The sequence below is a fragment of the Lichenostomus cassidix genome, chromosome 3 (genome assembly GCF_008360975.1).
Source record: "Lichenostomus cassidix isolate B80296 chromosome 3, HeHo_3.0, whole genome shotgun sequence".
In the NCBI taxonomy this organism is placed as follows: Eukaryota; Metazoa; Chordata; class Aves; order Passeriformes; family Meliphagidae; genus Lichenostomus; species Lichenostomus cassidix.
Window position 1 is genome coordinate 23,934,447 of NC_139483.1, and position 60,948 is coordinate 23,995,394.

Consider the following 60,948-nt stretch of genomic DNA (forward strand, 5'->3'; position numbering starts at 1 on the left):
TTTGAATCGTAGTTTTAGGCTGCTTGTTTGTTTCAGTTTTCAAAGTCACAGTGTGTTTCTCAAGTCAGGGATCAAGTGGTGGTGATCTGATGGTGGTGTGGTTTTGGTCATGCTTCACTGGGAGGACAGCTCTGAGCCTGGCCTAACTCATGTGTTCTTGTCCCTGTGTTCAGCTGGACAGGACAAAGGGTGTCCAGGACGAACTGTTCCAGGCTTGGAGGACCTGTTGATGCAAGCAGGCTGGCAGGACAGCCTTCACCAGCCTTTTCTATTTCAGCAGATATGGCAGGGCTGTGACTCAAAGGCCCCGTACGGCGGATTGCGCTCACTCCCATTTGGCAGGGACTGACACGGGAGGCGGATCATGCAGACATCACCGCTGAGCTCAAATGTCATGTGGTGCTGGCTGCTCCCTGAGGAATAGGAAAATGACCACAATGACAATATCACTGTCCTGTCCAGGTGAGGAGGGAGTGGTCTCTGTGTTTACGTTGTGTCAGGTCGTAGCTGCGCGGACCTGTATGTTCCTCGTTTGAACTGTCTTGCAGAGAAAGTCAACAAATTATCTGAACCCTGGCCAGGCTTCAGAAGTTTGGTTCAGAAAGAGCAGTCACTGATTCAAAGTTTATAAAAGCTGTCCAGATTTTCTGAGACTGTAAAACTGGGCTGGAGCAGCTTTTTTCCTGCAGCTTTCAGCACTTCTGTTTCCCATCCTAGCTGGACAGTGGAATTGAAAAAATACTTCTTCAGAAATTCCGAGAGCTTAAGAACATTTGGTCCCAGTCTGGTTCTAAAAATGTGTAAGGATCTGGAAAGCTGTCTGGTGGGGTAATATCTAACCTACCTAGTCAGTCCCTTTGTGCCTGCAGCTCCCTTTGCACTGAGCGGTGTTTTTGTAGCTGGAGTTTGGTGCAGCACTCAGCATGCTCCCTAACAAACTAACTTGTCATCTTTTCCTAGCTGCTTACAGGTTCTTATGGATATTAAAGCATATTCTGTTTAATCTTTGATAGCAAGCCGTGTGCTCTGGTGAAGAAAGAGCCCAGTGGTTTGACAGCTGCAATATTGCAATGTCAACAGGCAGTTTTACATTTCAGAATAGCAGAAAATGTGCTCCTAATGCTTTGGGGTTTCAGACACAAAAAGGCTCTTTATAATATCACATTGGCCAAGGCATGACCTAGTCAAGTCATGGGAAGAAAATTAATTTCAGGTCCTGCTGTTAACTCTTTTATGCAACTTTGGAATTAAGATATCCATCCTTTTTCCTCTTGCTTCGAAAATGCTTGGGTTTTTTACCAGAGTGTAGTTACAAAAGTTCTGGACCACTGCAATGAGTAGATTAGTCACCAACATGTTTCAAGTGTGCCAGCAATGACCACTGAAGGGGCAGCAGCCTAAACCCTAGTGCTGCAGCTGGAAGAGAATTTATCAGGTTTGAAAATGTTTTTTCCATTTGGTCAGGATAAACAAATGCATCTTAAGCTATTTTTACCTAAACCTGTGTCCTTTTTGTTTTTATTTCACTGGGAAAGCTAGACTTTTCTTGCAGTCCTGGGGAGTGAGGATTAGTATTCATATGCTACTATTTTCTTTGTCTGTAAAAGAGAACTAGCTCACATATCCTTGTAAGAAATTTCAGCCATGCAGAGATATCAGACTTTTTCAGAGGCCCCCAAAAAACACTGACTCGAGTTCAGCCCTTCAAACTTAGAAACAACTGAATTGCAGAGGTATTCGCAGTAAGAGCAGGGAAAGAATTGTTGAGCCAGTTACAAAGAGAGGAGAATTTTTAACACTCAGTTTGGATCTGTGCTCAGATATTAATCCATTCAGAAGATTTGGGATCTGAGACTCTGGTTTGAGTTCACACATGTCACAGTGCATAGTAAGAAACTTCCGACAACCACTCTCATGCTTTCAGTGAGGAACTGACCCTGTGTGGGGCTCCCTGGGTGCTCCTGCAGGAACAGGCTGCAGATATGTGTAGCTTCAGCTCCTCCACAGACACCATGTTGTATTTTCTCTATGAAGGAGTTCTGAGAGATATTTATTCTTACCAAGGTAGAAATCTTCCTGTATTTTCCCAAGGGACCGAGTGCTGCCTAAATATTACAGACATTGGAAAAATGTCTTTGAACCTTATCTGAGACTTTGAACCACTTGGCACCTTCCTTTTCATCCCAGGAAGAATTTTCTTAAGTTTTCTTAACTGTATTTTGAGTCCAAGATAGTCCGGTTTATACCACTGTAATTGTGCCTCTATAGAGTCTACCTTTATCCATTTTTAAATAAGTACCATGGTACCACACAAGAAGCCCCAACAAATTCATATTTGTGTAGTACTCAGAACTCTTTAAGCTGAAGGGAGTGTACAAATGCAGTGTTCATATAATTGGTTGCATTTCCTTGGGAAAGACAAAAAGTCAGTGTTGGTAAAACTGTGAATTGCAATTGCTGCTTACTCACAACAAAAAACAAGCTGTTGCCTTAGCAGAGATTTATTTTCTGGAGTAAAACTAGATTAACATTCTGTTAAATAAATATGATACTTCAAGATTTATTTTGTATTAATAGAGAAGTCTTTAAAATAATAACTAGTTAATAAAAATAATGTACAATTTTGCATCCTCATCACAGGATACTTTTGGTAATGTTATTTAGACTCTGAAAGTAGGAAACATTGGAATTTATACTGTGTTTGGACTTCAGTTGGCCTTTATAGAGATTAATATGATCCTTGGTGGATATAATTTTGCCTCTCTCACTTTTATTCTGTTCTACATTTTACTCCAGTTTCAAGCTTCTCATGCTTGGTTAAAAAAAGTGCAATGGTGAGGCTGTGAGATTCACCAAGACTTCCCACTAAACATATTATGCATGTGCACTACATAAGAAAGTCCACATTAAAAGAACATTATTAAGATTTTTGAGGCAAGTAATTACGAAAGTGGCATTTCAGACGTCATGCAGTCAGTTCAGCTCACACTGATCAAAATTTGCATTTTGATAATTTGTTTTTAAGTCACAAGTCCCTTGCGTTTTTTATCACCCAAGATATGTCTGTTCTTCAGATGCACTGGAGCTGTGAAGTCAGGCAGGCCTGGTGCCTTTGGATGTGGATTCAAATCTGTGTCATTATTTCATTCAGTGAGGCAGAGGACTACTGGAAGAAAAAAGGATAATCTTTGTCCATCTCTTCCAGAATTCCTGAGAGGTGACACTAAGCAAGGCACTAAAATCAGTCCTTATAAAAGCTGACTATGTTTTGGTTTTTTATGGTTTTTGTGGTGCAGAAGGCAGTAGGACCTGTACTGTGGGCAAGCAAGTACTGTGAAAACTTAATTCCCAGGGGTCACAACTTAAAAAAAAAATTGCTACCATTATTTCAGCTGCAAAATGGAAACTATACTGTGAAGATAATTAATACATATGAAGCAATAAGATACTACTGTATAGAATATGACATGAAAAACTTGAGGTAATTAACAGAGCTATCTTGAGAACAGCTTTTCAATAAAGTGAAGGATATAAAGGCTGTGATTACACACTGAAAAATAACTCAAAACAGACAACTGAGCACTGTAGCTTTGTGAACACTTTTCATTTCATCTCAATTCACAAAATGAGACAAAGATGCACTCAAAAAAACCCCAAAAACAACAAAACAAAACCCAAACCTGACTGTGTAATCATTGTGTTATATATTCGCAGGGAGACCAAAGTAAGGTCAGGTATATTGTAATTTCTGACTTTCTGAGTGTTTGACTTGGCAACTTCAGCTCTTTATGAGTCACATATGTACTGGGAGAAAAGTGCTATAAATTCGTGGTCAGGTCTTTTTTATATATTATTCTTACTTCTCAATGTCATGAAATAACTTAGTGCAGCTCAGTTTCACCTACCCTTTGAAAGAAATGCAGTATTTTAGATGTGGTTTTGTACTTAGTGAAGAATGTAAATTTGACATAGGAGAGCACTAGTTCTTTTCAGGGAAAGTTTGCTGCTAGCAGCTTTCAGAAATAACTGGATTTTCTTGTGAGAAACTGAGTAAAAATGAGATACATTTGTAAATACCTCTGACCTTCCATGAAGATACCAGCACTATTTCTTTAATTTTTAAAATAATCTTAGCCAGCCAATCACAAATAGGAGGAGGAAGAAAACAAGGAAAAAGGTTCCCTCAGTGACAAGGTGGGCAAAAAAACAGACCACCTCCATGGGAAATGCTGTTTTCCTCATACCAGCAATGTTTCTTGCTCTGTGTTAAAAGATAAGGTTTCTTTCTTCATTCTTGGTCATTGTCATAGGCTGCTGTCAAGGGAGCAAGAAGGAGAAAATAAGGCAAATTTACAAAAAGGAGACCTTTTAAGAGGAAGGGGATAACAGCTTTTAACAACTTTAACAGAGCACACAGCAGAACACACACGTGTCCCCATGCACTGATTGTCCTGAAACAGCCAGGCACAGCCCTGCTTGCAGACCCTCTAGCCAGAGCTTGGTTCCCCTCAGAAAGCATAGAGGTCTTCAAATTGCCACTCAGTTATCCAAATAACCTGCTTTTCCTCATAAGCCAAGAGCATGTTCTTTTCGACAGGATCTTATGCTGAGTTGCAAAGCAAAGCAGTATGTGCTGAGAATGTTCTTACAGAAGTATTTAGGCTCTACTCAAAATGCTGACTGTGCAGGGACTCTGCATTTTTATTATCACCTTGCATTTTTTTTTCCCTTAGGAAGCTATTTCCACACAAAAATAAATAGGCAGGATCAGGCAGCCCTACAGCCTACAGCACAGATGTGCACTTCTCACACTTTTGGTGAGAAGTGGTGGCACCAAGCAGTTGCCTTTGCATGGTTTTCTCAGACCAAGGGGAGGTGTAATGCTTTTTCAAATATTCTGCACACTAGATGGGCAGGGAGCTTCCAGGTTTCCAAAAGGAAAGTCAAAACTCAAAAGCTGTCAGCCTTGTTTACTTGAGGCCAAAAACTGGAGATGCCAGAGTCTGGGAGAAGGACAGGGTGAGAGAGACTAGAAAGTAATTTTTCAATATTCTCCAATGGACATTTGACAAATTTTGTTGATTTTCTATGACTTCTCCTCTTCCTTTTCTTCATATTTTAGCACCCTAGTTTGGGAATGAAGAATAATAGAACTAGAGTGTCTTCCACTGCTTTGAGGAAGACAGGATTTATCAGAAAGCTGGAGAAAGATATTTCTCTGTCCAGAGGTTTTATCTCTGTCTGAATATACTGTTGTGCAAGCAAAACAATTAATATTATAGTGTTGTATTAGGAGTAACAGTAGGAAATTCTTCTGCATTGGTTAATTAACTTTAGCTTTAAAATATCAATTCAGACTCTGAAGAAATGCTCCTCTGTTGTGATTTTAGGATGACACAGTTTCTTTTAAGAGAGTGGAAGTAAGGAGGAGTAATATTCATTTCATTCACTCTTCTCTGTGTTTGGTAAATAGAAGAAATGAGGTGGCAGAGGTGCAGGGTTGGTGGCCTTGTTGAGCTCTCTGGTTGAGAGGGTTCTGTAGAGGTTGTTTGACTGTTCAAAGTAAGAAAATGTCAAAGTTCATTGGAGCCAAATTCTTCTCTACTGGAAAGCTAAATCAAGAATAAAAATAAAAAGTGTTCATGGTCAGCATAAGCTTGATCCAGTAAGAAACTAAGTCTCATAGATAACAGATGCCAATGTCTGTGTGAGAAGTCAAAATATCGTACAAGACTGGATTATATTTGACAACAGGCTGATGGTGGTGACAGCGAGCAGGTAAATGTTTCCAAGTCTTTGTGCTTATTTGCTGTGATTTCATCACCCTGGTAACACTCAGGCTGTGTTCTGTGCAGCCATTGGTATTCCATGCTCCATCCCTTCACCAGCTCTGTTTCCTCATGCTAGCTGCTTTGGGTACCAGGTTTATTTTTGGTGGCAGTTTAAGCTGATGAAGCATATAACCTTGGATCAACACAGTGTTTCAGGTTCCTTTCTCAGTATTGCCTGTTTTTCTTGCCTAGGAAAGCCTGAGGTAAACACTGCACATCCTAGCAGTGAAATACAGCACAGATTGCCTCCTCAACAACTCACACAGTGTGTTTTGTTATAGAAAAAATAAATACATTGGGCAGACAAGAAAATTGCTTGCAGCAATGAGTGGGAGTTCACAAACTAGCCAGAGAGCTTTGATTCCTGTGTCCTCTAGTTGCACTAAATACCAGAAGATAATATCACAGCATAGCATGAGTGAAAACACTGAAGGCTACCCATTTGTTTGTTTATAACTGTTTTGTTTAAATTAATTGATACACATGTTCTGCTTTGGGTGCTTATAGATTTACATAAATATGGTTTTTCCCAGGTAGGTAGGTTTGGTGGTTTTTTGGGGTTTTTTTGTTTGGTTGGTTGGGTTGTTTGTTTGTTTGTTTTGTTTTGTTTTATGGGGTTTTTTTAAATTATTATTATTTTTTGGTTTTTTGAGCCACAAATTATAACGTTTATCATGCTGATGAAGCAATGGTTGGGGGACAAATATGACATTAAAAATAGACTTGGATTTCCCAATCATCTGAAATGCTGGCATGCAAACCCATGCAGCAATGTTGATTTGTGGGTAGCTAATGTTCTTGGCCATTGTTTTCCTACTGTGTGATGCTGTGAGGTTATTTCTAGGCAAAATGAAATATACAGTTATACATAGAGAATTGTATAGTAGAAAATGTTCTTGGCATGCAGACACTACTCAGAATGAGTACATAACGTGCGCTTGAATGGACTGTTTTTTGTTTGTTTTTCCATTGGCAAATCAAGAAATAAGGTACAATCCATTTCAAACCTAATTTTTCCTTTTTTTTTTGGTTGGGTTTTTTGTTGTTGTTTTTGGGGGTTTTGGGCTTTGGTTTTTTGTTAATATTAAGATACATAGTCTTATTTCCTTTACACTCAATTCCAAGATTCTGGACCAAAAATTTACTTTAGTGATATTTCCATCGTTTCACTCACCTTACTTATCCACTTTTCAATCCAGTTCAAAAATCTTAAGAGATCCAGATACTTCAGAAAACAAGAGATCTATTTCCTTATTGAGTGCTGAGTTCAGCTTTTGATCCTGATGTAAACATAGAGCTGAAATCAGCAGGGGACAGAGGCCAGCAGAAAGCTGTGCACCAACACTGTTTTGCAATATTTGTGTGGGGGTAGCTCAGGTTTGCAGTACCTGGAGATGAGACTGCGTGGGCAGAGTAGAGAGCATAAGCTGGGGTTAGACTTGGGTTAGACTCAACCAAGATCAGTCTCAATCAGCCTGAGGGCTGGGTTCGAGGCTAATAGAAACAGGAGGTTTCCTTTTATTTCATTGGCCTTTAGACCAGCCTGAGATTATCCATCTCTCCCTCATTTGCTCAGCAGGGACAGAGGCTGTGGATGCTGTGCTAACGCATGAACTGAAGCTGCTCAGTCAGAAGAGCTATAACTTAACTCCCAGGTTGTTTTTCCTCAGGCAATCAGATTATTTGTTCTTGTAGAGGGTGACACCAATTTCATTCACAGCAAATAAAAGAAAACTGAAGCATTCCTGGTACAACAAAACCTAATTTGCAGGCTTTATTTAAACATTCTGGAGGTACAGAGAAATTGTGGCACAGTGTCCAGTACTGTGAGATCATTTCCCATTGTTCTAGGAATATATTCTCTTATTATTCTGCCTTGAAATGGAACCACTGGGAAATGGAAACAAGCAGGATATGGCCTATGATTTCTAGGTACAAAATACTTACTTCTTGGAAGAGCTGAATAGTTTTCTTTATTAGAAAAACCCAGAACAGTTGCAGAATTCAAGTGACAAGCAATTTACATATTTAACACCATATATTTTCTTCACTTTCTATCCTTATATACATAACAAAATGAATAGCCTCTTTTTCTTAGATCTAGATGATTTTTTAAAAACTCAATTTGTGTTACTGCCTTCCCATCAGACACTGTGTCTTTAGTACATATGGGGACAGAGACAGCCTAGGGTCAGAATGCTATCTTTTGGATTCATGCCCTAGACTGGAAAAAACTGGTTAATGAGTTGCAGAAAACAGATTGACACAATGCTCTTTTGACACAACAGAGATGTCTGTCTGTGTTGCTCAGGCTGTAAAATGTTCCTCGAAACAGCAGTTAGGAAAAACAGTGAAGAAGGGGATTGAAAGAAAAGAAGCAGGAAGCTGAACAAGTTCAGCAACCCTGAGTGGACACCTAAAGAAGAAAAGTCACTGCATTCATATGTATTCTTTCTACAAAGCAAGATGTGGAAAATCATCAGTTTTCTAACCAGACTGTGCTAGCAATTTTGTAATTCCAGGGTTCTTTTCCTCCTCTTTCCCATCCATCCCCAACAGTGCTTCAAAATTAGCTGTAATTTTCATGGTTCAGTTATTAGGGTATGAAATGCATAAGGCTTGGCAGCTAGCAACAATGAACCCTAAAATTAAGCATTTAGTACTGAAATGTCTCTATTACCCTGAATAAATATGCCTATATTTTTGTTGGATGAGTTCAAGAGCTAAACAGGCTGGGAAAACCTGGAGTCAACTAAAACTAACTAAGTGAGGGGAACAGAAAGCAATTATTTGCCTCAAGTGGTGGCTGGGGAGTGGGGAGAGCAATAAGGGGGAAACCAAGCAAGACACTTGAGAGATAATAGAGTAATAGATGTGGGATACAGAGTTAATATCAGAGGATTAAGGGACAGAACTGCTTATTTACTCTCTCTTTATATTCTCTGTTCCTTGCCTTTCTGCTGCATTCATATTTTATTGACATGCTTCACTTTTCCTTTTTTTCACTTTTTTCCCTTGTTCTTTTTGTTCGTCTTTTTCCCCTTTTTTATCTTTCCTCACCAATGATATTTGACCCACTGTAAGCATTCTATTTGTGTACATATTACGGCAGCCCTTAGACCCAGACGAAACTTAAATATTTCTCTATACGTTACAGCAGAGGACTTTGACTTGTGCTGAAGGCCACAGCTGTTCAGTGAAGTACTTTTAAATTTCAGGTGTGGTGCTTAGGTCCCACACGGAGTACTATGGTATTTACTGGCATACAAGAATGTAAATAAGAGGTTTGTTAATATAGGTGGAGTAGTGAGTGGCTGCCTACAAAAATGTCTCCAGCAGCCTCATTCTGGAAACACCATTGTGCTGAGCACTGGGCTGGTGGTTCTGTCTCTGTTATTGTGGTGTTCTGGTGAAGAACAGTTGTATGAGATAATGTCATATGCAAGACATGCAGTAATTTGTAATTCTGTTTGCCACAAAAATTGTTTCCTAGTCTTTTTCTATTTTAAACTTGTGCTCCCCTTAGTGAGAAATTCAGCTTCCCTCCAGTGTGCTATTCCAGCTTGACAAGAACTTCCTTTCAGCCAAAGTTTGTTCTTCACCTGGTATCACTTTAATTCTTTCTTTCATCTTTTTCAGGGGCTAACCTGAAATAGAAAGAACTCATGCTCTGTACCTGCTTTTTGTTTTCCCATACTCATTACCTCTGATTTCACTGTATTCCCTTGTTCTGGCTATGGAGTGTTGTTCTACACTAGTGCATTAATTACTCTTAATTTCCCATGTCTTCTGCATCACCAGCTCATAGAATGTACTGGGGCTGTATCCTTTGCTGGTATACTTCATTTGCCACAATATGAGGCAGGGCTCTGTCACCTTCCCTTCTACATAAGCAAAAAGGCTGAATCCTGCTGTATGAATAAATTTGGTTGCACAGAGACAACAACAGAAAAATTCCCATAGCCTATTTAGAAATGACCCACCAAAGCTGGTGGAAAATGAGGAGCATTGTACAAGAAATGTTAAAATGAGCATCTTACGAGAGTAAATGGGTAAGTCTGGTTGCAGAGATGCCAGAATGAGTAGACAGCTGGAGAAGGGTGACGAAAATGACAGCTGGATTAGCAGGTCATTGGGTTCCTATCACACATGTGTGTAGCTTTTCAAGTCACCCAGACTGGGAGACAAAGTAGAGTGAGTAAATCCTGATGACTCACAGAGGTGGAATGGGATGGAGAAATTAATCACTGTCATCCCCTCAAGCATGCAGAAAGGCACATCTAAAACCAGCACCAGGCTGCCAGCTGAGGAAGGAGAGGAGACACAAGGAGCAGTTGATAGCTGACAGGTCCTCTGTGTGTCACTGCAGAGAAGCCAGGACAGGAGAGCAGGATATGAGGATGTGGATGGGTGCATGTGCACTGGGCAAACCAATCATGCCCAACAAGCCTCAGCACTCTCGAGTGGGGTGGGAGTATGAGTGTGTCTGAATTAAAATTCCCTGCTGCTACAAGTTTTTTTTGTGATTTGCTATATTACTGCTCCAGCAGCTCAAGGTTATTTTCTGCAAGTGGGGCAACTCTGCTGTCTTAGGGATGGCAGGGAGCTGAGTTGACAGGCCCAGAGGTGGGAGCATGAAAAAGGGCAGCAAGAGCAGATAGTCCTCTGGTACACACACAGGGCACAGACAGTGTGAGTCTCCACATCATAGACATGGGGTCTGAAAATGATATTTGTTGGACCACCAGCTTCACCTTTTATAGAGAAACTGCAGTCTGGACCTTAGCTATGATATCCGAAACTCTGATGTTACCCACTCTGCACTTTCCTACTCCTAGAAGGAGTAGAAAAATGCTCCCTCAATGAATACTACCCACTCCAGATAGAGCATACTGCCACACTTTTGTCATTTTCTGGATAAAGCAGAAAGGACAGACTACTATCCTGCAGTAGAGGGAAAAGCATGCCTCTCACTGACAGATGTGCCTAATGCTGGAACACAAAGTACTTGGCACAAAATTGGAAATGCATGAAAACGTGACTATTGCATTACCCATATTCATTTGAGATATTATCCATATAATCTCCTCTTCTTAAGCGTCAGATTCCAGCTGATTAGCCATGTTTTCTAGCTAGACAAAATATTTGGTGATTGTCTACATGATTTAGAAGCAGATTGCTTCTAAAACATACTCCTGAGAGGACCTGGTAAACTACAGATCCTGGTTTTCAGATTCTTGACACCAAGGTATCAAGGCTGCTTCTTTCCTACAGGATTTAGAGGTCAAAGATAGATTAGACTTGTGCTTCCAAAAGTGTCAGCATAATGAGCAAGGAACCTTTAACAGCACCACAGTGTCTAATAGTCAGCTCGTAAAAACCAGTGAGCTGTTCAATTTTAAGTCAGAGATGTAGGGAATTGTTTATCTTCTGCTCTGAAACGAGAGACTGGAGTCCCCTTTTGAGCCAGATGCTCTGACATGGGAAGATAGGCAATTTAGCTGGAGCTGCAGTTCTGAAGTGGAATATTAATTTAGCTGTAGGTGGTTTGTGGGAATATTTGTATTTCATGTCCTAGACCACTGAAATCCTAAATTGCAATTTTTTTCTTGAAGAGTGTGTGTCATTGACATTTCACAAGTCTGTAAACTTACACTAAACGGGTCTCTTACAAAATGCCTGTTAAAAATTAACTCACTTTTATAGCACCTTTAGAGGTTAGTTAAAATCCCATTAAGAGACATTAGAGTGAGACAAAAATGTCACAATATGTCCAAGGTCACTAAATGGTTAGAACAGAAGGGTTAGTAACGACAGGGAACGAGATGGTCTGGTTGTCTTATGTATTCATCTCAGGCTTCCTTTTCTGCCACTGTCCCATAGCAATTGTATGTGAGTTCAAACCTGCAAACACTTTTGCCTAATTAGCAGCCTCTCCATCAATGGTCTCATTCAGCTGTCTCAATTAACATTGGTTTTTACCAGGTCCCTTTCCCATTTGGAATCAATAGAATATTTATGTAAGTGAGAGCTGGTGATGGGGGACTAGCAGGACTTGTGTGGCCTGAGCAGGGCTCATGTGCCTCTGTAATAGAATTTTCTTAAGCATTTTCTTCTCAGACAGGTCTTCTCTTTTCTTTTAGGCTGGTTGTCTCAGCTAATAATTCTGCTCCATTTAAAGTTAATGCCAAATTAGTGCTATTTTATAGGGTGTTTGCTTTGTAAATGGAGAGCTGGTAAATCAATGTGCTAATTTCTGTTGTCACCGCAGTGTTTAATTTTGTTTTTGTCAGATGATTATCTGTTATGTACACAACAGTGTAGTTTCATACTTGTCATTTGTCTCTCTCAGTTACAAGACCCTTGTTGCACTCCTTCTCAAACCTTCTTCCACAGAGCTCTGACTGCAACATGCCTACAATTATTGTTTTAGAAGCCTAAAAGATATGAAGTTGCAAAAGGGGAAGTACATTTTAAATATAACTGTGCTTTAAGTATGTTTACTGAGTCATTGTTTCGGTTTTACACAGTACATATTTCTGGCTTGTGTAAAATGCACTACGAACCAAATTTAAAAACCATCTGCACCTCCTGTTTCCGTCTAAAACATTATTTATGTTTTTGGCTTTGTATCCTGAGCTAAATACAGAATGTGTAAAGACTGTTAATTAACCTATTGAGACATGAGTTTCCCATCAGTGTGTGGAACAGGAACATGTTTTTAATTAGGTAGTAAAACTCCCAGGATTTATACTCGGTCAAAATTTGCTCCATAATGAAACTAGAGGGAGTACATGTTAAATTAATTAAGAGGGAAGAAAAAAAACAAGACTCTGTGTTTAAGTAAAGCTAGATTTGTGTCACACTCCCACCAAAGCTAGGAAACACATATTTACATTGATCCAAGATATTTTATTGAATATGATCATGATTAGATATAATTTTTCTTACCTAAAGGGGCAGCCTGTTAGTATTTATGTTTTCTCTTTTCTGTAGCATTTTTTGGTAAGATCTGTTCATGCCTAGGGAATTCCCATCATGCTCAGTACTCTCCCATTATGGTGCATGTGGTAGTCAATTAAGGGAGTTCTGTGTACAGTTGAGCTTAGCTCAAGTCCAGAAAAATATTTGAGCATGCAACTAATATTAAACCTGTGAAGTCAATGTCATCAGCTGCATAACTGAAGTTAGCCACACAGTTATATACATCAGTGACTGAAGAAACACTCTGGTTGTTTAATGATAAAGTGGGGCAATGCCTGTGTGATGTGCCATAACCCAAAACCATCTGAACACTTTGTGGGGAGGTAATCTTACCTGTAGTATTATTTCAATCCTAACTTGGACTTTACAGAGAGATTTTAATATTGATACGTGCAGTAAAACATGCATGAATAAAATGTACAGGGCTTGTGGTCTTATACTGCTGTATTTGCTACTCAGACATTTCATTTTTAAATCACAAAATTCCAGAAATCCCTATTTCAAATAAAGGTCTAAGAGTCTGAAAAATATGTTTTAAATAAAAGCTTATTTAAGTTACACAAGCATGAGAGAGGGAAAGCAGCTAAGACTGGAAAGCCTGTTTGTTTTCCTTTGTGCATGTTTAACTTAAAATTAAATACAATATGTGGATCTTTTTTCTCCTTTTTCCTTTAAAGGGATTTGACAAAACTCTTCATGCTCCTATATAATGTCTTAAAGTGCCAGGTTTCAAGCTAAGTGAAATTTTGTGGACATGTGATAAAACAATAGAAATAGTAGCTCAAGGTAATTGTCTCCAGACTAGCTGAAAAGAGGTTCAGCTGTGTCACTATTGGTCCAGAGAAGCTCCATGGGCTTTCTGTTTGGTACAGTGCCACGGGTGATTTTCACACTTCCCCGAAGAAAACCTCCTCCCCCCTTCCCATATCCTCTGTAATGATCCTCAACAGAAGCAGTGCCTGGTCCTGCTGTCTTCACAGGACAACAGAGACACTGCTTAGAGAAGTTTTGCAGTCCTTACCATGTAAAAATTAAAAGAAAAATACATGAAATTCACTGAAATGGCTTGACCATTATCTTGTTCCTAGCGCTGCTATTTGCACCTATGCTACCTGGGTATAAATTGATGATGTTCATACATTTGTTTAATCTTTTATTTCATCCAAGAACCCCCAAGTTCAAAAGCAATGGCTAACCAGGCTCCTAGGGTAGGCCAGGAATATCTCTGGAGGATTGCTGCCCCATGAGATTTAAGGTACTGTTTCAGATGCACTTATTTAAATGGGGATGAGGTAGCACAGCTTTCAAAGGTGGCACCTTGTCTTCTGCCACAAGGTTTGCAGCAGAGCCACACAAACAGCCACTCTGACACCAAGGTCACAGTGGTGGGATTAACGATCTGGGGACAGAGAAAACTGTGGTGACTGCTGGCTGAACAGCTGCTGTAAACTAACTGTAGGTGGAACACCAGCTTTAGAGGGTAAAATTGCCATACCACTGGTGCAACACAGACATGCAACTGGGACAAATTAAAATCTTAAACAAATCACAATTTAGACCTTGTGCAGTAAACACATTTTTATGCCTTCATATGAAAAAGCCTCTATTGCTTATATTTTATATTAGATACGATCCCCACATGTTTGATAGCAAAAGTGTTTGTGTACATGTTCAGTTCATTGCCACTCGAGACCCTCAGATGCCCCAGTCTGTTGTTTTTCTGTGCATCACCTGAGACATTCAAATGCACAGAAATGGCAATGCCCTCTAGCACTGAAAGACAGCACTGGGGTTGTGAATAAATAAGCAAGGTGGAAAACAGGTTGGAAATTGGGAGAATGCCTGTTTTATATCAAGATGATTGCCTGTTGTGATAGCTCCATCAATCTTCCACTGTACTTCCACTGTGCTCTGATGAGACTAGATCTGGTGATTCACTGTTGTTGCCACTCTTTGGCCACTCTTTGGCCTGATATTCAGTCTTGGTCCCCTTAGCTTCAGCTGGTATTTCCCTGATGCTCTGATGAACTAAATCAGTTTGTTAACACAGAAGAATGGGATTTGGTGGGGGTGGGTATTTTTTTGCTGGTGGTTTTTGTTTTGTTTGGTTGGGTTTTTTCTTGGTTTGTGTTCTGTTAATTTAATGTCTTGAGTCCTTTATCACAGTACTCAATGAATATACAGTCATTAGGGCCCCTCAGTGATGTGCTAACAGAAGTAAAAATTTTAATAGGTCTTAATATACCTTTAAATCAGTATTTCTAGATGGTTCATACTTCAACATCTTCTGTGTTTCAGATATTTCAATGCTGGGTTTAAATATCAAAACTTATAGTTAATGTGATCCTTTAGGAGGAACCCATGACTTTTAGTCCTGCATTAATTAAGCCTTTGAAACACCTGAGTTGCCTCCTCCTCTTTCTATGTCTTTTACCTTGCATAGTCATTTACACTTGCTCAAAGTGGGGAAAAAATACTACCTTATCAACTGGTAGCAGTTTGCAAATGTGTAAATGACTATTCAATCTGCAGAGCAGGTGAAAATCAGGCTTCTTAATGTGGTTGATAGGGGAGAAGTCATTATGGTTTTTAGAGGATGTCCTGCAGGCTGTTGTGCCTTCAAGTGGTTCTTCTCTTGCTCATGTTACAAGGAAGGCAGCAGTGATGATGAAGTTAATGGAGAAAATGATGAGGAGGTAAGATGTATCATACTATAGGCTTGTATGATGGTTTGTGTATAGTTAAAATAGCCAGGAATTGCTGTAAAATCTACAGTACAGTGAGAGGGATCAGCATCCTTCATGTTCCTATCTACATGTCACCCTGTTTTATTAATTAAAAGTCTAAAGCGGTATTACGGGAAAAGGAGCACAGTACAACTATATGCTAAAATATTGATTGTTTTCCCATCCCTTTGTTACCTCTGGTACTGCAAAACTGGAGGTGCCTGCACAATTCAGATCTCACCATTTGTGACTTTTAGATCCTAGCAGCGAATTTTAGAGCATAAGTGGACTACAGTGATATACTGCTGTGTTTGGTTTGGATCTGTGGGAAATGTAGTGTCCCAACTTAACCTGCTGCTACTCCTTACCAAATTACCTATGTTTCACATTTCATGTCTACTATGTTCACAGACCTTTACTACTAATGAAAACTGTTTCTTGGTATCAGCTATTTTATTCTTTCAATTTGAGAGGATCAAAATATTCTATTATAACTCAAATGTTATTTGTGAAAATACAAGGATAAAGTAATTCTATACTCTGTCACAGTAAAAAATTATCTACAGAAGTTAGGTCAAAAAATCATGTTTGCAAGTGTTGTCTTTGAATGTTGTTGATTAATCAGAAGTTCTGTAGCTTAGTAGAGAACACACATCTTGCATAGCTGGGACTTGAGAGGCTGGTTAAATGCAGGATCATTTTCTCAGAAATTCAGTGAAATCCCTGTCTTTGTAGGCTGGATTATTAAAACTTCACTGGTACTTCCTGGTCTGATATAACTCTTTAGCCAGCTCTGCTTTGACTGAGGGCTTGAAGCAGTTGAACAGAAACCTATCCCAGTCTCAGCTGGTTTTGTGTTTCTGTGTTTTCTGAGAAGTGCTCTACATCTGCAGGCTGTGTTTTTCAGTCACAGGCTAATTTTTTGGCTCAGAGGAGCAGAGTTTATAAGCTTTGATACTCAGGCAGTGATGATTTTTCAATGACAGGTTGAATGATTTCAGCAGGTGACAGCATGTTGACATTTCTGTGCTGCATGGAGCTGGTATATTTTGGAGGCCAAAAACTGAATGCAATGAACACAGAGAGCTGTATGCAATTCTGAAGTTAGACTCTCTCATTCATGTGAGTGGTCACTTCCCCAGCCCACTGAATTCTGTGAAAAACATCATCCCACATGTTCCTCCCACTGCTTGCTAGGACCATATTCATCTGCAGGAGAGATTTTCTAGCTCTGAAAATTCCTTATCCCAAAGCATTTTGTGAAAGGTATATGATATATAATACTTCACTAACTCCATGAAACTTCCACCAGATATATTTGCAAAATACTTATTGTGGAAGAATGGCTGATAATGTTGTATTTCTCATAGCATCCGAATTAGTAGAGTGTTTGAAACATGATTTGCAAAGTAAATGAATTATTATAAAGGCAATATAATTCACTGCTGTTTTCATGTGGTTTATTTCTGTGTCTATACAGCAACAAAAAGATAACTCCAAAATAGTTCACTCCTCATGTGAAATTAGAATTACAGTGCAGTGCTCACAGGCTTTGGAGCTACTTGATGTACAGAGGTGTCTAAGAAACAAGTGTGGGCTACGTTTCCTATAGATCTCCAAGATAAACTATGTGTCATGTCCATGCAGTTATTCCAGTGGTGCATGGAAAGTCTGCACCAGGAGACTCAACAGATCCTGCACATAGCCACATAGCCTTGAGCACTCTTTTGCAGCTGCCCTATACTGTTTTAATTGTTAGCATGTTTCCTGGTGTGATTTTGAGCTGTGCCAACTGGCAGTCTCCTAGGAAGTCCTTGGGCAATCTCCAAGGAGCAGCAAAGGTTGGGGCAACACCCCCCAGCCAGTGAGGCACGGCACACATTTCCAGCAGGGAAGGTTTAGCTACATGGAAAGTGAGCTGTGTCCTGCCACTTGTTCCTCGTGCCTTTGGGGCTCTTGAGGCTCCTTGAGTAGAAGAGACAAAAAGCTGTGGATTTTGCGCTGTAAAATCACTGCACTTGAAGCTGGACAGTTTTCAAGCATAACCTTCCCTCTCAGTTTCCCTCGTCTCCTTTGGGGCAAGCTCTGTACCAGGGATATCTGCCAGCACAGCTCTGTCAGTCTGCATACACATAGCGGGATCCTGGTCAGCACAGCAGTCCCAGCTGAACTGTCCCACAGAGACACAGCTGTCCTGTCAAATTGTTCTTTAATGCTCTAGCTGGTTTAGTTTTATCAAACCCTTGAACACCTTTGTGAGCTGTGCCCTTCCTGTGTTTGACAATGCCGTGCTCCTGCGCTGACAGAGCGCTGCAGCTTGGGATGCAGCCTTAGACAGGGCATGATCCAAAGATTGAAGAGATAAAACTGCCCTGCAAGGTAATTTGCAGGTGAGCTCTGTTACCCCCCACCTGCCCCTGGCAGATTCTACAAGCAAGCATTCATTACCCCTGCAAGCTCTGGCAGAGGTTTTTGCATGCTTCTTTCTTTCATACAAGCAGAAGCATGTTGTATATTGACTCAGTTGCTGGAGTAAAACTGTTTCAACTTTTTTCCAATCCAAATGTGTAAACATTACTAACTGAAAATATAGTTTTTAGTCTAAAGGAAAAGCAGCTGCAGTTACTTTAGAATTTTTTTTTTTAATTTTTTCAGTGTCACACCAAAAAGATCTGCAAAGACCTGTGCAGGAGATGACCTAAAAAATTTCCCATTTAATCATTAATGGGAACCATTTTTTTAGTGGCTGGTATGCTGCTGAAAACTGGCAGAGCAAATTTTTTTTTGCATTCTGTGGAACTAAACTCATCTCTGGATTAAGGAGACTGAAATTCCACTGACAATCACAGGAATGGAGCCCATGTGTAGAAGCATTTTTTTCCTCACCATAGGAGAAATGCCCAAACATTAGCATGACTGCAGGGATCTCTTACTTCAGACTGAAAGTCAGTGTCTCCTTTGTTGAAGCTGATTCATCAAAGCACTCTTGTTTGCCAGAGGCCATAACAAATCTTCCTCATTACCTATGACATAAAGGACTTAGCAGGAAGGTTAGTGCTGATCAGATTATTGCACCATCTGACTCTGTGCACCTACTCCGTGGTGCCAGACAGTAGCCTGTGGATTTTGCTCATAAAAGTGGGTGCTCAGACTGGGATTTAAAGCTGAAAAATTAGTGGCCCTGCTGTAGTAATGCCCAGGGGGTAAAAACCAGGGAAATGTGTACGTGATTTGATAACAAAGGATGTCAAGGATGTATTGTTTGTATAGGTCTGTGGGTATGGAAGAAGGTGCTACCTGTGATTCATTATTTATTTATCCTTCTCTACTTCTGAAGTGTTATAATTACTAACTGTTAATTATTATATTCTCATAGGTGACTTTTTTCCATGACACAACCTTCAGACCAGACAGGTGTCTGAAACTAAGGAATTTTTGCATCCTCACATGAACTGCTTAAGTTCATCAGACCTCACAGTAGAAGTCTCGCATTTGTAGTTCATCAGCATTCAACAGGGTTAGGGAAGAAACTGGGTCTCAGGGAAGAGAAGCTGCTATCATTCAGTCTTCAGCTGACAGCAGAAGTAAAAATGCTTCCCTGTAAGTTAGTGTATGTCCTGTTTCAAACAGCAACCTTGCAGTGAAAGAAAGTATTTTTTGGCTCCTGTGCTATTCTGCTCTCGAGTCGTGCCCTCTGTTCCCTAGTCCCTAGAGGGAGAGACCAAATGAGATGAAATTAGAGTAACCCTTTGCAACTGGAAGGTTTTCCTGTATTAGGAAAATATTCTGCTGCCCCTCTGGACAGTTTTAGACATCATAATGCGCCTAGAACTTGATCTGTTGGAAATGCAAGGCAGTGTCTATTGCACCATGGGTAAACAGGCTCTGCCTTCCTCATGGGTGATTCCTCAGGTGTAAGTGCCCTGTTCTCCCGCCTGAGGCTGGATCTAAGGAGGCTCAGGAGCCTCATGAGGGACTTCAGGAAGGGATTCACCTAGTCTGAATTTCCATTGCCACCCCTCCTAGGTGCTCCAGATGGCTGGATCCATTGTAAGCATTAATACCTTTTTTTGAAAGGAAGGGAGTGCAGGCAGTAATGTGACCTGGAGTAGGATGGAGCATATCTAGTGTAGATGTCTAGGGCTTGGCAGGTGAGACCTAAGCCAGTCATTTCACTACTAGCATGTATAATAATAAAAAAAAAAAAAAAAGAGTGGTTGCAAGTGCTTGTCTTGGGACTTTTTGTCAGGAATAGGAGGAAGCACATTTATAAAAGCAAGGTATTCTGAGACCAGCAATTCTGAATTCGTGAAATGATGGCAGAGAGACCCAGCTCTGAATGTGCAGTCTGGCTAGACTGCTGGATGAAGTAGTGGCATATAATTCAATAACAAAAACATTGCTCTAGACTTTTTGATGAGTTTTTTTCAGAGGAGGTATCATCATGGACAGAGATCTTGTGAGTGAGATTTCCCATTTTGTTAAAGCTGTCTTTTCTTCCCTGGATGGAGGACTATTGCAGTATCTTTGGGAGTAGGAGTGATGGGATATATTAGAAAGTTATTTCTGTTAATTGTTGGAATTCATTTTTATGGCAGCAGAGTGAAAAGCTAGGGGTAATTTTACTCTAAGGATTAAGTTCCCTCCTTTGTGTATGGATGAAGAATGGTACAAAACCAAAGAAAAATATTAAGTTTCTGCTTTTGTGGTCTGACAGATGAATGTTTATACAGGCCATAGAATCAAATTGTAGATCATTATACTTAATAGATGTATATAAAATATGAAAACTGCACACTCCTAAATGGGTTTTCTACATCTGCAGTGTGATAAAACACAATAAATGCAAATATGATTCTTGAGTCTGTGAAAGTAAAAAGAACCTAGAGAGACCTCAAAAGATGTGTACAGATGAAGATGCAGATGAGCTTGGACGTTGTTGGACTTACTCTTTTACACCTATTTTTCTTTGACATAAGCCAAAAATAATATAACATTCTTCATGAGCCTGAAAGCTGAAATTTTTGCTGGAGTTATGATTCATTCATAACCATAGTCAGATGGCAGGAAAGGCTGTCTGAGTGCCACATGCTGAGCTGGTTTCCCATACTCACACACATATGTTCATCCATTCCCTACACAAAGGTGCATTTGTAGGTGGATGTGGAGAATGCTTGCACACACATGCACCTGTAACAAATGATGCAATACTTGCTTTGGCAGTGGACAGAGACAGGATAATGAAGTGATACTCATACTCTAGGCCTGCTTTTACTCTAAGTTTATAGTTATTAGAGTAGATCTAGTAGAACTTATCTATGAAATAAAAGCACAAGGATTGGGATCTGGAGAAACTGATTGCATAGATTCCTTTTGCTTCGTTTTCAATTAGTGACTCTAACAGAACTCTCAACTCACAAGGTCCTGAGGGATAAGTGCTCTGCAGGATTGATGCTAATAACAGCACTTGTGTGGAGGCAATGAACACAAAGGTTATAAGGCTGGTGTAAGTCAGGAAAAAATATGTAAAGTGCCATTGTTGTTCCCCAGACAAAGATACTCAGCTGAATTCTGCACAGACTACTAGAAGTGGCCACAGGAAGAAGACACAGCTTGGATTAGAAGATTAGCAATATGCACAGACTTATTTTGAAACAGGCGAAGCTATTTAATCATTTTACTTATAAGTGAAAACTCATTTCATTTAGTCATGTGAAAAATGGTTGAGACATTTGAGGCTTGAGAGAACAGAAACCAAGCCTGAAGACTGAAGAATGCTAACTAGAAGTCACTTTCTGTGTTCACTAGAGTCACTTGCTCTTCACAGCTGGCCTGCATTTCCCATACATACTGTGTCCATGAGATCTCCATTGTCAGCTACTCGTGATTCAGCTAAAGGGAAGACCCTGGAGGTCACTGGAGGTGAAATCTAGAATGGAGCCAGTCCATGGAGGAAACAGAAAGAGACATTCAATCTATAGCTTTCTGTGAATCATTACAGCATCTCAGTCATGGGCAAATTACTGCTGAGCTGACCCCAAATAAATTGTTGCTTCTCTACAGCTGAAATAGATTGACTTGGAATAACCTATAACTGCATGTGTTGTTAAAATTTTGCATGTGGACAGTAAAAGATAAACTCTATTACTCACAGGAAATATTATAAATGATAAAACTGCCTTTCAAGTACTGTTACTTCCCACCTATGTATCTAATTCTTCTTGCATGGCATTTTTCAAATTGCTGAGTATTATTTTAACTAGTAAAAAGGATACTTTTTACTAGTTAAAATAATGGTAAAAATGGAAAGGGACTACCAATAGAGGTTAAAGAGATTTTTTTTTTCTTTTTCTTTTAGTTGGCCACACTCTTTTAACCTTTTCTAGGTTTTCACTGCCATTCTTCCCACAAGGCACCAAGCTGTTTGCTTGGGTGTATTTTAAAATGATAGACATGCTAATAAAGGCACAAATTCTAGTATATATGCTTACAAGGATTATCTTTTTTTCTAGATATCTCTGCTCTGTAGGTCAACTTATGTACCATTTATTTACAATATTGAGAACTTATTAATATAAATACTCAAAAAATGTAGTGAGGTTGCTCATGTAATTACCATCCACAAAGGGAGGAAAAAATAACACTTTTAGCTACTCTTTCTAGTATGCTTTCTTTCCTTTCTTTCTATTAACTGAAATACTACTGCAAATCCCGAATGAGTTTCCTTGTTTTCATCCTTCAAGAATGAGATTAATTCCTTGACCCAACTCAAGCTTTTCTTTCTTTCTTTTTTAATGGCCCAATTTGATCAAGCCTATTGTTTATCTATTTTTAGGGAGTTTACAAAATTAGGGATTTCTTGCCATTTTAATTTTTTTTTTTTAAGGACATGTCTGGCTTCAAATCTCTGCTTTAAAAAGTTCAATTGTTATTGTTTGGCACACCTCAAGCAGGGATGTTTGGACAAAAATAGACATTTTTTTTTAATTAGGAAATAAGATAAAGTAAGATGAGTATAAATAAGTTTGCATATAAAAATAGAGGTATTGTTGGTCTATGTCTGGATAGTAGTCTTTTGGACATATAATCTCTCTGGCCAGTTTTTGAGAGCTCACATATTTGGGCAATCCCAGGCTGACAGATTCCAGGTTCCCAATTACCAGTGAAATGCTGCCACCCCTGAGTTTTTGAATTGAACATGGCTCATGGTACCAAATGTCACTAAAAAGGCTAACCTCTGCTTGAGCCTTGGAAAAGGAAGGCAAAGAGTGTGAAGAGACATCCCAGGCTGCTGATCTCAAACAGGGAAGGATAACCTTGCTGTAGCCAAGGGTGATGGGCAGAAACCCTGGGAGGGGTGAAGAGCTGGGGCAATGCTTTGCATTGAGGATTTTCTCTTGGGTGGTTTCAAGTAGCTGCATGCTGAACACACTTATGTCAGTGGTGTCTCCTGGTTCAAAGGCTGCTTTAGCTTCTCTGCTGAGTTCTCTCCTAACTCTCATTAACTGTAGAGAAATCTGAGACACCTCCAGTCTCTGGATGCCACAGGGAGGTAGGCAATATGCCATTTTGTTTTAATTGCATCTGTCTACAAATCACTTTAGAACATGAATTCTTTGATTTGTGCTCTTCGCTTCCAAGAAAATCCCACCTGTAATGAAGCATTTGAAGGGTCAATCTCATAATTTAACATTGAAGACATTAAACTGGAGCAATTTTAACTAGTGCCTTTAATTTTCTATCTCAAAATTCTCTCCTTATAAAACTTCTCTCAGACAGAATCTGAAGGTTTCTTTACAAATTTTTATTTATATAATGAGCAACATTTTCACATAGAAAGAAAGAGATTAAAGGTTGTCCTTTTTAAAACATACCTGTCATATTAGGAATATATATATCAAGGGACTGATATTAATTTCAGAGCCTTCAAAAAAGACTCTGGATTGTATCCATTACTGTCCATGGCCCTGATTCAACTTTTATATAAGTCAATAGGCGTCCTGGCTGTTTCCTCCCATAGCTGTTTGGATCAGGCCCAAGGCAAATAAGAACAGTCAGGGAGAGAGGCTACAAATGGTGAAATTTAAAAGAAAAAAAAATGAAAAAAAGAAAAAAAGGTTAGGCAGCATGTGGTGGGTGCTAGCAAAAATGCTCTGCATGTGTATAGCATAAACTAAACAATGGTTTTGTGCCTGCAATTTATTTAAAGAAAATAAGACTTCCTGAGTTTTCAAACTGAAATTGGTAGGGTGGAGTTAAGGCTAAATATCTCCTGTAAACCCTTTTCCTGCCTCCTCTGAGCAGCACTTGGCAAGTGAATCCTACCTGCCAGTGCCACAGGTACACGAAGGGGGCTGCAGGGGCCATGCTGCCACTGGGATGTCACCTCTCCCAGTCCCACCAAAGCCCAGCTCCCTGTCAGGGAGACGGTGAGAAAGGGAAAGAAAAGAGTCAACCAATTTCCTCAAAGGTTCTTTGTGTGAGGGCCTCATATTCCCCATGCACAGGCTTGCACAAAAGGGTTCAGAAAGGAGAGTGACCTCCTGATCCCCAGTGATGACCAAAACATAAATGAGAAGTAGCCCCAGGGCAGCTCCTATGTGGGTGCAAAGCAGCCCTCCCCCCATCCTCACTGTGGTTTATTTATAGATAGCCCTATTTGTTTGTATTGTCAAGCAGCAGTAATTCCTAGATTATTTCTTAAGTGTCTGAAGAATAAAGACCAAATGCTGCCAAGTGTACACATGACAGATAAATGAGAGTATAACACCAGAATCCTCCTTTGTCATGGAAATTGTGTTGGTTTCCTGTTAAGAGAATGAAAAACAGATGTTAAAAAACATAGCTGGTTGTGTGGATACTGCTGTATTGGGACAGCTTGGATTATAACACAGTGAATACTTGGGGGAAGTAGGGTGGGTTTAATTTCACTTAAAAAAATTGAAAAATAAGTAGAGCTGCCATTCAGATGTTACTAGCATACTGCAGCTTCAGCTGGTTATGGGATAGGAAATACTGATATGGATCCTTTCTAGATGAGAGTGCTCACAGCAATACTGCAAATGCTGGGCTTTTTCTATCTTACAAAGGGTATTTCTTGGCATGATCAAGAACTTGGGTGGGTTAGAGCTTTTTTTAATTTTGTTTTTTACCCGCCATTGGATTCCCTCTAGCTGGCAGCCAATCTTGGCTATTCCACGTCAGCTTCTTGGGAAAGTAAACTGTCTTGAATTTCCTTAAAATTTCATTTTGAGGTAGAAGGCAGGGAGAAGAAAGGGACTAAAGCCTGTGAAAAGGGAAAGACAAGACTTCTGCTTTCAGGTTGCCTCTGCCATGGAAAGGCTCCTACCAAAGGAGAGAGAACCACTTTCTGAGCATCTCTCCTCACCCTTTGTAGGATTGTTGTGTCTATCGAGGAGAGAGCAAAAGAGCAGAGGCAATTAAAGGATAAGAAGGGTGTTATGGAGAAAGCTAGCAAGAAAATATGTGATTATTTATAACCCTGCTTACTTGGGTAGTTTCCTGAAACACACATATCTCTTCCATGTGGTATGAAACATGAGAGATTTAGGGTATGCCAACTATGGTAGAAAAGGCCTGATTTTTCTTATTTCTTTATTTTTTAGATGACTCTCCTGGTTCTTGGTTGGTATGCAGTCTTTTTAATGACCTGTTACTGCAGTGCTGCTTCCTGTTTGTACAGTATGTTGACATTGGAAGTTTGAAAGACTGCCCTGTCTTCCCTGTAATTGATATTAAATATATACCCATATTATACATATATATGTACAAATACAAGATTTTAACAGGAAATGGGCAGGGTTGAGGCAGGCTTCAGCTTTAGCCATGGGAGCAGCCCTCTGGAGAGGGACAGAGAGCTCCCCAGGAGTGCAATGCCCTCCAGGGACATCTCCCCAAAGATGATTTGCAGCCAGCAGGGAATGAAAGCAGCGAGGTCGGTGCGTTCCTCCAGTCGCTACGCTCACCAGCAGCATCAGTGCTGCTGTGCTTCTGAAGCAACACCGGGTCTGGCTGTGCTGTTCCAGGCTGTGCTGTTCCAGGCTGTGCTGTGCGAGTTTCCCTTGGCCATGGCACGGCGGCTGCTCGCAGGGCGCGTTGCGCAAGGGGAGCGCATCAGGGCCAGCTGCTGGGGAGTCCCAGGGAATGCAGCAGCACACCCTCTGGAGAGCCTAGCTGGTGCTTCCTAAGCAGCTAAATCCACCAGGACTCAGTGTTCCTGAGATCAAGGTGTGGGGTGTGAAATACAAGCGTATTTCACAATAATCAAGGTTTTCAACGGTTTTCAAAAGTTGAAAATACTAACTTTTCCTTTTTTATTTGAGAAAGTCTCAGTTGTTGGTTTTTTGTTTCTTCAAGTGTCCTCTAGATTTGCCTTTGTACTTTTCTATTTGCATTTTTCTCCCTCTGTAGTTAACAGTTAGTTGCAGGGGATGTGAATGTATGTGCAAGTTTTATGTATATAAAAATCTAACACTGACAATCTGGCTGAAGTCTCAGTGGGTTCTTAGAACAGAAGACAGCTCACTCAAACAGCTTTGCTGAAGTTGCCTCAATTATTAGGAAGATTATATGAGTTCAATATATAGGTGAGACAGACTTTAACACCAACTCTGATAAAAAGTTCAATGCAAACTTCTTATTTACTTTTATTTTTCCCTCTATGCACATGAATCAACATGTGCTTCCTTTTGATTCTGTTTCTTCTCTTCCTCATTTGTCAAATGTCTGCAGTCCATGCAGTCAGGACAGGGAAACTCCAGATCTCTGGATGTAATTAAAAGGTCACATCCTTTTGCCATTTCTGCTCTCCCCTGCAATCCTGAGGTTAGAAGTGGAACAGCAAGTCATGAAATGTTCATGGCCTTATTATTTGGATGATTATCCAGAAATATTTGTCTGAATCATCTTATGCAAAACTGTATTGCAGAAGAAAATCTCTTTTCAGTATGTTTCCTCACTAGCTGCACTTGGAACAGAAAGAGTATACTTTTGCTTTGGGACTTTGTTGTTTTCACATCCATTGCAGGTAGAAATTGGAAAAGGAGTTCTATGAAGATGTGTAGGGTATTATTACTTGTGCAATCTAGTGACTGAAGTGAATATGGACTATAAATGACCACAGGATCCAAAATATATAGATTTATATATACAAAAATTAGATTTCTTTTTCTAAATTATAGATGACATCCGTAGAATTTTTTTGTGATGGTTACTTCACAGAAGTAAACTGGAGAGGCTCAGGAGTCATTCTCACGTGCTGAGGAGTGTCTTTTCACATCATATTTGATGCACCTCAGGCCAAAAAAACCAGAATCATCTTTCCCTGGGCTGCTGCTGGGTCAGTGCTGCAGCTCTAAATCACCAGAGCATCTGAGCTCTGAGGATATCACTTTGGCACTTTTCATCACTCCGAAATTCTTCAAGAGATGTTTCTTTCTTTTTCAATGTTGCCAGTTCGTTTCAACACAAACAAAATCACCAACTGCAGCCACGAGCCTCTGGAGAGGATTTCCTCACGGGAACTCCTCGCTGGTGCTCCTTGGTGGGTTGAAGGATTTATGAGGTGGAGCTCAGCCTCTCTTCCAGGGAGCTGATGGCTCTTTTGGTCTTCCCTTCCCCGATTTAACAGGGCGCTGAATTCCCGATTCCGAGCGGGGATTATGAAGCAGTGTGCCGCTGCCGCTGAGCTCCTTGGCAAGAAGGTGGCGCTGGCAGCTCGGGATTGGGACTGCGCCGATGGCCGAGGGTGATTCGCATCCGCAGGGATACCTTTAACAGCTTCCACGGGCTGCTTCAAGTGGAAAAACAACTTCCCTGCAGCTGTTTTATGTTGTTTGGGGTTTGGTGGTTTGCTGTGTTTTTATTTTTTTCTTGTTCCGTTTTTCTTTTTTTTTTCTTTTTTTTTTTTTTTTGTAATTAATGCTTGGCACTTAGAAATCCCACTCTTCTCCAAACAGGGTCCTCTCTTCTCCCGTGAAATGCAGCCTCAGCTAGCTCTCTTCACACACCACCTTTGTATCCCGGCACTGACCAACTTCGGGAAGCTCTTTGGCTACAATGGGCTTCTTTGTAAGGAGGGTGCAGGGCTGTGGGGATGACCTCTGGGAGCAGTTTTTGAGTCCTCCACCCTTTTGGTGGGGTGGAGGACACCGTGCCCTGAGCAGGGGGGGCCTTGTCTTGGTGTCAGCATCGAGGGGATGTAGTTTTGTTGCCTTAAATGCTACGGGTGTAACTGATTTTTTTGTTGTTGTTTCTGTGTCCAGCTCTTTCTTGTGTCTGATTCCATGAGTTAGGTGCAACTTTTACAAAGTGAGGTGTCCCCTCTTCTCCAGGCTGCCTGTGAATGATGGGTGTTAATGGGAGTTGGATTTGCTTTAAACTTGAACTTCAAAACATAAAAATTCATTGTCCATTTCTCTCCCAAGACCTACATTTTGGGGTTTAACCCACCATCTTGGTGAGGAGAAACCATATACATAGCAGGGCAAATGGTTGGTGTTATTTTCAGCAAGCTTTAGGTGTGTGTGTAGCATGTATATATAAAATACATGCTCCCATTTGCAAGGTGCTCTAGTGTGCCAAGTATTTCTCCATCTAATACTGTTTGCATACTTTGCCATATTAGCTGACTGCTGTTTTCATGTGCCATAAAATAAGGGTTAGGATATGAAAGGATTAAGTCTCTATTATCACGGGCTGTGCAAATGGTCTGTGTGTACATAGCTGTATGGTTTTTTTTCTTTTTTTCTTTTTTTTAATAGAGGGAGTAATTTAATGATAAAGTACTGTCCTGGTCACAAATTTCTCTCCGTTAATTTCCCTTGTAAGAGAAGAGAAAGGACCAGGAGAGCTGGGAGAAGGCGGCGTGTATAAACTCAAGGCTGCATTTGGCAATTCATGCCAGCACTTCCTGCCAGCACAATGGTTACCCCAGTATGCAATTTGTGCAGAACGGGTAGATGATTTTCTTCATAAGCTTTGAGTACAAAGGGTATTCCATGATGCCATCTAATTGCTTAATCCCCAAGGAGTTCTTCAGGCATTTATTTAACACTAATTGCATGTGTAAATGTTCTTAATTTACAGCGTGTGAAAGTCGCAGTGAATGCACACAACAGAGGATGTCAAAGTGACACTTCATGGAAAGATGCAGTTGAGGCAGTGCTAAGTTACTTCTAAATAGGATTAATCATTTATTAAAGTTCAAAGCTCATCAGAGCACAGGGACAAGAATATGATGGTTTGTTGCTGTTCAAAAGTAACTAGTGCAGTGGTGTCATGCCTGTAAAAATTTCTGTGATATGCCTTACTACATTGCAGTAAACGATGAACTTAAAAAACTAAGCAGGACGAGCGATTCAGTTCAAGGCAAAGCCCTTGGCTTGGCAACTGTTGCGCAAAGCCTGCTCGGGCTGTTAATTAGTGCCTGCATTGTAATAGAGCCGTGGAGTCCCAGGCGCTGCTCAGAGCTGTAGGCAGGGGCTGCGGGTGCTGGGGCCAGCCCTGCCCGAGAGCTTGCACGGCTGCAGCCCGCAGGGTGTGGAGCAGCCAGCCTTGCAGGGCACAGAGCATCCATAGAGGGCTCAGGACAGGTAAGGGGTATTCTTTGGAATGGAACCTGCAACCCCAATGCCCAGAGTAGTTGCCAGCTGTTTACCACTGATGGAGTTAAAACTTTGATCTTCGTGATCCTGAATTTCACAGTAGATACATGCATGCAAGCACAGGCAGCAGCTGGCACCTGAGCTTCTAGGGAAAAACTCGAGGCCTAGGTTCCCTCTGTGCTGGGTGTCACAGGGCAAAGTAGCTCAGGAAATCATACAGTGAAGAAAATTATACTTTTCGTGACATGATTATATACTCTAGAAACATAATTGCCCACAAGCCCTACTTTGTGGCGCACACTGCACAAGCACCCAGGGGTAAATCTGAAGAGGGAAAACCTGTTGGTTTGCGGTGTCTATTGACAGGAGCAGAGTTCAGGAGAGCAGGGCTCAGTCACACACCCCACCCAGCTCAAACACAACCCGTAGTCACCCATCTTTACCCTGGGTGAGATGTATCAGCCCTGGCACTTCTCTGGTTCTTCAGTGGATGCTGATGCTTATACATGTATCTTAGTACTTTCAGAGAGGGAGTAATTCCCACAGGGAATTCGAGTGTGATAAGTCATCTGGAAAGTCAATTTGTCAGAAAAAGTGGGAAAGGTGAAGGCTTGGATGTGAGTTTCCTTGTCCATCTGTGAAATGTCTTGAGCTTTTGTTAGCTACAGGAATAATACTGATTGAATACTACCTGTTTTGAGACTGGGGAATTAAAATATTCATTCACTTTTTTCCTGAAAATTAGATAAGTGATTAATGCCTTTTGTTAGTGTGTCTAAATTTTACATAGTTTTGTATCTTTGAGTTTTCAGTCTTGGTTTTCCTTAGACCCATGAGAAATAGCATGTGATTGTCTCTTCTTCAGCCGTGCAGGGCTGTGAAGGCTTTATTTTCAGACACAGCAGAAAAAAATTTAAGTGTCTGATTTGCCAGATATGGTAAAGACCTGAGCTGCATAGAGGGCTAAGCATGCTGTCACATTGTGTCTTGGTGTTTCCTACACAGTAGAATCCATACCATAAATTTCAGTGCCTCTGGCCCAGACAGAATTATATGTGTCAGAATAGGATCTGACAATACTGAGGTCCAGGGGAAAAAGTAATCTATGAATCCTGGCAGGCCATGATAAAGAGAGGCTTGTGTTTCAAATTTAGCTCCACTTCCGTACTTACAGCTGAGCATTGAAGTGTTTTTTCAGCCATCTTAAAGTGAGAGCATGTGAGAATGGACAGAAGAAGAGTTAATCATAGCTGGATGCCAAAACCAGAAGTTAATTTGTATGTCAGTTCTGGCCCAGGATTCAAGCCAGGTCTTTTGTTAGGTTAAATGGCTTCATCATCCCCATGAGAAACTGCCGAAGAGAGCTGGAAGAAGTTTATTCACGATGAGGAAAACTTAACTTCTCTTGCATCTTTCCTGTGCCCTTCATGATTTATGGAGAGAGTCCATTAATTCAAACATATGCTTTTGGTCTCTAGGGGACAAGTGGTTGTGATTAAAAAAATCACCTTCTACTCTTATAGTTTCATTTCCTCTATCTTTCTCAGATGATACCAAAAACTAGAAAGAGTATGAATGGCCCAAACAATTTCGTTTAAAACAGAACACAACAGCCACAAATCCCTGTCTTCCCCTTATGCTGAGCTGCACTGGAAGGCTTTGGTGCTCTGTGCAGGGTTGGTTGGTCTCCTTAGTAATGAGTATTTTGACAGGATTGGTGTGCCCTGAGCTCTACAGCTTCCAGGGTAAGGAGAGCACTGAGGGAAAAGACCACATCTTGGATAAAGTTCTCTGCAGTCTGTGCTGAGGAAGCCCCACAGGTGTTAAATGTCAGACAAAGGTACAAGCTTACACTTCCTTCAAGGCAGGACCTGAAAGCAGAAAGATCACTTGGAGAATTGGTGAGGCTGGCTGCCTGCAGGAGGACACAGGGTGTCTTCTGGACAGACCTGCTGCTGTGGGAGAAAAGTGACGGGCCAATACTCTTGGAGGTCTTCAGACTAGGCCAGCTAAGGAGGAGCAACTCTGCTCTTGCCAACAGGCAAAGTGACACCAGGACCATTTAAGTAATGCTTATTTGGGTGTTTAAACTAATTAAGTTGTACCTGAACTCTAAAGAAGACCAAATTTTCCCTTTTATTTCAAAAGTTCCTCCGTTTGAGAAGACCCAGCTCGTACTGGGCTTTCTGTTCCCTTGCACAGCAGAGGTGTGTGCAGCAGTAGGACTTTTTTCCTGTCTGTGGTCTGCCAAGGCACATGATCCATCAGTAAAAAGCAGGAAGGTGCAGTGGTATCCTCAGAGGGAGAGGAGCTTGCTGGGATGCTGCTGAGGACGTTGGAGGAGATCATGGGCATTGGAGAGCCAGCTCTGACTCAGGGGCAGCTGTGAGGAGCAGGGAGCAGACAGGTCTTGGGGCAGATGGGAGGGCCCAGAGAGGACTGGACACTGCTGTATGAACAGCACTAGGATAACCTGGCTGTGTGTAACCCAGAGCTGCTGCCCCAGGGTCCCAACTCTGTGGGCACAGCTGTTGAAAGAAAAGCTACATGTAAACGATTTCCTCTTCTGTCCTGTCTGATCTAGTTATTTGGAAAGGGTGATGCTTAAAGAGTTAACATCCTAGATTTCATTGTTTTGATTTATTTTTTTAGTTCAAAAGGTTTGCAGTCTCTTTGGGTAAACAACCTCCAGGGGAAAGCAGAGACAGAGCTAGCTTCAAAACTGGCTGGCCCAGTGTCTCACCATAAAGTACTATCATGTGATATGCTCCTTTGTACCCTCCTTAAGATTTCCTCACACTCTCCAGTGTGTGTTTGTGCAAAAGGAAGCCTTTTGAAATGAGAAACCTATAAAAATGAATCCTGCAATTTAGATTAAAATTGCCAGTGTACAAGTATGACACCCTCAGTAAGGAGAAAGCTATGCCTCCTCTGGGGTGTTTATAATCTGAATGTTATCAAGAACTCAAATCTGCCGGTAGCGATATAAGCAGACTGACTCTCATGTCATTTCAGTACCTTATTAAGGATTATTCTTATTGACTGGACTAGGGTTATGTCTGAAGTAAGATATTTTTCAAGATAAGAATGAATATACAAAGTCATGCCATTAATGGTTTCTAAAATTTCATCATTATAGTGTGCATGCTTATAATTACCCCACTGACACCCTTTAAATGTCCCCAGTAAAATGTGGTATAAGCTTTTAAGATTCCCCAAATAAACATCTAAATGGATCTATAATAAAGAACTTTAAAAACATGCAGTTTAAGAGAAGCTGGTATTTAGCATTGATTTTACTGTTAGAGGTTCTGAAGTGGACCTAGTTTTTGTGAGACAATTGAGTTCTGGTAAGCTAAGATTTAAGCAGCTGTCTCTTAAAATACCTTTGCAGCATACAGGTGTGTACATTAATCCTGGAGGGAAGATGGACAAAAAGGACAATTACAGGATTTCTCTTTTCCCCTTCATTTTCCCCTCCCTTGCCACTCCTGCTTTTGCCCAAGAGGAAAAGGCATCGCATTTCAGGTCCTAGGAAGTCACACTTGCCCTGTTTGTTCTCTGATAGAGGCCTATAAACAGAGACATTCAGTCTGTAAACAAGTCAAGCTTACAAAGTGACTGAAAGATAACAGTCCCCCATCTAGCAGTGGGAGAGGAGGGCGGGAGCAGGGGGAGGGATGATAGAGAGGCTGCAATAAAAACAGGAAGGTTTCTGTTGGTGCTCTTGAAGTCAGTGGTTAAAAACATCAAAGCGTGGTGTGTGTTTTTTTCAGCCAGACTGCTGTGTCACTTTATAATTCTTCATAAAGCAGCCATCCAGCCACTAACATACTGCAACTGTTAGTGTGAGCTGTGCTTTGATTTAGAGGAACTGGATCCTGCTCCAGGCGTGTTAAGCTGAGGAATCTCTTGTAGGTTTTCTTGGCATGCTGTGTGCCATTGAAGAAACTATAACTTTTCAGAGCTGCTAATTGCAAGCTGTTCAGGATTTTTTCCTTCCATTAAAAAAAAAGAAAACCTCACAAATAAACTGCACCCCCCTTCTCTCTCACTCTCAAACCCAAATAATTTTCCCAGGCTCTGAAGTGTTCAGAATTTCCTACATTGAAATTTAAAGTGGAAAACAAGATGGCAGTGGAAAGGAAGAAAAACAGCTATACCATATGGATCAAAGCAAAATGTACATATTCTCAGCTTGGTTCTAAGAAATATAAATTATTCAGCAGCTGCTTCAACAGAGAGATATTTTACAAGTTCGAAGCCAGCAGAGTACATCAGTTCTCTTAGATGGGGAAAGGTATTTTGTTCTCCAAATATGAGAGATTCAGCAAATGGCATGGAGCCCTTGTCTGCCCTTGGAAAAGCAGCCAAAGAGAGATGCATGGGAAGAGGAGCAAAGACGGGTGGGAGCCTTTAAAGTTGAAAGAGCAGCTGCATTGTTCTGGGAGAGGAATAGTGAACTTTCCTGTAAACAGTGCTAGAAGCTTCTCTACAGTGTGTTGCACAGACAAGCCACTCTGGTTTATTATTGCTCAAAAAGCTGATTTACACTGAACAGCATTTGGGTTTAGCTTTAGCGCAGGAAGAAGAAAGCAGTAACAATTCTGTACATAGAGAGCAGTCAGAGCAGAGCCAGCCTTTGGCCTGTGCTTGAGCAGTTTGTTTGAGGATGGAGTCAAAGTTTTTAATAGCTTTCTTCCAAGGCAATAGCCGCTGCAAGATTTTCCACTCCTGCAGGGATTACTTGTGTAGGAGGTGTTGCTGCAGTTGGGAGGAGGAGGGGAGGTTAATGTTCTAGATGAAGGAAATTATTGGTGCTGATGTGCTCTTGTTTCCAGATACAATAGGTAAAATTTCATGTCTGGATGATGATTTAAACTTTCTCCAGCTGGGAATTGGGATTTCAGCGTCGATCCTTCACTACTGATCAAAGCTAGCAAGCACTCTCATCAGTGGTGAAGCTGCAGTAGAGATTTAAAATGCAGGTCAGCAGTGCAGAGCTCATTCAGGGGACAGGTATTTCACGGGCTGCTTCCAAGCACAGGCAGAATTTGAACAGCCACCAGTTGCACCCACAAATTGAGATACCTGCAAAATTCTTTCCTCTGGCATATCTTAATGATACACAGTGAAGTATTTAAAAGGATAACTAGTGATTTTTCTAGGTCTTTTCTGAAGGATACCTCTCCTTTTATGTTTTTTAGCTTTTTAATATTGAGCACATCTTGCCTATAATTCCTTTGAAGGGGAAATTTGATCCTCCTTGTAGTTTTTAACTAAAAAAATAAATAGAAGGCAACTTGAACTTATGAATCACTTAGAGTGAACTTATATTCTATAAAGTGCTGATGCTTGCTCCCAAAATGTATATTCATTTTATATTATCAGCTGTTTTAAAAGAGCCTGCTCCACATAATATCACCAAGAGTAATGAGCTATAGTAATATGAATGCAGTTTTTGTCTTTAGCACAGAATAAATCAAAATACCTGCAAAATTGTTAGGTAAAATCAGTTATGATTGGTAGTACACTACAAGAAAGAGCTGCAATCATCCTCTGTCCAAGCTTCCATTTATATCACCTTAAACTGAGACTTTGCTATTAACTGATGGGATATGTTCCTGAAGTACTACACAGGCCCTTAAAGGTGAATGTGTGTGTGCCCACACAGGCAAATGTGTAAAACAATAGATAGGTGAATGTAAGTTAAAAAGCTTTCCTTTTTGGGAACTTCAAAAGGCCTAAGCATTGGTTCTTCAACAAAGTGGATGTGGCAGGAACTCATTGTAAGAGGTCATGGAAACTTCTTGAGTTCAAGCCAAATTTTTATACACATACACATACACATAATTATGTTTTAGCAACTTACTCAAGCTGTGCAAAGGGGCTGTGGAAAACAAGAGCTGATGTTGCCTGCAATTTAGAGATTTTGGTTTGGTTGTTTTTCTCTTCCCTGTAGAAGTTTGCCAGCAGCATGAAAAAGCCGACTGAATAATGAAACAAAGTATTTGCAAGCATCTATCAGATAGAAGCCCCAGAGTTACTTACAAGGTATTAGTGCATCTTTCTGTTTGTTTTTCGTGCACATTCATATGCATGGCGTTGTGTTTGGAAGACCGTCCATGACAGAGAAATTCCAAAACGCTTGCATGAATAAATATGAGCAAATGTTCATCAGATGTTCATACCACAAGCAGCTTGCACAGTGCTTTTGCCTGCTTTTCAAAGCTTGTTGTCCATTTAGAGCAGACAAAACACAAAATTAATTTGATGGTTTACTTTTTGTTAATAAATGCCTAGGTAACACTTGCAAGGATCCTTTTTTTGGCATTTTGGGCACTTTGGGCCTTTTAAAATATACTAATGGGATGCATTCATAGAAACATAAATAGCAAATGTATTGGATTTCATTTAAGTTCCTTTGTGAATAAACAAGTCTGTTTTCTACTGGTATTTCACACGTGTGTTGGACCACAAGTTGCTCTGAATATTTGAAGTTAACTTGAGTATATTGGATGCCTCAGAAATCCCGCATATTTTAGGCAGCTGGGATACAAGAATCCTTTTTTTTTTTCTTAATATGTCAGCCTGGGGTTTTGGTTTTGTTTTTTTAATTATTCTGAGGCAGATCAATACCTCAATGTTCAATAAGTGTTTGGACAATGCCATCAAGCATAAGGTGTGATTCTTGGGGCTGTCCTGAGCAGGGCCAGGAGTTGAACTTGATGGTCCTTTTGGGTCCCTTATAACACAGGATATTTTATGATTCTATGAACAGCCATGAAAGCTTTCTTCAGAAAGAACTACTAATTGTAAGTTTAGGTGGTGCTAAACCTATAGGTATTGTGTAAATCCGACCTGCAGTAGTTTCTGTAGAAATGTGAATGCCAGCAAAGCCATTGAAATTAACAGAGGCCTTTCTAATGATTTAAATCTACTTTAACTTGGACTGCACATGTATTACTGACAGAACATCTAATTTTTCTCATGTGTTGCATACCCTGGTTCTTGAGTCTCCTCACCCCTGACTGGATGCCTTTAGGTGCAGCTGACAAGGCTGCAGGGCAGTGAGCCAAGGCACACTTGTCACCAGGCTCGCATGGAAATCCACTGACTTCAGCTAAGCTAAGGGAGCACCAGCAAAAATTTGCATGGGTAAAACTAATCCACAGAGTATTTGGAAAATCTGTGGCACCTGAGTTGTTGGATAAAAGCAAGATCCCACATGTGATTATTCAAGAAAAAATATTGTAGGCAAACAAAAGTTTTTGATACGCCAATGAAACATATTTCTTACTTAGAAATCTGCATCAGCAAGCATATTTTTCTTCATTGTTGTCATATACTGAATATATATATATGTCTTTTTTGGTTATTATTTTTATAATTAGCATACAATAAACAAGAACAGTATTTGTTATTATCATTAAGAAACTGATGGGCTAGCACATTTTTCTTGTTTGTGAGCATGATCAGTAAGAGAGCACAAAATAAAAACAACGGTATCACTTCAGAAAAGTGAGCTGGTTTCTCAGTAGGCATAGAGGAGAACAGAGAGGGCTCTATGGTTTGATTTCATCTCACCAAAAGCCTGGAGTTCTGTGGATTTTATATGGCCAGAGCTCGGCAGAACAGAGCTTTGTCTTGATAACTCAAAATGACTAGATCATGCCTGGTAGCTAGTCCTGGAAACCTGACCCTTGTCACAGGCTGACTACATCAATTTGCAGTAGATTGATGATGTAGAGACTGAGGGTGCCCCAGGGGAGACCTAAGAAAGGCCTGAGAAACATTGTATTGTTAATCCATACCCCTCATTAGCTTCTGCTGTGCTGGTTTTCAACTAGCTGGCAAGGCTGGAGGAGCTGGAGGGAGAATGTGGCGTTGTCTGGCATTTGTTGTTGGTTGCCTTTTGAATGAAAGGATATTTTAAAATACCTTTTCTGCAAAATTTAATGCATCAAAACTGGCAGGATTCTTTATTTTTCTCTCTACCCCTCTTGTCAACTGCCTGGAATTCCTTGATTTTCTTTGTATATTGATTTAGCGCTCTCCCCTCAGCAGCGCAAGCTTTATCTCTTCCCAATAAGTCTCTCTATATCCTTTCCCAAGTAGTGGCAGGCAAATTATGTACGCTGTAATCAATTTACATTTCACTATCATTCGCAAGCTCTGGTGCTGCTGCTGCCCATAGAGACTGCAGCCTTGCCTTCAGGGTTTCTTCATGTACTTCAGGACGTGTTGCTTAACCATTTCTGCTCAGTGCGCTGCAAGGTTTTCATTTGAAGGAGGCTATCGTTTCAAACGCGGTTTCCATCAAACAGTAACATCTTTGTCAAACTTCAACAGAATTAACCTTAACTGCCAAGGAAGTTTTGACTGCCATCATAAAAATGTTTGATTAGTGTTAATAATTTATTAAATTGGTTTGTCCTGACACTGCCAACATGTTGGAAATCTCTCAACCATTAAAACATTAACAGAGGCTGTAATACAATGCTCCTTCTGTTCCATGTTTTATTTCAAGACCACATTCTTATGAGCCTGGTTCTGTGGTGTTTCAATATGCTCTCATTAGGATTGCATTAAAAGATGAAATATGACAAATATTAAAAAGCGTGGGAATATGGAGTAAAGCATGGTGGGTGTACTTTTGTGGGCAACTCTGCTGCGATTAAATTTTTGCAAAGCAAGCCTGTTTTTGCAATATGGGGAAATAAAATTGCCAGGCAAGTATTTCACTGAAACAGACCCAATCCATTTGATTACTTCATCCAACCTCCTAAAATACATAAGCTTAGTTAGAATTTCTACTAAAATGGGAAAAGTGATATTGGGCTTGCTTATACTGAAGTATGCTGTTCAATTATAGAAGAAACAAAAGCCTATTTGAGAAAAGTATTAACACCTTGAGAATATATTGATCAATTTTTTATTTGATAATTTTACAGTTTACATCTGCGCTTGAATTGCTGGTGGTAGGAGCTCTCCTGTGTTCCACCAGAAACACCTGCTTTGGCTCACACAGCCTCAGGAATTGCATGTAACGTATTCCATATAAAATGCCATTTAAACAATAACAAGCGTTTGGTTTAGGTTCCAAATGGATAGAAGATAATTGAAATGGAGGCTCTATTCATCCTTTGCAATTTGCTGATAATATCAGTGAAAGTAAGTAAGAAATTTTTTTTTTCCCCCTCTGCTTGGTAGCCATGTAGGAGCTCCAATATAGTCTCAAATGTGTAGACTGATGTTGCACATTGCATAAGTTAAGCACAGATGTTAACAAGTGAAAGGAAAACCTTACTTTCTACATCCCAGTTAGGAATATATACTGAGAATAGTTACAGTACCTACCTTTGAAATTTACTCCAAGGTTTTTAAACTTGGGGATTGAACTGTTTTATAATTATTCATAACAGCTGGTCTGGTCCCTCTCAACTCTTCTCTTTTTGGTACCTGAAAAGTTACAATGGGCACTTTAGTGAAAGGTGTATTTAATTTTATGAGAGGAAGTAATCTAACCTAGTCATACCTGTGTGCTTTAAACTCCATGGGTTTTCAAATTATGAGAAAATCCTTTAGGCAAGACTTGCTGGTTTCTAGGCACTCAGCAGTGTGGAGTAAAGTTCTGAAATAATTGACCTTGAGTCAGGGGACTGATTTACAGTGAGGTCTATTAGAATACAATTTGGCCCTTCTCTCATTTAGTTTCCACTTATTTCTTCTTTCTGTTATGAGCAGAGCAACTTTATGGAAATGATTACCATAGATCAGCCTTTTGCAGATTTCTAAACTTAAGAACATGGTTCTTAATAAACAAACAACATTGTAAATGCTAATTTGTTCTAGGATGTACTATGTTTTGTAAGATGTTGGCAAGAACTTTGCAGCAAGAGAACATGAAAATGTAGAAAATAATCAATTGTTTCAACATCAGAAAGCCATAATCCATCAATACGATAAATTCCCAAAAAATGTGTCAAATACATGAATGGGGAATAGACTGAGTGCAAACATTAAAATTGTGTCTCTGCAACTTTCAGGAGTAGACTTACACTTGTTATTTTTTTATGCTGTTGTTTGTCTTTGTAATTGTTTCCTAATTATTTGCTGTGTTAATAATGAAAATTGTTGAATGTTCTGAAACCTCAAGGGTTCTACATTTATTAATTACAACACAAAGATAAGAGGAGCAACTGACTACTGTGTGACGTGAGATATTTTAATGTGAGGCTTTCAATGGCTCCAGATCTTGGCTAGAGTGTGATAAACTAAGATAAGAATTTTTAAAAAGTGCCAAGAAATTTCCATCTTATTAAGAGCATCCTCAGTTCCTCCTGACAACATGTTTGCTATGTGTAAATGATCTGTGAGTTTTCTCAGATTGTGAACCAAAGGTTGTATTTTTCCTGCATAGAAAAGTTCTGATGTTCATGGTTAAAGCATTTTATTCGCGGTTAATACATTTCCACATTTTTTCCCTAAGTAAGGAGGGTTTGAAAATTTTGAATTAAGTCCATAAACTAATTATTTTCCATTCCAATGTTGTTTCTTTTGTAATAGAACTCCTGACTCAGTGGTTTTGTAAATGGCCTGAAGTTACATGACCCTGATTGTGGTCTAATGAGGGCTGGAGGGTGCCTCTTAGATGATGCTGGAAAATTAAAGGGACCTTTTTCCTCTAGCTTTTCAAACTGATTATTCTCTGATTTTACATGAGAACAATCCTTACATATACGTTGGAGCCCTTTTCATTCAATGCCACTCTTCCTGTCCCCAACTTTGATGTAGTGCCCATGCTTACAAAAAGGCTGTGTTGGAGGAACAGTGGTCGATAGATCCCATCGTGGTCCTAGCAGTTAAACAGTGAGTTCAGATGTGGTAGTGTGAATGAACTGAGATTCAACAGAGGAAGAGATTCTCTGTTCTGCTGGAAACAAAGCCATGCTTTTCATCTCCAGTTATTTGTATCCATCTTCTATCCATATTTCCATTAGTTAAAGACAGTGCAGTTAGTGAACAAGGGGCCCACAAACACCTCTGACCCACTTCTCTGCTTATGTGCTGTGACTCGATGCTTGAGTTGATATTGCCTATTTCCTGTATCTCTGGTGGTAATTTGTGTGCCTTTGGTGACTTTGCTTACCCTTCTGCTGTACTGGCTAATTCCATGGAAACTCTCTAAAATAAGGTCTAAGCAAAATGAGTAGTTTGCTTTTTTCACTGTCTTTCACCGAGAGCTACAATATGTGTTAACACTTCTGACCAGCCACAGACCCAACAAAAGGAGCTGTTGGCCAAATATCTGCTTGTTCAAAGCACTAGTGTGTTACAATACTACTTCCTTATCGTTAACTTTGTCCAGCATTGCCCTGGAAAATTAGAAAGGCTAGTTTCAAGTTCTGCAGCTGAGACGTGTAATCTCCAGATCGCTGCAACAGAGTAAGTCCTGTCAGTAACCCTGTGTGTAGTTCTGACACAGTTTCCTCTAGAGGAGGGATTCTTCAGTTATTAGATTAATGAATGTGCACTGTATAGTTATTGAAAATATTTGTCTGACACTGAAGTCCAAGGGTATATTGGATGAAAAAAAACCAGCCCCAGAAAAACCCAAACAAACCAGCCCTTAGAAATGCAAACAGGAGATGAAATTTGACTAACTCAAAGCTAGCTAAATTTTTAACTGTTAGCTTGCCTCATTGTGAAATATAGAAAAACAGTAGGCAGAAAAATTCAATATAGAAACCTCAATCCTGCACAAGACAAAGCAAGAGCATGTGAAGGATAGGATGGCTCAAGACTGCTTATGAAGTGTTGAACAAATAACAACATAGAATTAAAAATATCAGCAAGGACAGCCTATACTTAAATAATAAATCAGTAATGAAAATCAATCTTAGAGAAGATTTATTTCAAAGACCATTTTAAAAATTAGAACAGCAGACAACAGGAGAGGCAATGACATCTGAAAATAAGAAAGTCAGGCTGGAGAATTAAGATATAGGAACGAGGCAACATCAAGTATATATCTCATTGTTTGTGGCAAGTAAAAGCTCTGCTTATTGGGTTGTGGTTCTTGTTTTGTTTTCTAGTGCAGTAAGGCTGTGTATTCCAACCTGTTGTAAGTCTGGATTCATATGTTTTCTTACCTCTCTAGGTTTATGCCTTTCTAGATGAGAATTTGACTGCATGATCAGTACAAAGTCATCAGACAAGGTGGTTGTCAATTAATAACAATGTCTGTATAAGTCACTGGTCCCTTGCCACTTAGGAGTTTAACATTTCTAAATGCAAATATTGGATGTTTTATTATTCACAAAGCCTTCAAGTTGTTTGGGTCAGCTTTTTGTGGTTTTGTGTTGCCTTTTTTTTCTTGTTTCTACCCGCCCTCATTAATAAGTTTTACATCAAGAGCTAGAAAGGAAAAATAGAAATGTAGCTGCTGAGTATTTTCTTACCCACATCCAAGTAAATTCCTCAGAGAGTACTGTCTTTCTTTTAAACTGATTCAACTTTTCCTTGCAAATGGAGGCAGAAAGAGGCAGACAAGAACCACAATTTTACCCTGTTTCTGTAAAAGGCGTTCATGCCGACAGCTGGTGTGGTGCAGTCTTGTGTTACATGAGCACATCATGTGCAGAGTTCAGGAATGAAAGCTGTTCCACAAATAGTCAATATTTAGCTATGATTATTTAAGTTGCACTGGTATTACATGGGCATCTTTAACAGGAAAGAATGAACTTTGTCCTTTTTTGTAAAGATGTTATCTTTATTAGAAGATCCTTCAGAGTTGTGGTGCATCTGTGCACCTGTTCTTTATATGCAGCTGCATTTTACCTGTTAGAATGCTTTGTAGCATAATAACTTTGTTGCAGCAAATAATTTTGTTCTTTGTTTTGGTTTGTTGTTTGTTGTTTGTTGTTTGTTTTTTCATTTTTTAAAAATTTTCATTATTAATTTACAGCCTTTTCTTCCTCCCCTTTACCCCAGCTCACAACTGTGAATCACTTCCTGGTGCCCCAGCTAAAGGAAGTTTCTTCAGAGATCAGGTGATTTATGCATTTCTTTCTGGTATAATAAAGATAGGGAGCCTTTCAGCATAATTATTTAACTAGCCAAATATTTATTTTAGATATGTTATAGGTTGTATTGCTCTGTGGCACATTAGACAAAGTCTATATTGTGAGAGCAGCTAGAACCTGGCGGCTACTTTCATCCCAACCCCAGCCAGACTTTATCAAAAAGCTCTCCAGGGAGGTGAGACTTATCACTCCCATGGGAAATGACAGAAAACTTTTTTTATGATTGCTCTGGCAGGAGTCTAGTGGAGGGTGGATTTTTACTGGTACATGTGTTGACAGCACTGCATCCTGCGTCCTTTCTGGAGCAGCTGATTGCCCTAGAGAGCACTCACTGCATTGACTCTGTTACAGACCCCGAGGTGGCTGCTTTGCCTCACTTTTGTATTATGGTATTGTGTTACTTAGAGGAAAATAATTCTTAGTAAGCAGTGAGGTTGCAGCCACCTCCTCTCTGCTGGTGGAGCAGGAGCCCAAGGGCAGGAGCCGGTCTGTGGGCTGGACAGAGCAGCCCATGGAGGAAGGTTCCTGCAGCTTCCCCTGCTGCTCCTGTCTGTCTGTCTTGAAAAGACTCAGTGGTGGAAACTTGAAGGCACAGGTCTTCTCCCACACAGACCTTGTCCTTTAAGTGGAAAGGCCCCTGCCCTGCAAACTTTGGAGCACCACAGCTATCTTAACCTACACTCATGGTGTATTTGAATTGATAGATCCTTGTGTTTCAGAGCACTTTGGAAAAAAGATGAGACTTTCTCTCTTGGGTTGCAAGGTGCGAGTGGGAAAACAGACTTGCTGCAGAATTATTGGGCAAGGGAGAGAAGCGGGCATGAAGCCTCTGTCTCCTGACCTTTGTGGTGCTTTCAGTAGTATCCCAACCCAATAAAAATTATACAGCTGTTCACATTGGTTTTGCCTAAGTTGCTTAAAGTTATGTAAAGCAAGTACATAAATACTTTTTTTCCACATGTTGTCACCACAGACATGAAATTATAACCCAATTATTAATACTGCTAAAAATGAAACATGATACCATTTTGCAAGAGAATTTTCCTCCTCTGGCAAAAAGTCAAAAAGTGGGTGAAGGGCGGGAAAAGGATTAGAGGGTGGGGGTGGTAAAATGTATTTTAACAGAAGAAAGCATGCAGAGTTATAGTCTCATAGCAAGAAATAAACATTGTAATCATAAACAAATGTAACATTGAGAACAGAAGACAGTGATTTTATTGTATTGACATAGGATGCTTGGGCAACAATGGAGGACTTGTTCTCTTGTATTCGTCAGGACACACTGGCAGGAGGGCTCATTCTGTGGCCATTGCTTCCAGATAGCAAGAGCCATCACCCTCCAAGAGTCATCAGTTTTCCAATTAAGCCAAATCAATAGTATAGTTGCAAGGGAGTACTTGCTCCTTTTCTTTCTTTCTCTTTCTGTTCACCATATGTTAGCCATAATTTTTTTTTTCTTTTTGATAACTTGACCGCTGGTGAGTTCATAGTGTAATAGGACAGAACTCCTTTCCTGTGGGATTTTCAGCCTTGTGTATTTAGAAAGGGAAAGAGGGCAAAAAGGGGATAACATTTTCTTTTTTGTGGGAGATGAGCGAGACAGAGAAAAACTAAATATCTGGGCCAAGGTCCTTTAGGGTTTTCATGCAGAACTGGTTATTAGAGCAAAAACTCCAAGTCCAGTGCAGTGTCTATTTAATGTGTGGTTTGTATGTTCTTTAGGAGTGTCTTCTACCTCTTCACTTGTTTGTTTAGAATCCAGACTAATTCTAAACAAAACCCTTGTTTTGTTGAGATAAGATTGCAGATGCTGGATACAAATGTAACATGAAGCTCAGATCCTGTTTGGGTTTTCTGTTTGTTTGCTTGTTTTTAGTTCTGACACTAGGAAGCTTTTAGGGATGTTAAAAACAAAAGTAAACATACAGACAGAAAAATAAAGCCGACTCAGGGTTGTTATATTCTAGTGCAAGCGTAACGAGAGGGTGTCTCTGTTCTGTCAGCACAAGGTAAAAAAACAAGACCTGCACGTTTCTTTTCTTGTAAAGCGTTGGAGGAAGTGCTCATGAAGGAGCACCTCCCATTTGAGAAAATATAACCACAGAAAGTTTTTGTCCATTGACAGAATGCTCAACACATTCTGGGGCATATCTGCCATCCAATAATCCTTCTCAATAACCTGCTGGTATATGAAGCCAGAGAGCAGCATCTAGAAGTTGTTGCTTTCTTGTTGATGCAGTTAAGATCAGGCCCTGTTTCTTGTGAGGCACTTTTCAAAGAGATCAGCCTTGCAGCAGCTTTCTCTGTCAGGGAATAACTCAGCCTCAGAGGCTGCCTGGTCCAACAGGCATGTTTAGAGCAGATCCAACTTTGAAATTAGATCCAGCTACAAAGATAATTTGGGCCAACAGGGCTGTGTTGGGTTTTAAACACCTGCAAGAACGGAGACTCCATGTCCCCCCTGCACACCTGTTCCAGTCTGTAACCTCTCTCATGATGGAAAAAAATTCCTAATATCTAATTGGAATTTCCTAGGTTGCAACCTGTGTTTATTGCCTCTTTCCTGTGCACCTCCAGAAGTTTGGCTGTATCTTCTTTAGAAGCACGTTTTATATAGATGAACAAACACATAAGATCTCATTTCAGCTTCTCTTCTCGAAGCTGGACAAATCCAGTTTTCTCAGTCTCTCACCTTATGCTCCAAATACCACCAAGTCAGCAGACTGGTCCCTCTATCCAAAGCAAAATCTCAAATTAATTTGCAGCAGATACGTTTCAGCTTTCAAGACATCAGTGAAGGCCAGACATGTGGGGTAAGTTATTTCCACGTTTGAAGGGAAATGTGTTGGCACAGACACAAGATACCTTGTTGCTAATGTAACTTTTGGCAGGTATGTTCACTCAGACAAGTTTGTTAGATGCCAAAAGCAAAGCACAGTGTAACCTATATTTCTCACATGTGGCCTCACAAGCAGCCCTGTGTTCAAACTTCCAGTCAGCCTTGGTTTTTCTCCTGCCATATGGCAATGCATAGCTGAGAAGAAAATTGGGTGAACTATTTGGAAAATAGCAAAAGAAATAATTTTTGAGTACTCCTGTAAGTTCTGACTATAATTTCAATTTAGTTGTATGAATGCCCAGAAGTATTCCCTTTATTCCAAAATATTCAAAAATGTATGAAAAAAGTGTATGCATGGTTTGAATTAGTTTGCAGTCTGATTCTTCACGGATTTTCTAGATTAAATTGATTTCGGCTTATAAAAATCCTTTCTGGACCTTGTCTGTCACCAACTGTTATCTCCTTTGCTCCATTCTAACCTGTCTTCATTGTAAACAAGGTTTCAAAGACATTGTGATGATAGAGTGAATGTCCAAACAGAGAAAACAAGACCAAATTGTGTAGGAAGTTTACCTTGTGGGTGTTTTTAGGTGAATATTTTTTTCCCTCACAGTGTCAAATGGGCCTTTACTTGAATGAATTTAATTATTGTAAAAAGTTTTCTTCCTCTAGGCCCTGGTGGCTGTCTTGGTTATCTTTCTCTCATTGCTACTTTCATGCCAGGCGGTGTTGGGAAGTGCTTTCTCGGGAAATGTGCTGACATAACACCTTCCTAAATGTGACTGGCTGGTTTTTTGTGTTCAGTGCACACATCTCTGAAGCTATGCTGGCCAACAGACTGTCATTACTATATCTATATAGTTTCTCCAAACTCACTTCTGCCCTATTAGCAATTGCTATTAACACAGTTGCTTAAAATTGCTATTAGGGAAAGGAAGATCATGGGTTTCTCTTGCTGGTTATCTTGGCACCTGTGATTTGTTTTCCCTCAAGTGTATACTTCAAAGCAATTTTTTTAACTTTTACTTCGAAGTTTGTCTTCTAGTTTTGGACTTATTGAATTTTTTGAGAGCTTTTTCACCTTATATCCCATTATTTCCATACTGCTCAAGACTCCTAGAGGACAGGATCAGGTCAGGAATCTGCTTGCAGTATCTCAGTATCTGATTACTATCTGCACACTTTTTGCCTTTCCTTTTCCATTGTAAAATCATTCATTAAAAAAAAAATATTCGCAGTACAAATACTTCAAGTATACTTCAGATACCCATTCCTCCGCAGGAATTGTTTCAGCAGTGAATCACCAACAGGTGTTCTTTCATCAGTTGTGAACATACTCTGTGATATTTACACTTAAACTAATTATTTCGTTATTTTTATAAAGTTATGTAATACTTTATAATATAATATATTTAATATATGTAATATATTTATAAAGTTATGTAATAACTTTATAAAAATTACATGTCAAAATTCTTATTCAAACCAAGATACATATACTGCTCTCCTGTTACCTACTTAACCTATTAATCCATCAAAGACAGAAATTGAGCTGACTTGTCATGTTATTTTTTAGCTTTTTTATCACTGTTATATTCCAGTGATTGAGAGTTGTTTGCTTTATCATTTGCTCTAGAACCTTTCCAGGACTTCAGTGGATTTTGATTTGTGATCCCTTCTTCCTGATCCTGAATTGTGATTCCTTCTTCCTCTTCTTCTTGTTCCTATCCTCTGTGTACTTTCAAAGGTGATTTCCTATGGTTTAAAGACCACTTTGATTAGTTCCTGAATTGGTCAAGACCAGATTTCATGACACCTTGCTTATTTGGAGATATCTGTCTTGTCTAAATAATCTTTCTTCTCTCCCCTGGTCAGCATCTTTTTCTTTTGATATCTACAGAGATAAAAAAGTGGGGTTTTTTTAATAAGAATTGATTCCTCTAGCTATTTTGCAGGTCTAAAATGCAGACTATGAAACAAGGAGTTGTTATTGCTCTAAAAATGGTGGTATTTATCCTATTTTTAGAAGAATTGCTGCAGTGACTTGCCTGATACTTCAAAGCCAGTCAATGGTAAAGCAATAGCACCTGGAAGTTTTTGACTTTATGATATTCAACACTCAGACTCTTCACTGTGGGTCAGAATTCAGATGTGCTGAGCTCTGTGCAAGGAATATGCTCCCGTCCCAGAGCAAGTCATGGGGAAAAATATATGACAAGAGGCAGGCAGTGTGGGTAAGCAAACAGGAACACTGCAGGGAAACCTGCAAGACAACAATAGTTTGTAAGATAAGCACACCAAAAAAAAAACCCAAAAAAACTTGGCCTTAAATTCTGCTCTCAACAGTTCCTAAAAGAACATTTCTGAGAGCGTGCAAGATCAATGTGTCCTTGGTGATGCTGCCTCTTTTTGAGAGCAACATGAGCAAACTGATGCTGTGGGAACTGCAGTTACTGAATTTGACCAATTGAAATTTCTCTTCAAGCACCCTTACAAATGTCTCAGACTGCCTTTGGCCTCATTGCCCACGATTGACAATGATGGTATCCCATCAGCCCATCAAAGAGAATTAGAAATACAGTATTTTTCTCTCATATTGTGAAAGGACCCAGATGGAAATGCAATGTTGGTAGAGCATCTCCTGTGTCTGCATTGACTTCAGCATTCAAAGTCACAAACAGACCTAGAAGCAAGCTGAGATTGCTCTCTGCATTTCTGCAGGCTATTGTGCTAGTGAAGTGCATTCTTGTATTTTCATCATGCACATTTTGATTCATATTCAGGATTCGCCCATCTAAAAGGAATATATTGAGCTTGTACTCACTCAGTGAATATGAAAAAATCTTATGTTCAGCTTCTGTCATCTCATCTTGTGTGTATTTGAAGCACTCTGACCTGCTTTGGGAGTGTGCAGCATAGATGAATCCAGGGTAAAGGAGAAACCAAACACTTTACCGCTATCTTAATGGGGTAACCACAAAATTTGTCTTCCTTGTAATGGCACTTAAAACTGGCAATTAAAAAAATCTTTATAGAGTTGGTGGAGGGAGGTTTGTTGTTTGTTTGATTGGATGGTTTGGTTTGGTTTAGCTTTTTTTTTCCAATTTTTCATATACATAAGTAAATTTAAGAATATATGAGCTGCATTTGAGGAACCATCCTCCATCTTACCTTTTAAAATTCCACAGTGTGTGTGAGGACATGGGAAGTAGCCGTATCTGTAGATCTGTTTGAATTGAGGAGAAAGAGCTAAGATGGTGAGGACTTCTAGTGAAAAGACTGGCTGAGTTATTGCTATGAAGACAGATTGAAATATCTGAATATACAGTTACTCATTATTTTAGGGGTGTGTCTCTACAGGCTAGTGATGTCTAGCATGGATGTGCGTAGCTTATTACATTGTGCTGTAAACTTTCCAACATATGAAAATCTGGAGGGTAGCTCACAGAGAAGTTAATGGTCTACATGTTGATTGGTTTCCAGAGTAAAATCTTGGATTACATGATTCAAAGCAGAGTTCACACTTTAAAGAAACTCTCACTTACACAAATATATGGAAAATGTAGTTCCTAGACAAGATAGTAGAAACATTGTGCATTTATATTAGGGGATGTTTCAATGTTGTGGGTGCTACACACTTGGTTTATGTAGTACACTTTTACCTTCTAGTTCTGTGAAACTTTTATATTATCTGTGGATCAGTTGGATTTCAAATTGATTGTGAAATTTTCACACCATGAAAACAGGCAAAGATTTGACACAAGGGCTTCTGTATGTTGTGCACCTCTTTTTAGACACCAACACTACTGATCTGCTGACATCAGAGGATTTCCAGAGTGCTACCCAAGCCTGCAATTTAAATGTGTAGAATGTATATTGTGTGCACTAGAAGCCCCATCTTGGGAACTTGTATACCATAGCGTTTGGCAGCACAGTCTTTGTGTTTGATCACTTGAGATAGACAATTTGATTTGTAACAATTGCCAGCCTGGCTGTCCGTCTCTTAAACCAAACCTGCAGATTGATGCCTTCAGCCCTGAAGTTCCCTACTGTGTGTGAAGGCTGTGACACTGCATATGCACATGACCAACCTTACTCACCTGAACTATCCAATTTAGATATTCACATACGAGGCTGTGGTGCTGTACCCTAAATGATCAAAGTAATCCAAATCCCAAATTCCTACTTTTCTTCAAGCGTGCACATAAATCCATAACATCCCAAGTTACGGATTAGCTATTGAAAGCAGTTAAGTGTTAGGCTCTGAAACTGATTATCTGATTATACATCTAAAAATCACTTGGGTTAATTAAATAATTTAGTTTCTATTCATATTCCATTGGCTCTTTCTCTCCTTTCATTAATTTCAACCCACAAAAAAACTGACTAAAATCACCCTCAGTGTAAGTGCATGTTCACAGGCTTTGCTCTAATCCCCACAGAGTGTTTGATATTATTTTCAACTCAAACCTGATTAACAGTGTATGTTCTTCATTGAAACCTGAACATTTCTTTATATTACATATTAATAACGTAGATTCTTGTTGTGTGCTGTCATGATCAGAATATTGTTCTGGTCCTTGACTTTGTCCATAATTTCAGGAGGCACCACATTATACTAGATTCCTTTGACAGAAAATAAACCTTATTTTTCTCCTTTTGTCATTCTACTGTATTTGCCCAGGTTTTAAAACTGTGTATGTGTACTGGTTTGAAAGCTCTGTGTGATAGGGAATTGGAACATGGTATTCAAAAGAGAAGTGTCGTTTTCAAAATTACTAGTGATGATGCCCTCAGTAAAGGGCACAGGAGTTGAACAAAAAGATTTTTCAAGATCAGGTATGAGTTCCAGTGATACAGCAGTATTGGGATTGTGACTGCTGCCAATAGCTCTGCTCCTGTCACAAGAACAATTTTTCCAGCTCAACACAAGGCATAAACACATATTTAAATCATTTTTGCATGTGAGGTGGAAAAAGAGTGTGTGTTGTAGAAGCCCTGCTTTGTCCAAGATGGGTCTGTTACTCACATGATGAAAATTAAATGTTTGCTGAAACGTCTTAGTGAAACAATGTCCAAAACTACAATGGAAAACAAAAAGTCAAAACTTCCAAGCAGAAGTAGATAAGTGTATAAGAATAAAATATGTTTGGAATGGCTGCGGTGCAGCATCTCAGTTATACTCAGGATGCTGCTTGGCCAGCTCAGCCCGCTGGTCACAGGGGTGGATGCCTGTCTTGGAGAGAGTGGCTGCCTGCTTCCCTGGGGCTCAGGGAGTAATCCCAACCTTGGCATTGTTATATCTGTGCTGATGAAGGCACAGGCATGCCAAGATTTTGGTGTGGCCAGAATAAAGTATCTCTAACTGGATTTAAAACTCAAGTACCTCTTACTGTTATCAACTCTCTTCAATGGCCATCTCCTACCATATTAAGGTTCTTCAAATCTGCATAGTTGAAGTGAAGATAGGAGAAGGACCACTTGTGATGGAGGGAGGCTACAGGACAACTTAATTTTAAATGCAGTTGTACGGTAAGAACAATTTTTTCCCCCTTCCTGACGTGTTAGAGACATCACTAGAATTCAGTGTTTTTAGCAAATCATTTATTTAGTTATTTAGATGGAAATGATGTTGGAAGTCTTATTTAACATGAATCATTCTTTGTTGCTAATATTTAACAGGAGGACACTGTTTTGTATTTTATCCTTAACCATTGACACTGAATGGATCTGTCTGGAGTATTAAAAGAGGTTCTGATAAAATGAACATGGATCCCCCATGAAATTTTATTTTCCATATGACATTCTTTCTGACAGATTGATTTTTAGAAACAGCTTGTGGATGGGTATTGATTATGGAACAGAATTATTTAGGATAGCTGAACACAACTGTTAAGGCTACATAATATCCTAGAATATATTTAAAGGCAAGCAAATCATATGTTGAGATTACGAGGGCACAAGGACTGCATGATTTTTATATGGGAGTGAATAGTACTGCTCCAGACAAATGTTGCAAACCCAACTCAGAATTCAGCAAGAGTTTCCACCCTCAGTCATCTGGGGCTGGAGATGATTTTGGAACTCGCTTGGTTAATTCAGACAGAGATAACTTAATGGTTAAAAGTAACTATCCTCTGTTGGAATGCTTCGACATTTGGATATTCACTTGAACACAGTTGGAAAAATCTGAGATGTGCTATTTTCTCTTGGTTAGTGACTTTCAGGTAAAAATAAAAGTAGCTTAGACCACTCTCCCATGTGAGTGTAAAGTCTACAGAGGAAAAAATAGGATAGCAAAATAAAGTAACCTGATTCTATTTGAGGTGTTCCTGAAGCAGTGTGGAAAACTGCTTGAGGGACACCTGGGTTCTCCACTGATCTAGTGACCTCAGGCAAGTTGCATCACCTCTCAGTTCAATTCATGAACCAGAGATAATGCTCAAGGCCTCCTTTTGTCACATGCTTTCAGATCTGTTGATGAAAGGCGCTTCACAGAAATAATAACCTTATTCACAGAGAATTTAATATCTTTTTTTCAAACTTATTTTCCGTGTTAGTGCAACCGGATTCAGGAGTTATGGAACCAGGAAGCCCAATATGTGCTCTAGGGTACTCCAGCTCTCCCAGGGAAACTTGTCCTGAAAAACAGGTATTTTGTAAGTGTCTCTCCCAAATGGATTCTGAATATCTGATATGTTATCTGCTTATTCTGGGTCATACTCTTGCTCTTGGTTGGTTGCCCCTTTTTTTTCTTTCCCTTCCCCCCAAGTCTTCCAGAAATTCAGTCTTTGAACTCTTCATTCCTGTCAAATCTGGCTGACATTGACCTAAAGTTGTTATGCGGGTGGGCTGGGTGCACAGAAGGTCTTGTGTAGCATGATTGTGTAGGTCTCAGATCCTTAGGAAACCAGGGCAAAAGTCATGGCTGCCTTCATTCCCTCTGCTTTGAAAATCATAGAATGGACTTGCCAAAACAGTGTCTCCAAACTTGAAGCTGTCTTTATCCTCAGCAAATGGAATGGAATGCTAGCCAAAAAGTGAAAGAATAAGATTTACAACACAGATGGGACTGTTTTGTGCATGAATATAACCGGTGAGACATCAGTTAAAATCTTCATAATTGCATAATCTCATTCAGTAAAGCTATTTGCTACAGAAGAAATGGGAGAAGTTATACATTGGAGTCCAATTCTGCGCAGCATTGAGCTATCCAGAGAAGACAAAACAATATCTGGTTAGTCTTAGAAGGAGCAGCAGGAAGGAGAGGAATAGTGTGGTTTATTTGTTCCCAGTGATGAAATGAAGCCTTAACACCAAGAAAGAGATAAAGCAGTTATTTTATGGGGCTGAGGTAACCTTTCTAGTGCAAAGGTTGCATGGATTAGGTGGGACCCCCAATATATTCTGTTGAGCAACATGCAAATATCTGTCAGGAATTACATAAGAATACCTGATGACTACAAGGCCACCTGAGCTCCATTTGAACCACCTTTTCCATGATTGTTCTATAAAGTACAGGTTGTCTTGTGAAACACAGATATGCAGTGATGTAAATAAGACCTTTGTGCACTAAGCTGTTAAGGTTTGTCTAGCTAGAGACTGACAGAGCTATAAGTCTGGCTTATGTAAAACAAACATGCTAACAGAAATACTGTCCCAAATGAGTCATTCAGCCCTCAGAGGAGGAAGAGCCAAAGCCATTGGAAATAGACTCAGCTTGCCAACGGCATCAGGACTCAGAAGCACTTTCAGCAGTACTATGAGCGCAACTCGCAGAACGATAGTGTAATAAACACAACATCACACTACTGCCATCCTAAAGGCTACAAACACTTTTACCTCATCTGGGCAGCTCCCAAGCAGAAAGAAGCTTCTCATCCTTGGCTTCAGTCGTGGGTACTGGAAGCTGATGGCATGTGAGATGAAGAAGCATCATCCAGGTCATGCCCACACTAGAGAAAGATAAGGTATTATCCAGAAGGGAAATGAGTTGCTGTTTGTTGTGAACTTGGATGACAGAATTCAACAAGTGCAATTGGATCTGAGGTCCAGATCCCAAACTTTTATTCATTAATCAAGTCCTTATTTAATGTTTCCTGTAGTCAGGTGCTTGCTCAGCCCCATAATAATTTCCTGAGATACTGACAAAAATCACTACCACCCAGAAGTCAGTTGTAATATCTTTGAGCACTGCCCAGTGACACTGGATCTAGTGGTAGAATTTGTGCATAGCGCTGAAATTTTGCTATATAGCAATTCACTGCTGTCTGGGCTTTTTTGTCACCCCTCCACCCCCACCCCTTCATGCTGATATGTACTTTTCCATTTATTTTTACACACAGCTAGGGATTAATATTTAAACTTTAAATTTTACACAAATATATTTGCTTGGAGAGAAAGTCTTTAATTCAGCGATATTACATTTTCAAAAAATCCATCAAAAGGTTTTTATCAGAAAACTGTAAAACAAAAGAAAAGGTTAATAATGTTTTATTACAGCTTCTCTAGTACTTTCTATTTAACTAAGTTTACTGAGAAAAGCCTCTAGTTTTCCAGTCAGCACAAGTACCAGGCTTACAAAAACACTTTTGCTCTACAGACAAACAGCATAAAGAGTTGCTTATGGGGAAATACTAACTTGTCACATTAAACTTACTGAAGCAGGAGAGAAAAGAAGCCCCAACAAATCCACAAATGGTGATGCTTGCAGTCTGCCTTGAACTCACCAAGTATGACGAACAGTGACACTGCTGTCTTAATGTATTGCTGACAGAGCTGCTGTACTCATTAACCTTTGATGAAACAAGATGTCACTTTGTTCACATCAAATGCTCCTTGATGCCAGTGCTCAGAGACTGTTTTTGTTGCTGCTGCAGACATCAGCTATTGTTGAAAACATTCTCTCTCCCTTCCAGCATTTCACTGCCCATGAGGATTTATAGATGCTGATCATTATCAATCTGCAAATGGAGTCTGAAGCCAAGAGTGCGTGTTTAATTTCTGCAGCTTTTAATTATTTTTTTTTATTAAATATCTTTATTTTAAATGTAATTCACCTATATTTAAATGCCCGAAAATGTTAAATTCTTGATGTGCTACAGGATGCTGCCAGGGACTCGAGGACACATTTGAGTGATCCCATCATCTTTTTCTTTGAGGCTACTGGAACTACTAAAGAATTATTTACAGCTTAGAGCTACATACTAGAACCATATTGTACTGGGAAGAGAGGTGTTGAGTTGTGTAACATTCCGGTCAGCATTATGACTAAACAGTGGGGTAGTATGAATTAAGACAGACTGTTCCTAGTTCCTGATTTGTTCTCTGGCCTTTTATCAGCATTGCTTCTATTATCAGCATGAGGAGCCAATCGTGCTGTTCTATGTACAGTAAATATGATGTTGTCTAGCAAGGAAATCCTGACTGACTGTCTCTAATCTGGGAACAATTTTTCTTTAGTCTTTACTTTGCATAATAAGTACATTTATATTGCTTCGAGATAAAGGAAAGCAGAGCAAGAAGGAAAAGGAAAAATTTATATTTCCTTGCTGAATACAGAAATTTTCAGTACTGTGACCCTGAGATCAGAGATGCATGTTCTCACAGTTGCTTTTGTGTGTGTTATTTTAGTGGACAGAGCAGTATTTACAGATGACCTCTAATGACATTCTTTCCACTTTATAGTCCTCAGTATCTTTTTCCTTGCATCAAGGGACTTGGCAGTTTCTGCCTTTGATTTGTTCGATTTATTTTTTCTTTTTTTTCACTATTAAGTCTGCAATCATTACACCTGTCATGCAAATGCAACATCTTGGGAAGCATTTGAAGAGTAAGGATTCTTGTAATTTGCAGTTTTGCAGAATAGGAGTGTCTGATCATAGCTTGATGCTGGAATTCTAGCTAAATTTCATGCCTCTGGTGGTGATGAGCCTTCAAATCTTTATGGAGTAAAATAGCTCTAGAAGAAGTGGTTTTTAAGAAAAATATTTGAATGAAGGAAAGTAAACCAGCAAATTGTTTAGGTCATAGGAGACTTCAGACTCTTGCAGTAAGAGGAGGCAGCAGAGGTGAATGTTAAAGACAGAAAGTGTAAGTGGATGAGATGCAGGCAGAAGTATTTTCATGGGAAATGTAGGAAATATTAATAGTTTGCTAAACACTGAAGTGCATCTGTCCCTTACTGAGTGATGAAAACCCGTGAGATTAACCATCCACACAAGTCCAGCTTTACAAGATGAACACGTGAAATTCACAAAATAGCAAACTTACATGAAAAGTGACCGTGCCACTAAACAGCAACACAAAGGAAAGTGCATCTGAGAATGCTTATGGAATATGATCAAGCATAGCTGATACAGAGTCCTTGAAAGGTGCTGGTAAATACACTCTTTTAAAGACTTTCACCTGTTGCTCTAAATCACTCATACCCCATGGCATGTCTGCCAGCACTGTGACCCCTGGCGCAGAGTGAGGAACATCAAAGGGAGAGGGAGCAGATCAGGTCTCAGGTAGGCGTTGCACCCTTGTTATGGATAAAAGAAGTGACAGTAAGTCATAAAACAGGTGGAATTGGGGTACTGCAAGCCTGATGTGAGTAACCCAACTAATAATTCTCCTCATGCAGAAACACACAGAAGGTGTTTTAGAAGATTTTTTTTATCTCAAAGATGTGAAAATACATGAACTATACATTGCTAGATTATTAAAAGCCCTTCTTGACTTCTGTCTTGTTTCGATTTTTTCAGTCCAAGAAGGATTTACACTCTCTGAAACTCCTTGTAAACCCAAAGGAAAATAAGACTCTTAGTTTAGTTTTTATCAATCAGGTTAATTTTTTGGAGATACATCACTATGCCATACAACATCTCTGCTGCCAGGTTGCTTATGGTGAAGTATTTACTGTCAGGCACAGTTTTCTGCTGAAATGGCTCTTTTCTCTGGAAATATATACATGCTACTTCCCATCTCTAAATGCTCTTCATTTGCTTTTAGGTACAACATGTACAGACTGGTTTTAAAACAGTAGAAATTGCTCCCTGGAAATGAACTGTAGTTAAAGTGGAAGACAAGCTCATTTACAATCAGAGCCAACAAGTCTGCAAACATACACTCCGGATATCCAATATCAGGCCAATTTCAGTAATGTTCACTTGACTATGTCCTGTATAATCTCTAGTTATTGTACCAGAAAAAGTCTGTTATGAATGTTTATCACTTCTAATCATAGAATCCTAACATCAGAATACTTTTTGAACAAGAATAAAAACACTTTCACAAACCCTTTTTGGAGAAAACAATTTGTAGGGTATTTGTCTGAGCTAAGGGAAACTTTAAGAGTTAAACACATTCATAATAATGCTGATAACATGAGTCTCAGGGTTTCCATATGGTCCTAGACATTACTGACTTTGGAGAATGTTATTTGTCGTACTAATACAGGGCCCAAAAGAGTCTGTGCTTTCACAACAGTAACTGTGATTGCAAAACCAGAACCATGCTCAAGCCCTCACTGGAACGAGTATCTGCTCTCTCTGCTAATACACACTTACATCCTGTCTGCCTTACTGACAAAATCCCTGCTGCAGTCCTTTGAACTTTCATACATGAGTGTCTTCAGGGTTAAAATTCTGTACAGCAGAGAGCTGTTGGTGTTTGGGGTTGATTTTTAGTATTTCAGCAATGATTATCTTTTAAAGCTGGTAATTATTTTAATCTTTTTAAGGTTTACTTTGGTTGGTTGCTGTTTACTTTTCTGATGGTAAAGGGGAGAAGAGGGGAAAGTTTTGTCATCTCCTCTGAGTGGCCAGAGCCTGTCTGTGACCTTCTTTGAGAAGTGATTTCAATGAGCCAGAAATGCTTTCTCTAGTGTTTCTGTGTGCTTTCTCCCAGATTCTGCCATCCAGTGTGTATCACAGGAGTTCAGGTTTCATAGTGCCCTTGAGCAGAGTGTGTTTCTAAGATAAACAGCAGCCCGATGGTTGCACTGAAATGCAACACTGCATAGTCCCACTGACATGAGGAAGCTGGATCAATGCCAGTGGAATGAGGGCCTGGTGGAGATGTGGTGGTGTCTGCTGGGAGAGAGGGAGAAAGGGCATTTTCTGGAAGCTGGAAATGTGTGATATTCACATTCAGCTCCAGAGAGTGAATTATGGTAATCAACAGTTATTTAGCTTACCATGACTATCTAGTCATCTGACAGAATATGACAATATTTTCAGTAAAATTAGAAACAAAAAATCACCATGTTTTCAAAATGCCTCTGCTATCCCTCCATCCAGACAATGCTTTGGAAGATATCATTCAGTGACAGAGGAGACAACACCTTGTTTCATGTTTTAGAACACTTTCTATTTTCAATCTGCTTGATTTTGGTCTTTCTCATGGCAAAGAGTCAAGACCTCTTCCTCCCTGAATGGATATCCTTACCAGTTTTAGTTATTCTAGCCTGACTCAGTATGAAGAAACAACAGTGCATAGGAGTGCTCAATGTTATCTTTGTCAGTGGATGCTGTGGGAGCAGTTCCAGAAAACCTCTGGTTTATGTGTATGAAGGTTGAAAGGTCTTCTGTCCTAACAAAGAGAAACACGATCTTCAAATAAACACAATGTTCAATATGATAAGTTAGCTTTTACTGTTCTTTTTTCCACCAGGGGAGAAATGGGGTGCCTAAAATATGGGCCCAAATTTCAAGGCCATGCTCAGATCCCAGGGCACTGAGTTGGGCTGCTTTCCATACCATAGACAGAGCTGTTGGAAGCTGCGAGTTTTGCCTACTGCCAAAACAGAATTTGAAATGCCCTCTTGTAAAGTTTCATCATCTCCTTTCACATCACTGCTGATTATCATTGATATTGGCTTGGAAAAGGAGACGCTCTCCTATATAATCATGCAACCACCACAGTGTGCAAACCTCGCCAGGGCAACCTTTCTTCCTGCCGTGCTTTGCACATTTTTGTATCAACTGCTCTCGTAGCACAGGCCAGCTTCAGGGCTTAATGGGTTGGTGCCCACAGACCCAAACTCTTGGCAGGAACAGCGAGGTTAATTACTTTCTATTAAGGTGATGTCCTGGCTCACAGAGACTTTTCCTGGTGACTTCAGCACAGCTTGGATTTCACCCTTCAAATACCAGTGACTGTGCAACAAAAGAATGTGTCCTGCCAATTTGTGAGCCTCTGATTTCGGTTGCTGCTGCCCTACTTAGCACTCTGTGCCGGCTTAGCGGTGTCTGGCAGCCGTGAGCTGATCCTCCCCACCTCCCGGGCTTGGCTTCCCCCTGCCTGAAACTAATAAGTGATGTATTATTTTATTTACTGACTAGTCTAATCTCTAACTACACTGGACCGTGTTACCGGACACTTTTGTCTGTTGTAGGAACTTCGGAGTTTATTTTGGAAACTTGGCTAGTGGCAATCTAACCACAAAGGCTAGGAATAGGAGTAGCAGCATATGTGCACTTTAGAGAGCAGTTGGACAAAATTGCAACAAATCGCAGAAATTCTTCACTTCTCACGTATGCAAGAAAGGTTTATTTTTTAAGGCTGTCATTGGTCCCATACATCTCAAGGACGCTATGTCAGTCATTTTAAGTAGCCAGTGCATACCCAGTTATATTTTTTTTGTTTTGGGGGTGAGGGAGAAAAAAAAATACTTTTTTAAAGACTTTTAATTGTCTGCGAAGGTTTCTGAAGGATACATTTTTTTCCTCTTTGATGAATTATCAAAGGTTCTTGACCTCATGGTAAAAAATTTAGTTCAAGGTTACAAAGAACAGTTAAGACTATTCCAGTAAATATTCTCATTGACTTCAAGGAGGTTGATTGCCAGCAGTAATCATGTGCAGAAGAGTTTTCTGCACTAGCTCTAAGTTAAATTTAAACTTCAGCAAAATATCCACTGGAGTCAACTGGAAAGTTTTCCAGAGCAAGGAGTGAATATAAAACTGAGGACAGTCTTGAGGACCAGGCCCACATTAAATAGTTCTACTCCCTAAATACAAACAGCTGAAGGTTTCTGGATAAGCCAAGACAAATACCTTTCTTCTGAACTTTTTCCTTTGCCAGCCAAATCTAATTTTTAGCAATTGATGTGCTAAATGCTGCTAAAGTGACATGGAAGTGGAATATATCTGAAAATGATATGTCACTTCAGCCTGTATTTGGTACAGTCTGTTTCTCATTGTAAACAGGTATTTAATACGTATCTAGTCCCAAATTCTGCTCAGCTTGTTCTGGCTTTTTGGAGGTTTTTAAATTTTATTTGTAGTATATAGGGACAATCAAGGCACTATGTTCTTTCCTTTCATAGCACGAGGATGGAATGGAAATAATATGAGAGGGAAAGTGTGCTTTACCAACGCCAGGAAAAGATAAGTATACAAAGTTAAAGCTTTTAATTTAAAAACACAAAGTTTAAAGTTCAAAAATCAGATAACTTCCTCTGATTTTTGGATACCTGGGACCAATTTTCCAACGCAGATTTTTCCTTTAAATGAAACCAAAAACCCAACAAACAAAAAAAAAACCAAAAAACCCCAGCAGCAAAACAAACCTGAAACAAAAAAAAATAGAAGCAGCATAGTCTCCACCAATGTCCTTTTAATGCCCTCTCTTATTACCTTACTGTGATGGACCTCTTCTTCCCTGGTCTTTTTACTCCTACTGACAAGTAATCTTAGCCTGCTAATCCTGACCCTTAAACTCTGCTACATTATAATTAACTTTCAGTGTCTCATGACTCTGATTTTTATGTATTAAATGCATGCCTTGTTATCCTCTCAGTGCTTCATAAGACACTGGCTTCACAAAGAATGAAATCCAGTGCTTGGGAGAGAGCTTTATTCATCCATAAGACAAATAAACCCTATTTCCAGGACTTAAGTGACATTAGAGGTTTGTTGATATTGAGAAATTTAATCTGCCAAATGCTTAAAAAAATACTTTCCAGCTAAATTCACAGACTTCCCTTAAATCTCCACTGACTTAGATTGTAAGGATTTTGTTCTGGGTTAACTTAATGGATTTTTAAAAAAATCACCTAAACCATTGCAATTTTTACTTTGGGATGAGAGTCAGCTGGCAGAGAGTCCTTCCAAGATCCATTTGTAAGGTGACGATTTTCCACAGAAAAATGATGAGCCTGTTTACGAAACAGAAAACTTTGAAATCAGTAAAGCTCCCATCCAGAGAGAAGCTGAATGACTCATGGGATGAAAGAACTTTCTTACACTTGGAATCAAATTCATCGTGTCTAATACTGGGATACTGAAAGATTCAAAATCAAAACTTCTGTGACAAGCACAGCAGCGAGGGCAGGATCTCACATTTTTTAAAGCATTTGCTTCAAAAACAAACCTTTTTTTTCCAGATAAGTCAGTTTATTGTTATTTTTCCAGGTTTTGATGAAAACAAACAAGACTCAGATATTTAATATCTTGTTTCCACAAGAAATAACAAGTTATGTTTAGAACAGCAGATGTTATTTCTTCAGATGAGAAAGGTGCACTTTAATTCACTTTTGCTAAACAGACTTCTGGCTTTATTGGCAGGTTGTCAGGAAAGTTAAGTGCAAATGACACTGTGTTGCCAAAGTGCAAAAGACTTGGATTTAAAAACATGTCCACCAGAAATCCATTTCAAGCCATCAGTCTGGGAGTTTTTCCACGGCTTCAGTTAAAGTGAAAAGGAGAGAACAGGGCCTAAAATTCAAAAAATCTCTGCTCATTCACTGGTCAAGTCATAGGATAAATTTACTATATCCATTTATCGCAGAATATTGACATATTTTGTCAAATGCACCCCTTCTATAGGGCTTGAAAAGAAAGAGAGGTCTCTTGAAAAGCTGTGATC

The 60,948-nt window shown here is 39.7% G+C and overlaps 1 long non-coding RNA gene across 4 annotated transcripts; it reads right to left on the reverse strand.

The window, feature by feature from the left end:
• Positions 1-21,856: 21,856 nt before the first annotated feature.
• Positions 21,857-54,286, reverse strand: LOC146439293 (uncharacterized). Of its 4 annotated transcripts, none has more exons than XR_014850734.1 (5): positions 53,753-54,276; positions 52,936-53,048; positions 48,265-48,319; positions 38,527-38,628; positions 21,857-24,348 (listed from the first exon to the last, which is right to left on the reverse strand). It is a non-coding gene; the product is annotated as an uncharacterized LOC146439293 (long non-coding RNA). The 4 variants fall into 4 exon arrangements; XR_014850736.1 differs by lacking the exon at positions 21,857-24,348 and adding an exon at positions 28,294-34,130 and having other exon boundaries at positions 48,265-51,734; positions 53,753-54,286; XR_014850735.1 differs by lacking the exon at positions 21,857-24,348 and adding an exon at positions 28,294-31,037 and having other exon boundaries at positions 53,753-54,279.
• Between the last annotated feature and the right edge of the window lie 6,662 nt (positions 54,287-60,948).